The 72,089-nt window shown below is 33.6% G+C and overlaps 1 protein-coding gene across 1 annotated transcript; it reads left to right on the forward strand.

The window, feature by feature from the left end:
- The first annotated feature begins 6,933 nt into the window (after window positions 1-6,933).
- Window positions 6,934-46,969, forward strand: LOC118193422 (fatty-acid amide hydrolase 2-like). Its single transcript, XM_035364511.2, has 7 exons — window positions 6,934-7,239; window positions 19,475-19,694; window positions 24,927-25,136; window positions 26,168-26,287; window positions 35,924-36,078; window positions 42,369-42,467; window positions 46,311-46,969. Exons 1-7 carry the CDS (start codon window positions 7,021-7,023, stop codon window positions 46,908-46,910), a joined length of 1,623 nt encoding a protein of 540 aa, XP_035220402.1. The 5' UTR covers window positions 6,934-7,020; the 3' UTR covers window positions 46,911-46,969.
- Window positions 46,970-72,089: the final 25,120 nt, after the last annotated feature.

Here is a 72,089-nt window from a genome sequence, read left to right on the forward strand (position 1 = left end):
AACATCTGTCTGTCTTTTTACCAGTGATTGTTCAAAGAAAGAAAATAGCTATAACATAAATTTATAATTTAATGACAGAGACGCTTCACTCTATAGTATCTTTGGAGTTCATTTCAAGTCAAACTGTATTCTTTCACCAACAGAAAAAAAATTGTAGCATCTAGAAATGAGATCTAAACTGTAAGTAACTTAACCTAGTGGCTATAAGACATGTGGAGTGGATGTAATACCAAAAATAAACAATATTTCATTTCTAACCATTTGCATTATAACGATTATATATATAAAAAAAAACTGTAGATAGAAACGTAAGTATTTCTGCGCATCTTGTGGTCAAAGAGTAAAGAAGTTTGGAATGAGCTAATACCTTATTGAAAAATACAGAATCTTCAGTGCAATTACGCAGGTCTTTAGTGTCGTTAAACACGCGTAGCGAACAGCAATCGCATGAGTAAATATTGTTACCTAGTTAAAGATTGCCTGTAATAATTCAGGCAATTACTTTGAGTCAATTATGAATTACATAACATTTATGAGAAGCAACGTCTGGTTAATAAATTTTGTACATTGCAAGTACTTCATGAATATTAAATTAATAGGCTGTCAGCTCTTTTGAATGCATAGATGAGACATTAACACTCCAATTACATTATTAAGGACTTAATTTCACAGAAAATATCTTTAGAGTGATTGAGGCCATTTTGAAGCCTATAGGACTGTTCTTGAATGAATTGTCTAGCATTTTTTTTAAATGCGAATGCTGTAGTCATCTTATTCAAGGAGGAAGTTTCGCAACTGTTAAAACTATTTTCCACTGTTCCGTTCCGTCCTTAACTAAAAAGTGTTTCCAGAGTTCAGAAGATAAGCATAATTTTTGAAGAAATGATTTTAATTAATTGATTTTAATTGAGGAGGATACAGGTATAACATTCTTCTCTTGTGGTTATGATACTGAATAATACGCTTTTTAGAGCATTAGCTGTTACTATAATGCACAATACATACGCTTCGTAATTTTTGAAATATGATTAATACATTTTTCCGATATTTTCAGTAATTTGTATTTATTTGGAAACATTCTGCATAACATAATGACGTCTTCAGAATAAGCTCACAGAGAAATATACCCAATTAAAATAATTAGGTATTGAAAAAAGTGAATACCCAATTAAGTTAATTAGGTATTGAAAACAGTGAATACCCAATTAAGTTAAATAGGTATTGAAAACAGTGAATACTCAATTAAGTTAATTAGGTACTGAAAACAGTGAATACCTAATTAAGTTAATTAGGTTAACAGTGAAGTGGTTAGAGAATTTTATATTACCTCAACAAACATAAATATTGGTTTCCAAATTTAGTTTCCGAAAGCATTTGCACTGTTTGCATACTGATTGTTTCAGGTGTCCTTTGGTTACAAAATTTAAGAATTATCTAAAGAATTTGGGTGTCACTGTTTGTATTTGTTTTTAATAATTTATTTACTTGCGTTAAATGTAATTTGCATACTGAATTTCAAAATGCTAGGTATATTTTATCGAAAGACGTTATCAGTATTAGTTCAAGAACTTTTATGCCTAAAAAAATAAATTTTTATGATGATTCTATTCTTACGCCTTTCATGTACATATTTTTTTAAATAAATATGCAAAATGTTTTCAAAATAATAAACATTTACTAAAAATATCCGGGAAAAAATTATGCATTTCAAAAATACGATTAGATTACGAAAATTTGCAAAATATTGCTTCACAGATTTTTTTTCTGAAATTTTATGTGAGTTTATAGACTAAATTAATATCAATGACAAAGAGAATAGCACGTTTCTTAAGGTTTGCTTACTTTCGTTTTTTCAGTTTTGTTTTGTTTTGTTTTGTTTTGTTTTTGTTTTCGTTTAGACAAACAGGAATATGGCAGAACTTAATCTTATTTACTATAAACTACGCAGTTACAAGAATAAAGTTGAAAGAATAATGTGTAACTTACTTATGTACGTTAATTTCATTGATGTATTGAATGAATTAGAAAAGTTTTCTTTTGACCAGTAGAAATGGAGTAGAATGCTGTTTCATACTGAAAAAACTAGTAGAAATGGAGTGGAATCTTGTTTCATACTAAATTTGAATCGTGGGAATGCTGTTTCATACTAAAAAAACTACCGAATGCCTGAAATAGATTATTTATAGGTTATTAAACACCGACAGCATTAAATAAATTGGAAATCCGTAACTTCGCATTTACAAGAATAATGTTGAAAAAATAATATGTAACTTATTTATGTATATTATTTTTATAGATGTAATTTAATTTAGGACATGTATAATAATAATAAGGACATAATAAGAATAATAAAGACATAATCAGAACATAATAAGGATGGTTCGATTAAATCTCTCCACCATGCGTCTGACTGGGGATGTAAAGGTGTCGTTTGGGTTTTTGTTAATGCCGAGTAGCTTGCAGAGATCTTTAATTACAGCCGATGCAAAATTTCTTCCTTAATCGGAATGCAACTGAAGAGGCACTCTCCAATGCTATATCATCCCCTCTGCTACCGTGACAGCCTTTTGATCAGGAATAGGATGCGCTTCAGGCCACTTGGTGAAGTAATCAATGACATCGAGGATGCATTTGTTGCTATTAATAGTTCGTGACAGAAGTCCCAGGATGTCAAAGGCGATATGTTCAAAAGAATACGTACAAAAGGAGCTCCAACATGGTAACGTTGCATCTTGCTTCGGCTGCATTTCTTCGGTCATTTTTGACCCGCACAGGCATCACAAGATTGGCGCCAATTTTGCACGTCATCCTTTGCATTACTCCAATAGAAGCGCTCTAGAACTCTCTGCAAGGTCTTACTTATTCCGAAGTGGCCTCTTGTAGGGCTGCTATGTAGTTCTTTAAGGATATTCGGGATCTTGGAAGTATCAGCTGAAATCGGAAAGCCTTTCCATCATCCGATTCGAATTTCAGGTGCAAGACGCTGTTTCGAATATGGAGTGAGTCCCAGAGAGCCCAATATTGTTTTGTCGTAGGACTATGGATGGAAATGTCCTGCCAGGAAGTTTTCGTGTTTGAAGATTCCGTTAGGTCATTTATGGGTTTAATGTTGAAATCTTCCAGCTAGTCTTTCTTGATTTCTTTGTCACTCCATGGGTCTCGATCAGCTGATGTTGATGTTGTAATTTGTCGAGCGATCGGATTCAGGAGCTTGTGTTTCTCTTCGACTCTAGTATGATATCGGCAGCTTTCTGAGCAAGGTCTTTCAGACACGGCGTCGGCGTTTCCAGGTGAGAATCCCTTTTGATGATGGATAGTTATGTCCTCAGATGCTGAAAGCAGTTTGTTGTTTTTGAATTGCATTTCGTTAGAAAGTCCAATCCAAGTGTGCAAGGATCTGTAATATCCGCCCCATATGACATGTGATGGTAGGTGGCACTTCCATATGTGATGTTTATGCTTAACTTCTCATCAGTTGCGGTTTTATCACCAGACACAGTCTGAAGGTTGACGCAAGATGGCATCCAAATGAGTTTATCTTTAAATTGTTGAGCTAAATCTTTCCAAATGATGGTAAAATTGGTCATATTGCAAAGAACTCCATCCATATGCCAGTTGAAGAATAGTCCGTTACTTACTCAATGCAGAAATCTTCAGGGCTTTAAATTTTTTTTTTCATTATCGTTCAAACTTCGCTCCGCAAGATGGCCACTAATTTGTTTCCTGCGTCGTTGCTGGGAAATGGTTTTATTTTCCGTGCCCTGGGATGTTCTACAATCCCTCCGTATATGGCCTTCGACATCGCAGCTCTAGCACTTTAGGGTTTGTTTCTTGTCACTTCTATTCCGCCTCAAGGCACTGACTTGTCTGGTTAAACCATCTGTTTTATTTTCCGTGGCGTGGGGCATTCTGCAGTTTCGTCGTATGTGGTCTTCAGCACCACATTTCCAAAACTCTAGGGTTAGTATGTTCTCACTCCTATTTCGTATCAAAATATTGACTTATCTGGATAAATCATCTAAACGAGCCATCACTTCATTCACTGGCTCGTGGACTTAGGCAGTTCTGATTAGGTGGCGATCTCTAAAAGTTGCTTGCTGAGCCGTCTCGAACTTCATGGCGTACACCATAGCGTTTTTAACATCCTTGGCATGCCGCTACTTACAGAGCTTTCTGTATTTCATGATCCAGGATGACGTCGAAGTACTGCAAGGACAGGATTTCCCTTGTTTTTGTCGGGCATTCTGAAAAGGCGAAATGAGACAGCCTTTCAACATCCGTGACAAGTTCGTGGAGTGTTTCCGTGGGCTTTTGTAGACAGAATTTTAATTGAAGCCTGCTGTAGACTTTCAAACAATTCTTCCCAAAGCGCAGCTCCAATGCGCCGGATAGAGCTTCGAAGTCAAGTCTTTGGTTTTCTGGAAGCGTCTGCAGGATATCGAAGATAAAGCTTCGAAGTCTAGCGATCGGCTTTCTGGAAGAGTTTGAAGTATATTGCTCTCAGAGAAGCGGCAAGATGACAGGCCTTAGCTTGGGAATCCCATCCATTTACATTCGCTACTATAGAAAATTGTGTCTTATACACTTACCAGGAGTTCTTCCCATCATATGTGGATAACTTCAGAGAGGGAAGAGCAGGCTCGGGTAAAAATTTAAAACCATCAGAATTGATACCTGCCGTCGATACAAATTGCTTAAAGATATCAACTTTTTTGACGACGGCAGAAACCCTGTTAACAATTTGTTGTTGGACGGCAGAAACTCTTCCTTTGATTCATTCTTTGACAGAAGAAACTCTCTCTTCAGTGTGTCCAACTTTAATTTCAACAGCCTCAAATTTATTTTCTATTATGCAGGTAATTTCTCTTTTTATTTCTTCTTGACCTACTTCAATCTTCTCTTGAACGTCTTTCATATCCACTTTAACGGATTCTTGACCGGCTTTCATTTTTCTTGGCCCACATTCATTTCTACTTTGAACGCAACAAAGATCGACTGCTGTGTTCAAAGAACGCACTTGTTCTTCCATCGCTCTTGTCACTAGCATTCAATCTCACTCCTGACACGAAAAACTGTTGCGTGCGTACGGGTTCGTAACAAACTGAATGCCCAAGTTTGATAATAGGTTAATAAAATTTACTCTGATGAAAAGAAATATATCAGAACTCTGGAATTTTCCCTAGAGATATTCGTAGAAGTGTTCACAATATCACGCAATATAATCAGTAGTTATACTTCAAACTATTAAAAAAAATTAAATATAACGCAATATAAACTGCATCTAAAGAGAAAGCTAACAACTCTGATTCATCAATTCACGCGAAAATAACAACTCGCAATAATAGTAACTAAGCAAAATTACTAAAATTCTCTCTTACTGGCCTTTTATAGATTTCAACAGGTCGCGAGATTTTTATAGTAATTTCTGCTTCTCGAGATTTTTGGGAAGCAATAAGAGTATGTAATTTCGGTTACAGCTAACATATGGTCAATTACATTTATTCAATTTCAATACAAATTAACGAGATGCCCATTTATTTAATGTTAAATGCACGTGCTCCTGTATTTTTACTTTTTCGGCATAGCTTTCTGTTAAAATTTGCCTCGCGCTGCATTGCACGGGTAAATACAACAGTTTTAATTACAATTCTACAATATTATCTATCTAAATAAAAAATTCGTAACACTATTTAAAGAAATTAAATAATGAAGAATGTATGCATGTTTATCATATTGTGATAAAAACAACGGAACCTAGAGGCATCAAATTTTGCATAACTTAGTTCTCCACCCAAGTATTGGACACCTGGAAGCCCGAATTTTGAATTTCTTTTATCAATTTCTATTTTGTAAAACTTAAAGAATTTTTGATTAAAAAACTCAATGATTTCAAAGCGAGCAATGTAAATAAAACATTTTTATCCGTAGCACGCGAGATTGTTTATTAAAAATTCTGAAGATATGCTGTTTTTAAACATTTTTTATCCAAAAGGGGCGTTAATGTAAATGTGCGTGTAAATGGAAAAAAAAAGGCCCCTTTGAGCATAGTATAAAATCTGAAAATTTTCAGGTTTTTTTTTTTTTTCCTTTTCTTCTTTTATTTTTAATTGGAAGTCTCGCCAGAAACGTAATAAAAGAAATGTTAACTTTAGATAACTCATTAAATACATGTAAATTAGAGAAAGAAAACAACAGTTACTGCTCCAAACACTTTAGAGAGCTATATTTACAACAAAATATGATAAAAATAAGGTTTAAAAAGGAAGCTAATTAATAATGAGAAAAATATGTATTTTGTTGCAAATTTGAAGCTAAAACGGTACAAAACTACGCAATTTTTCAAAATCTCTAAAAAACGGAGTACTATTTAAAAGATTAGTGTAAAAATATAATATATGTTTTGGAATGTCATAGAATTTTGGCTACTAGTTTATTGCGTTCCTTGAGACAAAAAGGTTGAAATTCCTTGGTTTAATGTATAGAGTGACATATTATAACAGTGTTGAACATGATCCTTATTGCTGCACGACATGATCTCATTTCATACTGAAATACTTTACCCATTATATTCTGACATTCCATTCAGACAAATTGTTCTATGGGCTAACTTTCTGATCAGGGTTCTCTTGTTAAATACATTTACGCGTTTTTAAAATTTAGAACAAAATTCGTATTTTCTCCATGTTTCATCAAATTCTTCGTGCAAGTTTCCATTTACCATACATTTCCCTCCTCGCCAAACTCATGGTAATCAGAGCAAAAGCTTATGTACAAGTTTTATTTTTCATTCTCCCTCGCTTACAGCTAGAAAATCTTAAAAGTGAATACATGACAGAAATTCAATTTTAGTACGGTCCCTGTATCAGTTTTTGAACTTCACGGTCCTTAGCCCGAGATGAAGGACCGGAGGCACAACGCCACGTGATCAAAACACCTTCGAGCAGAAACAGATTAGCGGCACATTTTAGAGTATGACAGTAACTACAAACAGCTCTTGACACTCAGAATTACTATTGAGTTATGTCATTTTATTTGTCTAAGATTTTAAAAAAGCCCCCCAAAAAATGGTTAATTTCAATCATATTGTATGTTTATCGATGGTTAATAGGCTCTTTCGCGGATAAAATATTCGACTGGATAAATATATTCGGTAGAAAGTCGTCTGCTTTACCACCGGTACAAAATCCACTGCTTCTTGATTCAGCATTAGGATTAGCTGCGAAAATCAGAAAGAGACAAGTAAGTCAACAATTTTTATGTTTTAGTATAATCGAGAAATCATAAAAGTTTACACGAATCCGACTGCAAATACATGCTGTGTCGATTGATAAACATTTAGCTGTGTTCTGTCTAGATTCCTTTCTATTATTCTTTAAAATATAAAATGAAAAATATTTTTATCTTTATACGTACTTGCAGCTGCATATTATATCAGTGATGTGACTCTGAAATGTCAAGCATAGTTTGAACAAGTACCAGCTATTGATATTAATACGATGTATTGATGTGTATATTTAATATATTGTGTTGCAAATGTTATTGTGTACAGTAAAATTTTTTAAAGGAGTTTTCCCGCTTAAATTTATTCCATAAAGCCCCGAATATTTTCCTATATCGATAATGTGGAATTTTCTCACCTCGCTTAAGAAATTCGTTCAAAGTTATTCGTTTCAAAGTTTCCTTTCTTAGAAAATCAGTTCCTTTTCTTTATGTTTTTTAAAACATTCTCATGGAATGCATTTATTTTCATAGTTTGAACTAGAAACGAAATTCATAGATGTTGTTTTTAGAATAAAAGATGCCTTTTTCCTACTCATGACAACATCTCTTAAATGACAAACATGTCTGTCATCATAATGATTATAGAGATTAGCCATTTGAGATCATGAGAAGGACAAGTTCGGTCCATTTTCTTTTGCTTTTCTTATGAAAAATAATCATATGAAAAAAAATCATTTAGAATAGGAAAAAAGAAAAACTATTTGTTGAATTTTTAAAACAGTGTCATCCATTTCTGAGACATTAGATAATACTTTTATTAAATTAATTGGTAAATGTTTTTAATTACCGAACAAAAATATAATTAACGAAAGATTTAGAGAAAAACATAAGAAATCCGTGAAAAAGTCCAAGTTCTATGTTACAAATTTAAATAGAATAATCTGAGTAAATCCTAATATATTTTTTTTAAATAAAGAAAAAATAGGTTTTAAATTAGTGATTTAATATAAATTATTGAAATTCAATTTTAAAATAAAATAAATAAATTTAATTTCAAAACAATTGATAAAGTTATAAATTTATTATTTCATTCGAAAGTTCTTTGTGAATAATTGTGAAAAATGACACGCCTATTTAAGAAGTTTTTTAATTTTTTTTATTTTGATAGCTTGAAAAATTTCTTAAGCGGGTTTTGCTGTAATGAAATAATTTTTGCATTGTAAATAAATATTAAACTCAAATACAATTTCTGGTTTATTGGCAAAGTTGTCGCCATTTTATGTGTAATGAATTGCAGTGAGTATACAGTGGCTCCCAAAAGTGTTCGTACACTTGTGATTTTCATTCAAATAGGGCTCTATCCATTAATTAAAAGTAAACTTTCTGAATGAGATTTTAATAATAAGATCTATAATATATTCGTAACAAAATTACATGAAATATTTTTAAAATATAGCGAGACTTTATTTTTAAGAAACTAATAATCAAAAAATGACAAACATTTTATCTCACAAAGGTCTTCGTACATTTAAAAAAATCTTGACATATTAGTAAACATTTCCATTTTTCGTTAAAGTAATATTTAGTAGGATATCCTTTAGCATCCACAACAGCTTTCAAATGTTTAGGAATAGATTTTACTAGTTTTTTTGTAATTTCTGTATCAATGTTCATCCATTCTTCCATAATGACTGTTTTGAGTTCGCTTTTCGTTTTGATGTCGTGTTTTCGTACTCTACCCTCCAGTTCTTTCCAAATGTGTTCTATCGGGTTTAAATTTGGCGACTGAGGTGGTGTTTTCAAAAACCTGTGGACAATTACAGAGACATCATAGGCGAACGTTGAGAGTTCTATGCTTAGGATCGTTATCATGATTAAAAATAAAGTTGTTTCCAATACCCAAATTTTGGGCTGATAATTTTAAATTGTCTCTTAAAATATTTAAATAAAGAAAATGATTCATTCTGCCATCAATAAATACCAAATTACCTAGTCCTGATGCTGCCATGAACCCCCACACAAGAACACCTCCACCGTTATCTTAACTATTCCAACTAAGTTCTTAGAATGAAGTTCCTCATTTTTTCTTCTCCATGTAGTTATTCGACCATGGGAACCAAAAATGTTAAATTTGCTTTCGTAAGCAAATAGGACATTATTCCAGTACGTTTCGGGTGTATTTATCATTGATTTGGCGAATGAAAGCCTAAGCTTTCTGTTTTTCTCACTAACAAAAAAATTTTACGGGCAGAATGCCCACGTAATCCAGCTTCTCCGAGAACTCGTCGAACAGTTTCAGGTGAAATTGAAGTAAAAAACTTTGCATTAAATTCTGCAGAAACTTTTACAGCACTCAAACGTGGGGTTTTCACATATTTTCTAATAATAAATCTCTCATCACGTTTAGTTAACTTTCTCGGTCGACCTTTCGTTACCTTGTTTTCAATCCCATTTTCTTCTTTAAAGCGTTTTATCACATACTGCACTGTAGAATGGGATAAATTAACTAATTTAGCGATATTTCGAATTGATTTACCACTACTATGGCGAAAAATTATCAATTTTCGAATGCTGTTTGTAATTTATTTACGACTGCCACCTATTTTTCAATAATAAATAGAATATTATGAAGTAAACAATAAAAAATTAAAGCAAACGATTTTTTTAAATGCCACCACGATGCAAAAATTAAAAAAAGCGGCAAACAATAATTCTAATTTTGATTTTATCCAATAATATTTTAGTGTGCGAAAACTTTTTTGAGATAAAATGTTTGTAATTTTTTTGATTATTAATTTCTTAAAAATAAAGTTTCGCTATATTTTAAAAATATTTCATGTAATTTTGTTACGAATAGATTATAGATCTTATTATTAAAATCTAATTCAGAAAGTTTACTTTTAATTAATGTATAGAGCCCTATTTCAATGGAAATTATAAGTGTACGAACACTTTTGGGAGCCACTGTATAAAGTAATACGCAGAATGATGGAGAAGTAAAAGTCTGCTAAAGAAATCATATTCCTTAGCCTTGTTAATTTAAATCTGGCTGCTAAATATGCAGTTTGTGTTTATAGAGGGTATTTAAACGCTTTTAGAACGATTTTCGGGCCTCTTAATTAACATTTAAAATGCAAAGATTATTTTTTTTAAATGTTCGATCTGAACGGATCTGAAGGAACGGAAAATATGTTTTTTCTACATTACTATATATCTTCTGTAATTCTGCAGTTAAAAAAATTGCTTTTTTTAATTAAATAAGAAGATAATTAATGGAATATAATGTAATACTATGATTTGTTTCTCACATATCAGAGGGTAATCCTTTGTTTAGCAATATCAAAGGTTAATTATTTTGCTTCTTAGTGTCATAGGCTAAATCGTTTGCTTGTGGTATGTCAGAGGGTAATTCGTTTGTTCCTCGCATGTCGTATGGCAATTCTTCGTTCGTTATTTGCAAAATAGCTGTATTTGAGAATTTTTCATGACAGTTCTCTTTATGAAATTATATCAAGCATATAGTTTTTCGGCATAAGACATTTAGTTACTCCATATTTAAGCTGAATACTCAAAAGAAATATTTCGTAGCGATTAAGACCAATCTAAATTAAATTGCAAGAAAATAACGTACATTTAACTCTTTAACACTAGAAGCAAAAGGAAGGGAATTTGTTAAAAAATATTTGAACTTCTGAGTAATTCCGAGATTATGAGAACACTGTATTGCAAAAATACTATAGATTATTTATAAAGATTTAATCCTAGTTTCATATTCTAGGTGAGAGTTTCATATCATTTTCATTATTGCAGTGTAGAAATTTCTGCGCTTTAATGTCAGTATTAAAAGCGAAAGATGTCCTCATAGAAAGAAATAAGTCCAAAGTTCAGCCTTTTTTATTTCAAAGTTAATTTGTAAGGTTTTTTTTATATCAGTTTGTAGAGATATTAGGTTAATTTGTAGCAGGAGATATGAAAAAAGAAGCAATGCCCTCGCCGGAACTCGAACCACGGACCTCTGAACTACGCGTCAAATGTGCTGACCACTACATCACGAAGGCATGCTAAGAAGGCGGGAGAAATGTACACCCTTTTTAAATAATATACTCCCCCTTTTAAAGGGCGACTGGAAATTAGGGGACCCAATCGCCAAATCCTGGTGGTGGAGAACGGTCATCAACTACCTTTTTTTAGTTCGGTCGCCACAGTAGAGACATTATCTTATTTCGAAGCAGGATAGATGAAAAATGAGCTCGCCGGAACTCGAACCACGGACCTCTCGAATTCGCGCCGAGTGTGCTGACTACTACATCACGAAGGCATGCTAAGAAGGCGGGAGAAATGCCTTATAAGTTAATCCAGTTAGTGAAGTATAAATAAAACTTCGAGTTTCTCAGACAGTACTCGGCAGCACTGCTGCCCATCATTCTGTTTTAGTTACCCTGTTATTGTAACTTAATTTGATGGTTACGTTTCTGCAAACCGCGAATGTTTTGTTAGAATTTAAATAAAGGGGAAAAAAAAAAAAAGATTTGGGTTAGGAATGTTGATTTTGCACACTATAATTGATTCGAAACTGAACGCGGATTTTAGTTATCCGCAAGATAGCACAGTTTAGCTTCCCTTAAATTTTCAGTTGTTTAACTATGAGTTGATAAATAGCTTTATTTTGAATTTTTACTTTTTGATCCTTTTAGTTACAAAGCAGAAAATCTGTTAGTCTCATACGATTACTCAGATGTTAATTAACCCTTCAAAGTTAAAGCGTACTTATAGTACTTTTTAAACAATGTAATCTTAACTAGTCATTCAGTATTTAAAAGTACAAACATATTTTACAGACTCAGGTAAAAATTCCTCCATTATGGCTGTCGTAACAACAAATGAAAAATTCCTTTTCATTAAAAGTAAACATTGTTCGACAACCAATTAAACTGCTGAAAAATGATCAGGGCTTTGTTTTTTACATTTAAGTAAAATCAATTTTTCCTGTGCGAATTTTGAGACTGTATTTTTTGATGTTAGGATTCTGAGGCCTAATGAGGTTATTTTGGATATATTTATCACACAATTTGAACCAAATATCAGAAGAACCTTCTTTGTATTTCATTCGTTTGCGACAAAAATCTTATCTTCTACCTAAATTCAGATAACCTCGGTTCCTTTTCTTGTTAGATAGAAAGAAAGGAGAGGGTTTATATAAAATTCAGAAAAAAAAAGAAACTTCTATGGAAGCTTTAATACTTAATTTCTGTGGAAAACAAAGAACGATAATTGAATTCTACAATACATAGTTATGAGCAACGCCTTTGTTGGGAATTGAAACACGGACCTCTGGAATACGCGCCCAGCATGCAGACCACTACACCACGAAGGCACGCTAAGAAGGCGGGAGAAATACCTTATACCCTGTTAAAGATCCTTTGAGATCACGGATCTCGGCAGGATATGGATGAATTTAGCCCACTAAAATGCATTGTACTCGACAGTGAAGCGACTGTCAAGAATAATCCGAAAAAATCCGAAATGCTCAGAAAGACACGGACGATATTGCGTCCCATACCGTCATCAGACCATTTCCATTTTTTACTCAGAATGCAATTCAGTACGGATGATAAGCCTCTGAAGGAGTTCTCTCTATATGAACTCTTTTATAATTCAAAAATCACTGAATATAGATTTATCCCGAATAATACATATTTTGTATTATGTAGCACACAGCTTTTGCGCTTCTGACAGTAGTGAAACTAGCGTTTAGCATGTGCGCTAGTTGGTAGAGGATCTTATGCTGCTCTCCTGCCCTGCATATTGATTCTGTGAAATTTTTTATGGGTAACTTTCGTAGAAATGTTTGAATTCAGAGTAATGTTGACTTATGATTATTTTATGTTATTTTTGATACAATTATTCTAAAAATTGTAATATAATTTTCAGTTAACTTCCTCTTACCTCAGATGAAATTCTTTTTAAGTATATCATGAACCTAGATATTATGACCCTATCTATGCATACTAAATAGATGATAAGATAAGACACACTAGCCAGACAAGAGTGAAGAACTTGTTCTCTTTTGAAATTAGATATATTTCCCATCAATTCCTGCAATTCTCAATGTATGAAATCAGTATTTTTAATGCCTATAAAATTCAAACTATAAACTCAACTACTGCTGAAAAATTTGAAATCACTTAGGGCTGTGAACTTGAAGTGAGCACGCTAGTTTGAAATTTACGGTGCTATATTCTTCAGGTGATTCATATTCCCTATCTAACTGCTATACGTGCTTTGTTACTGCATTTGGAAGATTATTTGCTGCATTTTACTGCTTCCTGCACTGGATTTTTTTATTACATATTTTTTTATTGGATTGGAGCTGAAGTACTGATACTACACCGTTCGACCTGGTATGCTGTTCTATTTCCAGTGCAAATATTTCGTATATTATGGAATTTTTAATATAAAGTAAAATGCAGTTTTCTTGATATGCAATATTTTTTATGGATACTTAAATTAAGTTTTAAATTTCACAAGGTTGCTTTTGAGTTTTTATTAAAAAAAAAAAAAAAAAGAAAAATGCTCTATATTTTTTAATATTTCTAGAATTATATTACATATTATTAATTTTAATTTTATTTTGTTGAGGTGAATATTGAAAAAAAAAAAACAAAAATTAATAATATTTTATAATATTTTGCTTTTTTATGTCCTTTTTCAGTGAAATATACAACTATTATTATAGAAGTATTTAAATAAAGAGACAGTAAATATATTAATGATAAAAAATCTTTCTTTAATTGTTCAAATAATGAATACATATCGAAGAAAAAAATCATAACTAAGAAATTTACTTAAATTTATTTGGTTTTAAATTTTGCGTTATAATTTTTTTATTGTACTAAATTAAAATAGAGAGAAATTTAATGTTTGAAATTGCCCATTAATTTTGAAATAGAGTCGAAAAACGTATAATGAATCTAAAATTAAGCTGCTCGTTCGACTGCATTTTTCTTTCTTTCTTTCTTCCTTTCTGCCAATAAATTTGTTATCAAATAAAAAAAAATGTCTGCTTTTTGTTTTCATTCGAACACAACACACCATTCATCACAAAGAGGCCAATATATACTCTTTTGCAAAAAAATCGAAGCAACAAGGACTTTTGCGATCGTCACGAAATTTGGTGTGCAAAAACATCTTGATCGAACATGCGAACGATCAAAGTTTCAAGGCAAATGAACTGGAATTGCGGTTATAGCGCGCATTTCTAGTGCGCAATTCGCAAAGTATAAAACTAGTAACAGAAGCAGAAAATTTATCTTTTTTTGTTGCTGCCATTGTAATTCCGTAAAGAAGCAACTAACGATGCCATTACGACGATATCGAAGGCCTTAAAGACAACTAAACGATTTAGAACGTGGTCGCAATGTAGGGCTGCAGGAAGCTAGGTGGCCATACGGAGCAATAAGCCACCACCTTCAGCGTATAGACGCTGCTGTACAAAGATGTTGGCAGCAATGGTTGCTACAAGGAAATTGCCGACGAAATGAAGACTCTGGAAGGCCAAGGAGCACAAATGCGAGGCAAGATAGGATGATTGTTCGCCAGGCCCGAACCGCTCCAAAGGTATGATTGTCGACTATTCAACGCACTACAGCCACGTCTATACTTCCCGTGGTACCGGCCACCATCTCACGGTGTTTGTCTGATGCAAGGTTACGCTCACAGAGGCCTTTTAGACGTCTTAACCTTTGACCCCACAACATCGGTGAAGTTGTCTGGAGAGGTGTCGCAGCCAATCATCAAGGCTGCCATCAGACTGGCATCGTATAGCGTTCAGCGATGAATCCCGCTTTACTCTTGAAGCAGATGACCACCGTAATCCTTTCTGGAGAGGACAAGGCCAGTGATCCCAATCAGCCTTTGTTTTACAAAGACATACAGCCATAACCCCTGGTGTGATGGTGTGTGATATGTGATGTGGGGCGCTATTTCTTATGATAGCAGGTCATCTTTAGTCATCCTCCGTACGTACATCTTTAACAGCTCAACGATATGTTGGTACCATCCTGTGGCCGGTTGCATTACCCTTCATGCCACGTCATCCTGGGGCCATTTTCCAACAAGATAATGCCAGGCCACATACCGTTCGCATATCTGGACTCTGACATTAGGAACTTCTACCACTCGAGGAATTCAAGCATGCATTGCCGCCAGGGGTGGTTCGACCAACTACTAATTTGAACACTCAATGGATGATTGTCAGCCGTGAACAGGTGCTATGACCTTGATTTTTTAATCATTTTATTTTTTCTGTATGAGCTATATATATATATATACTCAGCTTCATCAAAAACAACCACTTCCTTCATGGTGCTTTGATTTTTTTTGCAAAAGAGTGTATTTGGAAAATATATGATGAATCTGAAAATTGAGCTGATTTTTTAATTGTGTTTTTCTTTCTCTTCTCCTCAGCCAATAAATATGCTATCAAATGCAAAATTGTCTACTTTTGGTTTTTATTAGAACACAGTAGATCATTCATTTCAAAGAGGCTATTTAATACTCTTCCTATCTTACAGATTAGCGGTAAAATCGCTGCACACTGGTAGTTCGGTCCGAGGTTCGAATCCCGCGAACGGGCTGGCTGCATAGGCATTTTCGTGGTTTTCCCCATGTGTAACGTGTATACGAGCCAGTTTTCCTTAGAAAGTCCTCCACGAAGGCATCCCTCCCCTTAGGCAGATAGCCCTAGTGTGCTTTGCCGTATTCTCAGTACACAATACAGATTAGCGGTGGGCAAGCAGATTTAATCACAAGGAAAAAAGACATCGTGCGGGTAGAGCCGTTGCAAAGTGCAATGGTGCTTTTGGCGATGCCCGTATTGTTTGCCACGAGGCAATGGGCAAAAAGCAACATCCTTTCCTGATAAACATAATAGTAAAAAAAAATGCGATTTAAAATAGCATTTCATTTTTTTTACTTTAAATAAACCCCAGATAGTAAATAAGATATTATGGTGGCACTGCATGCGGGTCAATCAATGAAATATAACATGCAATAAGTTTCGAGGACTACGAAGCAAAAAATAAAAATAATAATAAGAAGAAAGCTTTCAGATTTTATATTATTTTTAACGGGATGTTTATTTTAACGTTTTGTGTGTTACCTTTATTTATTAAATATCATGTTCTTCGCACTTAAACTATAAAGTTCAATTCAACAGCAACATCACAAAACATTTAAAAAGAGTAAATCTTTAAAATTTTCGATACACAGTCTCGTGCCCTAGAGATAATTTTTTTTTTCGTACAATGTTGCCATTGCTTCCTTTGAAAACGTTGAGTTTCTTAATCAAAAATTCCTTAAAGTTTTACAAAATATGAAACAGATAATAAAACAAATTCCAAATTCCAAATTTGGGCTTCCAGATCCCCGTATTCGGGTGGAGGATTCAAAATTTGATGGCTCTTTTTCACAATGCGAGAAACATTCAAACATTCATGCGGACTCTTCATTATTCAATTTCTTTAAATATAATGCAGGGTTTTAATATTTGGCGGCAACAATTTGAAAAATGAAACGCTGTTTTATTGTGGGCGACGCAAAATCCTGAAACGAAAAAAATAGCCCTTCTGGGCCCTTTTGGCTAAAAATGCATCGTTATAAATTTATAGCTTGACGTACATTTTTATTTTCATACATTTCGCCAAATACGTCAAAAATGGGATCTGTTCTTATTGTCATCTAACAACTGACATGTGCACTATTTCATTTTTAAATATTTAGAAATGATATGTCTTTTCCCTAAGCTCCCTTTTCTGATCAGTGTTTTTATCTCAACAATATTCATATTTCTTTACTTAATTTCTAATTTAAAGCTCCTAGAAATGATAAAACTATATTCTCAGACGGATGCACATGCTTTATAGCATAAATAATGTTCTTAGCTGAGGTTGACGTCTAGTATAGCCATGCGTATAAATGAGCATGTACTATTATTTACGTGTTCCGTCCTAAGGCTCTACACGGAAAGAAGGGATGCTTTCGTGGAGGACTTTCTAAAGGAAACAGGCTCGTATTAACACGTTACACATGAGGAAAAAAAACCACGAAAACGCCCATGCAGCCATGCAGCCAGCCCGTTCGCGGGATTCAAGCCTGGGACCGAACTACCAGCGTTCAGGGACTAAATGCGGATATGCACTGCAAAAATAGATGCGCATTCATGCTGCTGGTTTCTGTAAGTTTGCATTCAAAATCTGGTAGGAAAAAAATGAAAATATCTTTGCAGAGGACTTCATTACACCAGATTAAGCAATTAAAACAGCGGCATTCAGCTAGCAGGACGCGTTTTGCCACACCCCTGCTGTAGATTCATTTTTGAAAATAATTAAAAAATACACTTTCCTTGAACCTTGATAACCAAGTTTTGAAGCAATTTATGAAACAAAACGTTTTTCTTTTTTTTCGCTTTTGATATCAAAAAGAAATTGTTGCATTATTTAAATTAATTTTTATAATTTTTCAAATAATAATTATAGTACTTTAAGCGCGGCTAAATATCGAAGCACCTTTCCGAAATGTTCGACACTTACCTTCATAAACATTAATACCGTCAATTTCGTTATTGCAGCATTTTTTGTAAATCCTCTTTTTGCATCTTATTACTCCCATTCAGGTCAGTTACTGCCTTTAAATGATAGTTTTGTTCTGAAAAATTCATCTTTAATTGTCTTCATAATATTCCATTTTATTTTAGTCTTTCAAAATTAGGTATAACTCCTTACATTCACGTTCCTTTATATACTTTTAAACACACCATTAATATGGAGCAATGCTTAGGTATGTTTACAGTCTTACTGATTTGGTTATTATGGTAAAATACACGAGGTTATTTGCCAAAGGATGCCTTCATGTATGGACATTCGAAGGAGGAACTGGCTCATAACTACTTTACACATAGGGAAAATCACGAAGACGCCCATTCAACAAGCCCGTTCGGTGGGATTTAAACTCGTGTCTATCTACCAGTTTTAAGCTACTTTTACGCTCGGCAACTGATGAGCCCTCCAATCTTATTGTTTGTTTTGTTTTTGTGATTACGGTAGCCTCGAAGGATATCTGCCTGAGGGATGCCTTCGTGGAGGACTTTCTGAGGGAAACTAGCTCTTTTACACGTTACACATGGGAAAACTCACGAAAATGCCCATACAGCTAGCCCGTTCGCGGGGTTCTAACCTCGGACCGAATTACCAGTATTCAGCGACTTTACCTCTCGGCCTCTGTGGGCTCCAGTCTTATTGAATGGGTACGCTGCGTAATGTCCTTGAACGATGGGCAGCCCCAGCGACTGGCATGTAGCAATTTGACGAACAGCGCTGCCATATGGCAGCTGGTGTCAATCCTCTCCAAGGTGGGAGGACACAGGAGTTGAACTCCTGGTCCTGGCTCTAATGTTGGATTGGCGGCGTAGTGCCAACATCTGGTGTGGCGGAATTTTTAATCCAATTTAAAAAAACCTGTAACTGTTTCTTGTACTGCTCTTCACATATGCACATGTTTAATTTCTGCTATTTCATAATCAGATGTATAAGTACATTTCCATAATTCATTTTTAGTATCAGTTCATATTCCTTAAAATACTGAAATCTTTCTTAAATTTTACTCGAAAATTTTTCAAGCAAAGATAAACCAAAATGCTTTTTTCTAGCAGGCAATTTTGATTAATTGAATGACATATAATTTTTTTAGAGACTTTTTTGTGGAATACACAGACTTAACATTCTAAAATTATTGCTGTCTGTTGCCTTTTTGAATAATTACTTCCCTTTCCCCCTAATCGTCATCATTTCACATGCATTTACATTTCCAACTGATAAAACTTTAATGATCATCTACTTTTCCGCATTATGATTAGTGAAACTATAAGCATCTTCACACTAATTAGCAGATAATAATAAAGAGAATATATAACTCTTTGGATAGAGAAATAGCCAAAATTTCCTTATTGATATTAAGAAAATATATAAAAAGACTTTTATCATTGCATTAGCAGAAAATTTGCCAAAGGACCTCTGAAATATTTTACATCTTGCCAAGCTATCTGTCTTTGGCAAGAGATCAAACTAAATTTATCGTGACAAAGGCAAATATTTTGCAATTTTTCCTTTCCAAGAGTCCTCTTTCGAACTTGAAAATTTTACTAAAATCCGTACATTGGCGGAATAAATAATATCTGACTTTTTTCTTTAACTTATAGGTGAGTTGCCTCAGTGTAGTTCGAACTTTCATTCATCGGATTGAGGAGGTCAATCCTATCATTAATGCAGTTGTTGATGAAAGGTACGCCGAAGCCTTGGAAGATGCTGCCTTCGTGGACGTGCTGGTCAGTTCCGGCGAAAAAACGGAACAAGAACTAGAAGAAGAATTCCCACTCCTCGGAGTGCCTCTTAGTGTGAAAGAAGCTATTAGCGTAAAAGGTAAATATTCCATAAATCATTTTGCCATATCTTTGCGTATTGTTCCTATTCGATATTATGCGAGATAAAGTTATTAAAGAGCATTGTACTTTTTTTAATTTTGAAAAATTGCAAGGGTTAAGTTTTAAAACATTCGCTGGCTGTCATATGAATGTGTTAGGTCGATGTGTTGAGAAAATAAACAGGAATATATATAATTCTATAATATATATTCCTGTTTATTAATAATTCTATAATCAACTATTTCCATATATATATATATCACAGAAAATAAAACAGTATAATGTTCATTCCTAAATCAGAGCAAGTTAGTAGTTGAGCAATGAATTAGGTAAGTAATGACCAAATTTCCTCAATATGACGGCCAAATTAAGATGCGTGTTTACCATGGTTTAGTCAAATTTACGTCCTTGTATTATGAAACACGGGTTGTTTCATAGATTGATTTCAAACTATTTTTGAAAAAGGTTTTTCAGGATGAGCAATACTGAAGCTAATAAAAGTTCAAAAAGCCATTTTGAATAATTTTCTTTGAAAACCATTTATTGTCTTAAATTTTGAGGCTCGAAATGCAGTACAAGTTAGTGGAAATAATAGTACAATATGATAAATTAAAATGATGTATTACATGTATGTTATACATTGGAATGCAATAAAAATTGATGAAAATATTACATCATTTCAGTACAATGTTTGTCAAAGTTCAGTGATTATACTGATGGTTTTCATACTTATAGATAATCCTATATGCTAAGGGAAAACATTGAAAAAACGCTGAACAGAATGCTCGAGATTGTTCATAATAGCAATTATATAATAAATGTTTTTAACTTTGCCTTCGTGTTAATAATAGCAATTATGTAATAAATGTTACGAACTTTGCCTTCGTGGAGGACTTTCTAAGGAAAACTGGCTCGTATGTACCATGACCTGAAATTAGGAGAAGGAAATTTCACTCTACTGTGCAAGAAAGTTCGCTATTACTTTTATTATCAGAATCAAGCTATTCACTAATTTTATTGGACATATTACAGTTCTGTAATACAGCTTGAATTATTCGAAGATGCTATGCATATGTGTAAGTATTCGGAGTTGCTATGTTATGTATTATTTAGTTACTTTGAGTTGACCGTTTGCTATCTGGTAATCCGTGCTTCTTTGCGTCACAAAAAATTACTTTAATATTAATGTTGATGATATTGCGCGGCTTGTTGTTGATTTTTTAACTTAAAATGAAGGTCTCAAGAAATTCTGAAAACAAAAACGGATAGTCTGCTACATACAGGAGTCTTAAGTATTAATTGATCATCTGCATTTATTATAGTTACTACTACTAATAATAATAATAAGTGATATGTTCCTTTTTTCTGTTTTACCATTTAAAAGCATTCTGATAATAATACTTCCTTTATTATTAAAAATACGAAAATAAATTGATCATCACGATAACGCCATATTTCCTTTTCCCTTTAAAATGGCTTTGTTATTCAAATTTCATTACGTGACTAGAAAAGATGACTATTTTTATCTAAAATTTAATTTATATTTATAAAAGACTTATACATACAAGCTGTTTTTTAAAGAGAAATTGGTCTTTATATATAGATCTTATATATAGAAAGGTCTTATATATAGATTGATGTATGTAAAAGACTAATTCCCCTTGAAAAGTCAGCATTCATCTATGAGATCGACAGTCATTAAAATTAAATTTCTTTTTATATGTATTACTTTGAGTTTTTTAATATGAATCCCATTACAATTGAAAACTTCTACTACGTATTTTCTCCGTACATTTATCCCAGTTTTCTGAAGAATTTACCTTTAATAAGATTTATTTTACAATATTTTTATCTTTTCATTTCCTAGGGGATAATGGAAAATAAAACAAAATAATTAAATTTAAATTTATAATCTTAGCAGTGCTAGCGCTAGATTTTTACCTTATAGAGTATTCTCCAGCTTTCTTAGCATGCCTTCGTGGTGCAGTGGTCGGCACGCTCGACGCGTATTCGAGAGGTCCGTGGTGAGAGTCCGAACGAAGGTATTGCTCATTTTTCATCTCTCCTGCTTTCAAAAAATACCTAATGTCTCTGCAGTGGAGCCCGAACTAAAAAGGTGGTTACCGATGATTCTTCACCACCAGGATTTTTCGATTGGGTCCCCAAACCCCCAGTCGCCCTTTAAAGGGGGTAGCATATAAGGTATTTTTTCTGCCTTCTTAGCATGCCTTCGTGGTGTAATAGTCAGCACGCTCGACACGTATTCGAGAGCCCGTGGTTCGAGTACCAGCGAAGGCATTGCTCATTTTTCATCTCTCCTGCTTTAAAAAAATATCTAATGTCTCTAAAACCTTTAAAGTCCACTGTGTTATTTGTTTATTTGATTTATTTTTATATATACATTATATATATATATGGACTTTAAAGGTTTTAGAGACATTTTAGAGAATATTAAGTTATATATATATATATTATATATATATATTATATATATATATAACTTAACAAGTATTCTCTATTCGTATAAAGCTAATATAAATTTAAAATTTAAATAAGAAATTTTAATTGCAAAAATAAAAATAAAATTAATTATTGCTGAAAACTAATTTACGATATTATTTAAATTTTAAGAGCATACCTTATAGAGTATTCTCCAGCCTTCTTAGTAATGTAAATTGAGTGCACGTATGTAAAACCATTAAAAAATATATAATATTCCAAAAATTAATCTAAAAATTTTTTTAAGGAATTTCTAAGACCAAATTAAATTCCATAAGTGAATAATTGTTGAGCAGGCAGGAGGCATACTTATTCAAGGGGAAGTTGCCTCCAAACCTAACTCTTTAATTACTCAATTCGTATTTCGTCATCCATACAGGCAAGGGTAAAAGTAAAATTCAAAACCAAAAGTAAAAACAAATGTTAGAAATTTAAACTAGCAGAAATTTTGAGAAATTTAGCAAGTAAAATATTAATAAAGGTCAATTAAGAATAGAAAACCATTTTTTTTAGAAAAACAAACGTAATTTAGAAACTCTTGCCTATTGAAAACTTCCCCTGTACTAATTATGCATGTAAACCTAAAATAAACTATATACAATTATCAAAATATAATAATAATAATAATAAAAGCTAGTAAATAAACAAGTTTTAATTTAACTTACCCAGGACTACATATTTGATGAAATTCAAGGGACTAGACATTACAATATATTTTCCTAGGATATTTCCTAGAATATGTTTCCTATTATAACATATCCCCGTAAGCATTTGTTTATTTTTATTTGTTTATTTGTTTTTTAGGCAAGGGGAACCTACCGCTTTTTAATGAAATTTGATATATTTAGCAAATTAGGAGTGATAAAAAAATTAAAAAGTATATACCACTATTTGGCTAAAAGCAAATGCAGACGTCCCGAAAGGATTTTCTGAAAACAATAAATTGAGCTAAATGAATCTACACTCGTCACACCTGTTAATATTCTGAACTAATATATTATCGTATTTGCGCTCAGAAGGGATTTTGTAAAAAACATGTATGTTTCCTCCATCATGGAAAGGAAAAGTTTAATATGGTTACTGTTATGGTTTTATGTTAGGTAAAAAATTTGTGTAACTTTTTAGCAAAATGGAAGAATATTTAATGCAGAAATTTCAGAGCGATTTTTTTTTCTACTTTTGATTTGTAATCTTCAAACATGAGTAGGTTGGATGATTCGTTCTGAATATAATGACTCAGAAACTCTTTGCGCTTTTATTATCTTGAGAATTCTAAAAGGAACCTTGCCGACAATTTGACCTACCCAAAATATCTTCTTAAATTTTTCTTGAAAAACCAAGCACCTGTCGTATTTAATATTATAGATGAGAAAATGTCACTTGGTCCTAAACAAATCTGGACTCATTGTTATGTAAATGAAGCTTTTATTGAATTTTCTAAAAATCAAAATTCGTGTTTTATTAGAAAAATCATTCCGAAGCGCAAATGTTTCACACAACCGATTCTGGCAGGATGGATGTTCCAATATATTTCATCTCCAAAAAATGAGAAGAATGTGTAAAATGCATAACGGATGGCAGAGCACGTAAGCATGTATATATACTCATGTGCAAAATTAAGAGATTTGCCCATTATATCGATTTTTTGAAAAACTAATGGACAGATTTTAATGAAATTTGGTATGAATATGCATTTGTAACAGAGAAAGAGATGTAGACTCTGTACACAAAAAATGGGACAGTTCTATATCTCCCGTTCTACTGGGCCGATTGACGAAATTCAATTTGCGTTTTTGATGTCTCGAAAGTGTGACTTGGGATATATATTACATTTATATATAGCATTGTTCTAATATATAGGTATTCTGACACAAAATAGGATGTTTTTTGAAATGACGTATAAATCTTTCTCTATATTTCAATTCTATCACTCAGATTATGTCAAAGGACCAAGTTTTGTGAAAATCGCACGAGGAGTTTTTAAAAAACTGGCTCGCAAAGTTTTAGCTCCTCAATATTAGTTGAATTTGGGATATATTTATCAATATCTCTTTTCTTATTAAACTTACATGATTCTTTCTTTCACAATTTGAAATTTAAGTTCAATCCAAATATATTTTCTGATATTTTCTGATTTATTTTTTAAATTGTATTTTTTAGTAAATTTGATGAATTTTTCAAAAACATTTTAAAATTATAACCTATAACATTTTTACCATTACCTTAAAGTAAGATGTATTTCTAGGTATACCTGCAAAAATTAGAGTTCTTTATTTAAAATTTTCCAAGATGTAGGTGAACTTATATATTGATGGATTTTGAAATTTGGCATATTCGTTATAAGCGATAATAAAGCCAAATGTGGTTTGCGCACTTCGTTAAAATTATTTCAAAAAAAGGAAAATGCATTGTTTTTCCGCTCGTGTACAGTGAAAGAGAAAAGAATACAGGTTACCGTGAATTAAGAATTTTGCTAAGTTCTTTGCGCAAACCAAAAAAAAAAAAAAAAGAAAAGAAAAGAAAAGAAAATGTGTATCAAGATTTTTTACATACCAAATTCTTTGGTACAATCGTAGTTCTTATCCATGGATGCGGAAATCCAGATTTTACAATGTTTAACTGACTAATAAATATCTTGAAAATAACCCCTGAGCCCCAACAGGGTATGATGGCAGCTAGTTGTTGTTTTTTAGCACGCAAAACACAATGAAAATGCTGTAATGGTTTGCAGGTATGCTGTTCACATCAGGGGTTGTGAGTCGGCGAGGTACCAGAGCAAAGGAGGACGCCGACGCTATAGCTTTACTTCGTAAAGCCGGAGCAATACCTATTGCTGGGACAAATACAAGCGAGCAATGTTTCTGGATGGAAGCTTACAACAACGTCTATGGAAGGACGAATAATCCTTATAATCAAAAGCGTACACCTGGTGGTAGTAGTGGTATGAAAATTTTATCAATGTATCTTTTATTGTAATATCTTGCATATATTGTATCATCTAGTTATGAAATCAATATTTTACTTCGGTGTTCTTTTAACTTGATTAGATCATATAATAAATCCCAAGTATCTTAATTTTAAATTTGTTGTAAATTTATTTATTTCATTAAAATTTTTTTGTAATGAATATCCAAAATAATTTTAATGCCTAATTTTACCATGTACGAAACAGTATGTAAATCTACAAAAACAAATCTCTAAATTTCTCGAAATATGATAAGCGATATTGAATCTATTTTTCGCGTTTACAGCATTTGAGCATGTTTTTTTTTTTTTTTTTTTAGCTTTTAAAAGTTACCGCATATTTGCATGTTTTAAAAAGTGTTTGTAGTTTCTAAATATAATTTCTCTTAAATAAACAGAGTGAAAACGTTATTCAATTTTTAATCTACTTTAGAAAAAGTTGAAAAAGTGAAATTATAAAATAATAATGTCAATTAACGTTAGTTTTAGTTTAGCAGAAACGCTTTCGGTGACAATATACACAGGAGGATACATAATCATCAGCGCGTATAATATTAATTAATAATTAGAAGCCTATACAACATATTACCTCCTTCAGTGTCTATCTACGATTACAAATGCTAATAATTGATTTATTTTCAGAGAGTAAAGCCTAATTTAGAGTGTTAAAAGTAAATGTTCATTGTGAAATGTTCTTAAATGCAATATGAATGTTTCTCTAATAATTTACTTCTGTTTAATTTTAATGTATATTAATATTTCATTATGAAATCCCAATAATTCAACGCTATGAGGATTAAAAATATGTAAAAGCAGATGAGAGAGGATTTAATTCATTGTAACGCGAATAAAATGTTCTAAGACTTTCTCTTTTTTTTCCTTCCCTTAATTTTATCGATAAATACAGTGTCTGATGAATATTCCAAAGGTATCAGATTAAAAAATATATATATTCACTTCACTGACGCATTAATTATATTTTCTGCCAGATTGTTTTTGCATTTGTAGGAGGAGAAGGAGCTCTGCTCGCTTCTGCTGGATCTGTCGTAGGTGTTGGGAATGACATTGGCGGCAGCATCAGAATTCCATCATTTTTTAATGGAGTTTTCGGCCACAAACCTTCCAGAGGTAACAATTAATTCCTTTATTTCTTGTTATTTTTTTAGTACAATCTAATGAACTTAACAAATTAAATAAAAATATTAACTCGAAAATAAAATAAAAATATGTTAGTTTTTCATATTAACTCGAAAATAAAATAACATTTTGTATCTATTTACTGGCTATTAAAAACACAGAACTGGAAAAACATTTTTAACGGATAAAATTTTAATGATAAATTTTCTTAAAAAATTAAACGAAAACGTAAAATTTAAATCTCAGCATTTGAAACAAACTACATTATATTATTTAAGAACAAACTGCAAAATTTTGAGACTTTAAGCTGTTTTGACAATTTTTCTTTTTCCTCAGAAAGAAGCTTTGTAACCTTTTCTTCCAGAATTTGGAATTCAGTTTATAATGTCTCATAAAAATGATTGGATACTTTTGAATTTAGTAAATATTGTCAAAAATTTTAAATGAATTTTAGTAAAATCAAACGCATTTCTCCCCTCTTTGAAGTAGACATTTGTCATATCTACCAAATATATGATGAGTTATTTCTCCCGCCTTCTCAGCATGCTTCCGTGGTGTAGTGGTTAGCACACTCCGCACGTATTCGAGAGGTCAGTGGTTCGAGTCCCGACGAGGGCATTGCTCATTTTTCATCTTCCCTGCTTTCAAAAAATCCTAATGATCCTACAGTGGCCCCCGAACTAATAAAGGTGGTGGATGATGATTCTCCACCCCGAGGATTTGGCGACTGGGTCACCTAATCCCCAATCACCCTTTCAAAGGGGGGTATATAAGGCAGTTCTCCCGACTTTCTTAGCATGACTTCGTGGTGTAGTGGTCAGCATACTCGGCGCGTGTTTGGGAGGCCCATGGTTCGAGTTCCGACGAGGGCATTGCTCATTTTTCATCTCTCCTGCTTTCAAAAAATACCTAATGTCTATATAATAGTTTCTAGAGTAAAATAGAGGACTCGACAATTAATTGTTTTTCACGGAAAAATCTTGTCACAAAAATTGTCAGACGTCTAGAGTACTATGAAGTGAATTCACAAAATATACTTTTGAAAAATTTTCTAACAGTTTTTGGAATTAGAATTAGCTTTCAAAAGGTGATTAAATTTTTTGGCTTGGATTCAACTATATTGCTATACAAAAAATTTCGTATTCTTACCTTGAGCTTTAGTGGTGCTAAGTGGTAGTACGCCAAATTGAGCAATCGAAGATGTGTGTTTTGAATCCCAATGAGTGCATAGCTGATTTTTTGAAGAAGACATAAGTCTTCTTCTTTGAACACTATAGCTCTACAGCTGGACTAAAATTGCTGGATTATCTGGATCTAGCCGACTAGGTCTCGTTCTGCTTTCCACGTTACCTTTTATGAGAGGGGTTTAAGGAGTTATTCAATTGGGAGGTATAAGGAGTTACCTATGCATGCTCTTACCGCCCCTATGCATGCTCCTATGCATGCTCTATGCATACCGCCCCTATGCATGCTCTTTTGGTGTACCGATAACATATTCGGTTAGCACTAGAAGAAACTTGAAGAGAGTATACTTTATTCTTGTTTCCTGCTCCGAAAATCCTAATATCTCCAGAAACTTGCATTGCTAATTAAAATTTTTATTTTAAAGAAATACTTTATCCTGGGATGTTATATACTATTGCTTGGCTGTCGACAGGTTTAAAAGTAGGTTTTAAACCTGTCGAACTGCTTCTACCATTTCAAGGCAATTAACTAACAACCAGAATCGCACATTCATAGCAGAATATTTGCGGCCATTGTCTTGCTAGAATTTAGAATTATTTTGCAGGTTAAGATCTTGCACTAGTGCAAGATCATTTTCGAATTAGAATATCAGTGTATTTTTAATGATTAATTACATCATTAACAAACTTCAGCTTACGATTTCATTTGGGGACATGCATTCCTAATTTTTTATACTGTATTTTTCTATTAAACTATGTAAGCTTTACATGTTATCGCTATTAAACTACGTAAGTTATTCTTTAGGTCTTCTCTATCTTAAAGATTTACCATTCTAATAAAAATGTTAATTTAGCTTTCTTAATTTTCAAATATAACATTGTAGAGACTTTAGGATTTTTTAGAAGCAAGAGAGATGAAAAATTAGCAAACGCCTTCGCGGGAATCGAACCACAGACCTCTGTAATACCGGCCTAGCGTGCAGAACCACTACACCACGAAGGTACGCTAGGAAAGTGGGAGAAATATCTTATATACTCCCATTTTTAAAGGGAGACTGGAGTTTTCAGGAGACCCAGTCGCCAAATCCTGGGTGTGGAAAAACCTCATCCAACCCCCTTTTAGTTCGGGCGCCATTGTAGAGTCATTAGGTAATTTTCGGAAGCAGGAGAAATGAAAAATTAGTAAACGCCTTCGCCGGAAATCGAACCACCGACCTCTGGAATACAGGCCCAGCGTGCAGAACCACTACACCACGAAGGCATGCTAAGAAGGTGGTAGAAATACCTTATAACATTATACAAAATACATAATTTTTGATAAGTTTTGAGAAAGAGAGCTGATGTCTTCTGGTTTTTAATTGGTATTGAATATTTTTTCTTTGCAAGTTTGTAAATATGTCCATCATATCGGCTTATTATTTTAGTAATTACTAGACTAACATATGTTCCATTAGTTTCTGCTGCAAGTTTAAGGAGCACACACTTTTTAGTTACTTAAATATTTTTGATAATATTGCGTTGCATTCCACAGGTCAGTTGAACAAAGCTAACTTTGATGATCTCACAAGTTTTGCAGTTTGAATTCTCTCATACCATGAATGGCCTTTTATTATACCAAAAAGATTCAGTTGCTATAAATTAACTATTCAAGCAACATTTTAATTAAATATTTCTAATAAATGTATAACTAAATTTTAATATTTTCTAGCAGCAGATTAAAAAATAATTTACGAATTTCTAGTTATGTATGCTTCCTAGAAACAGCCATGGTAATAAGACCTTAAAGTAACACAGTTATCAGAAAACTCTTAGAATTTAAGGAATTAACTTTTTAAGATGTGAGTTGTTGTTTTGAAGCAAAATAATGCTATAAACTTATATATTTATTTCAGATGAATTTTGTTTGCAGCGTCCACTTGTAACTTACAGTCTCTTAAATGAGAATATGTTTGTGACATGATTTTCTTGCTCTAAAAGATATGATGTTAAATTTTAAGGTCAATATTCTATTTTATAAAAAAAAGATTCACAGCGAAGAGATCAAATAAATCTATCTATACTTCCAGAAAATCCATTTTTATAATTTCGTTCTGTGCATCAAAATTTCGACGTTTTTTTCGAAAAGTAAAAGTGCTTGATCATTTTTATCAAATACTATAGGCTTCTTAATAACTACTAATGTTGTTGGAATATCTTAACCTTTTGTTGCATCATGTCCGCTCTAGTAGACAAAAGTTTAAATTTGTTTATTCTTCTGTAAATGCCTTAACGGATTCCATTCCTGTGTTTATTCATTCTATATTATTAGAACTTTCAACTGTCGATCATAGATGGCTGTATAGCATCACTAAGTAAAGCATTGCTATTTGGAAAATGGCTGCTACTTCTGTTTCCAAGTTAGTATAATTTCTCATAGTAAACATTATATAATATTGCTTACATTTTCTTATACAGCCATTTTTTATTCATAATTAGTAATTTTAGACATTTTATTTTAAATGTCAGTTTGAGAAAATTGTGGAGTAGGTAGATAAAGAACTACCGAAAAGAGTGAATTGAAACCCAAATGTGCTGCTTATCAAGCCAAAACACCACTGGAAATGTTTATGTTTGGCAAGGAATTTCTAGAATATTTGAATCCAATAGGTACAAGTTACAAAATCGTAGCAAAATGAATTCAATCACAATCGACGAAATGGAGCTATTTTGGGGGATCTGTATGTACATGTCTGTAGTAGATTTACCATTTAGAAGATGGTAATGATCACTGCAAAAAAAGCAGGAAATGATTTCAAATGCAATGACCGTAAATCGTTGGGAAGAGATTTGTAATCATGTACGTATATGCATGCTGTCCACTGTAGTAAACAAACTGTAGCAATTATTTAAAACGAAATTTGAATAAAATTAATTTTTTTTTATTATTACTAAGGTTATTTTAAGTAGAAAAATACAAACATTTTCGTTTAACTTCTCTAGATTATTTATATGCAACAAAGGGTTAATCGTGCAGCGATTTTAAGTAGTTTACCTTCATTTTATTAAGTCCTACTGAATCATTTTTAATAGAACTGCATTCGATCATTAATCTTGTTGTAACCTTCATTGTTGGCTACTTTTCTATGAAATGGTAAAACAATTTTTCTTCTTCTTCTTTTTTGTTTTATTTTTTTTATTTTTTATTCTGAGAGACAAAATTAATCTTTTTCCATAAATTCTATCTCATCAAATTACGAACACTAAATTCATATAAATGTCAGTGTCTTTTTTTGTCATTAGAATTCAAAACAATTATCAAATAATCTTCATTCTCTTATGTTCTAATATATAGTCGCAGTGAGGGTAATCGTCTATAGCACTGCTACTTTAAAAATGGCATTTATCCACACTATTGCGTAGATATGTTACCGTCACGATCTAAGATTTTTAAATAAGTAAGATTTTATTTATTTAAAGTGACTAAATATTTAATAAAGTATAGAATTTTTTTCTTATTTAAGAATTTGACAGAAGGTACTATCTATAATATAAAAAGGTCTCACCAGAAAATCAAGACAAGAAGGAGTTTTTGAATGGGACGAAATTGCATATTCCCAAACCTTACAATAGACTATGCAAGTGATTAACGATTTTAGACCAACAATTGAAAAACTGGAGCTGCAGCGCATTTCAACGGGGTGTACGGATGGTGTATAAAACAGACAACATCCCAATGTTAATGTATAACTTCCATGAAAATGTGGTTCCGTCTACCCATGTGGAGTGTACCAGTGCCTCAGATGGCTTTGCGGACAGTATAAGCACCAGCTGAGAGAGGACGTGCAACTAAGTTAAAGCAAGCAGGTTGATCAAATCGTAGGACCGCTAAACATTTGGGTAGGAGCGATACTACCATTCGTCAGTGTTAGCAGGAATGGGGAACCATGGCCGTACAGACGGTTAAGAAAGTAGTGGTCGAATGAAAGTGACGACAGAACGCGAGGACAGAGTGATCGTTGCATTAGCATTCATAGCCCCTGATATGAACTTATCAACGATCCGACGTGTTATCGGGACACTAGTGACTGCAAATTCTATTGAAAGCAGACTCAGTAAACGGGGGATGAGATTAAGGAGGTTATTGCGCCGATTGCTTCTCACCCTTGCGCACCGCCAAGCACGTTTGCAGTGGTGCCGAGTGCATTCGACCTGGGATCTCATACACTAGAAAATAATTGTTGTCAACGACGAGTCCGCTTCGAACTGAGCCCCGATGGCCGGCAAAGACGTGTCTGAAGACGTCCAGAACAGCGGTGGGATACTCACTTAACTCTCGCCCATCACAGAGCCCGACAACCAGGCGTTGTGGCATGGGTGCCATTTCATTTGATGGCCAGCCTTCTTTAGTTGTCATCCCTGACACCCTACAGCATGCCAGGTACTGGTACAGGTAAAAGTATGAAGGAACAGAAGGGATATACCGTGGGTCAACTAGTAATGCCTTCCCATATTAATTAACACTAAAAAAAGTAAAGAAAACAAATTGCAAGCAAGATTTTACAAAGAAAGGTTGAGGAGATGAACATCCGATGCTTTCCAAAAGATCTAGAGTTTACCTATTGTAACATTTTGGATTCTCACCATGTTGACTAGATTTTCACCCTCCATAGTGTTGCCTTCCCTTTTATGGACCCCTAAAATTACATTTCAACAAGATAGTGCCCAACCACACGAAATGCCTTTCAACTACTTATTTTCGTTCTCTTATGTTTCCCTAGCCGGCGAGATCGCTATATCTCTCGTTGACAAAGCACGTTTGAGCTCTGATGAGCAGGCGTCTCCGACCATCCTTCAATCCAGCCATTCTAACTTGCCAGCTAGAATATGTACGGCAAGCAATCTCGAAAGAGGACATGCGACAACATCATGAATCAATGCCCAGTCGGACAACAACTTGCATGAGGGCCAACGCATTATTATTTTTTTCTCTTTTTAGCCGCATTTCTTGAATAAAACATTCAATTTCTATGATACTGTTAGCGCTTCGGTTTCGATATATGTACATCATATCTACCGATTTTCGTCCGATTCGAATATCGGTTTCTTGGTGCTTCTCTTTTTCTGTTATAAAGTGCATTTTGAGAAAATTAAGCCATGTATTAAGAACAATATCTCATATCAGTTACTGAAGAAGAAATATAAAGAAAAGATTTATTTAAGTGACATTCAAGATAATTAGCGATTATTCTTGTTAAAGAAAAGAAAGAAATTCAGCTTAAAGAAAAAGTTTAAATAAATTTTATTGTACATCGTTTGCAAAATGAGTGCAATTTAACGACGAAATTCTAGGGCGTTTCAGTTTCTCACTTTATGATGAAACACCAGTAGTAGAAATACTTACTTAGTGATCTATCTCCAGTTCATTTCCTCTTAATTAATTTGAAAACAAAACACGCCACAAAAAGATAAAACAAAGTATCTTCTATTATAAATGCTTACCCATAGTTAGCAAAACAAAGCAACATGAATCAAAAAGTTACTAAATTACTTTGAGAAGTTGCATTTCAAAATAAAATTAAGGCGTTCCTGTTTTGAAGATATCACAGCAGAACATGAATTTTTCTCTGAAATTCATGCCTATAGAAATGGCCAAGGTAAAAATTAAAATTTTGTTATTATTTATTGCGATCACAGAGCAGATGAAATATAAATATTTTTAACGTAAACAAAACATCCTAGAAATGAAGGAAAGACGATATCTGCTATCATAAACGCTTAGTTGGCAAAACAAAACAACTCAAATCGCAAAATTACTTTTAACAGTTGCAAAATAAAATTAACAAGTTCTTGATTTACACCTGATGTCGAATGAGACGCATAATGTTGAGCTGAGGTTCCAATATATATAATTCTTTCATAAATGCTTACTTCAAAATTTGATAAATAAATTCCCATTCAGATATCGTCTTGTCAGTTTTTGGCTATAACATTCTGTGGGTAGAATGTTCGAAATTGTAGTCTTGCTAGCAATCGCTTAATTCCCATCGAATCTATTATCATACCAAGTAAAACATTTATCTTTATGACAAGCCCTTTCCTCCTATTCCATTTACGATTCTTAACTTTATGGTATGCTTACTTGTGTATTTGTGTATTTTAAAATCAAAAGAAATACAATAAGAATCGAAATTCAGAAAAACACATTAATAACTTAAAATACGCACAATGAAATTTTATTTTGTGTTTAAGGAAAAGAGGGAATTATCCTTTCTTCTTTGCTAGAATTTATCTCAGTAGAACTTAGAAAATTTTTCTGAAAATCATGGTTACAGAAATAACCAAGATAAAAAAATTAGATTTTATTATTATTTATTATTTCATATAGCAGTAAATAAGGGTATTTTTAATTTTTATCTTCATTAATAATGATGAAATTTTAATTCAACACATCAAAAAAATTTTCTATAGCTGTATTACTAAGTAAAATTTAAATTGTGAATGTAAACTTAAATATGTTAGGAAAAAAATAGACTAAGCTCTAATCTACATCGTCGAATTATCAGATTGATATGATTGTCATTACTCCACAGTAAAGCATGAAAGGAATAACTATACAATCCAAGCATGTTATCGGAAATATTGGTATGTTTGAACAGTTATGTTAATTGTCTAACTACATTATTTCCTTTATTTGCCTTTCTGAATAATATAAAGCTGCGTTTTATCATAATTATATAAAAAATTATGCAAAAAGTTGCATTTTATCTTAATTATGTTTATTTTCTCCAAAAAACGTGTATTAGTACTTGTCCGTACGTGTATTAGAGCATGTTATGGACATTATTTCATTCTTAAAAATTAAATGTCTGGAAAAACAACAAATTTAATATATTTAACTTTATTTAAAAACAAATATCAAGAAAAAATACTAATAAACTTGAGTGAGCACAAATTTCCTTTTATGCCAAAATTCTTCTGCTATTATTAAGTTCCTCAAAATCTGAACTGTTCACGGTTTTTTATTTATAGTAAGACACTATGTTATTTATTATGATAAACCATTCAAGACTTGTTTGCGTTCACAGCGAGTTTTCTAAGGGAAATTACTTCGCATTCACAGTGCACATGATAAAAGCCATAAAAGACACATACTGCTAGCTTTATAGAATCAAACACTGTATTAACTATTAAGAGCCATTCACAATGGAATTTAACTGAGCTAACGGAGTCAGTTCCATGTGTCGACTAGCTTATAAGGTGTTTCTTTTGCCTTCCTAGAGTGCCTTCATGGTGTAGTGGTTCTGCACGCTGGGCTAGTATTCCAGAGGTCCGTGATTCGATTCCCGGCGAAGGCGATTGCTCCTTTTCATCTTGTCTGTTTCAAAAATACCTAATGTCTCTACAGTGGCGCCCGAACTAAAAAGGTGTTGGATGATGATTCTCCTCACCCAGGATTTTGTGATTGGGTTCTATAAACCCCAGTCGCCCTTTAAAAGCAGGAGTGTTTTGTTTTGTTTCGTTAGGGCGTAGCCCGGTCCATCTTGCAAAACAAAGTTTGCCCTATGACCATATACGGGCTACGCCAGTACAAAAATCACCACACAACTATACAAATGCACGAATCACACAATGCCAATGGCTTCTTTATTGTTGTTAATAATCTTCATAATCTTATGCGCTATCGGGAAGTGTATAAGGTATTTCTTCCGCCTTCCTAGTTTGCCTTCGTGGTTTAGTGGTTCTGCACGCCACGCTGGGCCAGTATTCCAGAGGTCTGTGGTTCGATTCCCGGCGAAGGTGATTACTCGTTTCATCTTTCCTGCTTCCAAAAATACCTAATGTCTCTACAGGGCCGTTCCCACTAGGGTTATCTGAGCTAAGGACACAGCTGACGTAGTCGACCCATCTCCAAAACCAGTTTTCTACCGTAGGCTCTAAGTTGAAAAATTTGAAGTGCAGGCATAGCGGAGATAGTCGACATATGGAACTGACTCCGTTAGCTCAGATAAACCCCAGAGTGAACAGCCCTTTAGAGTTCAGGGCTTTACAGCCTCAATTATTGGGAATTTCAAAAATGTGAAGAACGAATTTCATGAGCATTTATTTAGTGTATAAGAAAAAATATAAATAATTCACCTACATTTTTTCGTATTTAGAAAATATTTACTTTTAAAATTTTAAACATAATAAAGCATGCTCGCAACACATTTCAGAACAAAATTGTACGTTAAATAGCTTTCAAGCACACAAAATAAAAATTTCAAAGAATGATATAAATTTTAAAAAAACTCCATTAATTAGGCCATTATTTTCATTTCCTACACCCGCAAATATCTGATATTCAGTTTATATTTTAAATCCTTAAATAATGATTCAATACCCATTTACGACTACACTAACAAATATAGAAATATCGCAATAAAAATAAAAGGATATAAATGTCGAATGTGTTTTCATTTCCTAGGTATTGTACCGAATCGGGGCCATTATCCACCTACTGAACCTGTTTTACAACAATACATAGGTACTGGACCAATGTGCAGGTATGCAACTGATCTGAAAGTTATGCTCCGTATTATGGCCGGTCCCAATGCTACATTTCTGCAGCTAGAAAGAAAGGTAAATATTACTATTTTGTAATTTTGTTTGTATCTAGTTTTAGAGGTCACCATCATATTTCTTACCTTCAAATAAACATATAAAATCTTCCAGATTAATAACTTTTATCATTGTGAAAGAAAGAGAAAGCGTTGTTTGGAAAATCTTGCAGTTAATATTGCATCTGAACATTTCTTATAACTCATTTTTCTCACATTAATCAATGAAATTGTAAGGTCCCTCACTTGAAACCCTAAGTTAATGTTGGAAGTGAGGAGCCTAGGAACTGATAAGCGAATAATCGCTAGAGTTCGAAGACAGGAAACAACAAGAGAGAAGGGTAAATAACCCTTTATTGTTTCGATAAGATTTAACAAAACTCTGCCTGGGAGTGTACAAATAATGTCCGCACTTTGGACTTGAACTTAAAAGACTAAGGATTAAACTAAAACTAAGATTAACTAACTAAGTATATCCAAAGCTATCAAGGTTCAATGAGAGTTGGCCGCTTAACTTATTTTACTACGAAGCTTAGCAAGGGCCTGAGTACGGCCGAGCGTAAAACAGCTTTGAGAGAGAGAGCGGCCAAAAAGGCAGACGCGCCTAGTTCAGAAACTCTGTTTCTCTCTCTGTCTCAGTAAGTAACTTTGGTTTAAATACCGCTCCTTCTCATTAAATATTCAGCAAATTCCAAAACTACGTTCTGGCCGGAAGAGTTGAAGTTAAGAATTTGACAGGAAAGGAACTTTAACTTAAAATTTAACTGTTAATAAAATTAACATAATATTTACAAAATAAAATTAAGAATTTGAAAATAATGTCATGATTTATTATTTGCTAATTTTATACCCTCTTTGTAATAATATAATTTTTCGTTTATTATTATTTGATTCATTATAACTCGCAAGGGTCGAATTTAGTCACCACATTTTATTCTCTTCAATTACCAGCAGTCGGAATTGCCCAATGTAGTCTGGCAATGAACCATTCGTTTTGTATCTGCGCAGACACAGGATAGTGGTAGAAATAATGACGATATTTATATATTAATATACAGTTGACTAGATCGTTGATAAAACGATAGGAAAGAGAACATGCATGATTGTGATAAATAGCAAACGTTTTAAAAAAATGCATATTCCCTTTAATTTAGATTTCATAACTTTTAATACAATCACCTCTTCACCGCGTGTTCCCTTTCTGCCCATTTTGTCCAAACAAATTAATTCATGCACAATCTAGGCAACATAAAAGTGAATTTCATATTAAATTGGTGATATTAGAGATGAGGTTATAAAATCTATTAACCTACTAAATTACATTTATGCCTCATGTAATGAACCCGTGCACGAACCTAAAACTGTCTTGAATAAAGAACTTCCTACCCCCAGTGGCGGGCCCAGATCGTCTACAGACATTGGCCACAACTAATGCCAGAAGCGATGGACACTTTATTCTGGAGGCATCTACTAGGTGGGCCACTTTTGCCTCCTATGAGGGGGAGGAGAAATACAACCATGCCTTTTCCAGGATTCAAACACGGGTCCTTAGGTATCGCAGTCGGCTCCCCTAACCACTATACTGTCTAGGCGGCGTATAAACAACTAGGTTCCACATTTGGAACTGTAGGTAAATATGGCTCGATACTTCAATGCAGGAAACATAACTGTACACAAACGAAGATAATAAGCTGATGAGTTTGTTAGTAAGAATATTTTTTAATTCTATATATTAGCGGTGAAAAGTTTAAAGTTCAGAGACGTTTCTTCGGATAAGGAGAAGAAGAGTACGAAATATCCGTACCCACTGAAACTAACAAGGATCTTCTGAGGAAAGGGAACAGCTTCAGATTACAATCAAACGTGATATCCTAAACAAGCTGAAAAGATGGCGTAGATCTCTTTGGTGACAATACCATGCAGTGCTTCAGGACCATTTTAAAATAAAGGAAAAACTTAACCATTTATATAGTTTCTTAGAATCTGTACACACATAGAGGCCTTTAAGACGTTTGCCTTTGTCCCCACAACATCGGCGGAGTCGTCTGGAGAGGTGTCGCAACCGATCATCATGGCTGCCATCAGACTGGCATCGTATAATGTTCAGCGATGAATACCGCTTCACTCTTGACGCAGATGACCACCGTGTTCGTTTCTGGAGAGGACGGGGCCAGCGGTCCAATCAGCCTTTGTAAGACATACAGCCATAAACCCTGGTGTGATGGTGTGTGATATGTGATGTGGGGCGCTATTTCTTATGATAGCAGGTCATCTTTAGTCATCCTCCGTACATCTTTAACAGCCCAACGATATGTTGATACCATCCTGTGGCCGGTTGCATTACTATTTAATGCCACATCATCCTGGGGCCATTTTCCAACAAGATAATGCCAGGCCACATACCGCTCGCATATCTCTGGATTGTCTCCGTGCGGTTGATACTCTTCCTTGGCGAGCAAGGTCACCAGACCTTTCACCAATCGAGAATGCCTGGAACATAGAAGGCCGCAGATTCGGGCACCACAAAATATTGCAGATCTGGAGTGACAACTGATAAATGCCTGACAGAATGTGTCGCAGGATAACATTAGGAGCCTCTACCACTCCTTGCCTCGACGAATTCAAGCATGCATTGCCGCCAGGGGCGGTTCAACTAACTACTAATCTGAACATTCATTGGTTCATTATAAGCCGTGAACTGGTACTATGACCGTGAACAGGTACTTGACTTTTTAATCATTTTATTATCTGTATATGAGCTATACACATATTCAATTTCATCAAAAACAACCACTTCCTTCATGGTGCTTCGATTTTGTTTTCAAAAGAGTGTATATAATTTTTACCCAAATTTGAAAGATTAAAATTATTTTTAAATAATTTTGAATAACATATGAAAGAAAGGAAAATTTAACTTGATAGAGATTAAAAGTGATTGACTGAAGTTAAAAGTTAACCTTTACAGCTATTATCATTTTAAAAATTTGCAGGCGGGCGCAGGCTCACATGGGATCCTAAACACCAAATTTGTTTTAAAGAACAAGTAATAGCGATAATAATGTAGAAGGGAAATTAATAAGAGTAAATAAATATGAAAAGAAACTCACGAAGAAGAGACTTGTATACAATTTTATTTCAGATTATGCAGGGAATTGTATTGCAAACAACTATGTGAACAGAGAAGTGATACTTAATTTCAATTATTTAGCATTTTAAACCTTCTAGATTTGAATCATCTTTCGTGAGTCCTCCTCTTTACTCTTATGTTCTTTCTCATAAAGCATTTAATTTCAAAAAATAAAACATTTCCTATTTTTTATTTTTACACATTGCATTATTTATACAAGTAGATTATATTACATTACCCATATAACAAGAAAAATAGAAAAATTAAGGCAGAGAAATTAAGAATTTTTATATATATGACTTAAAATTTCTCATCTTAAGCTCATATGAATTAAAATTTCTTTAATTTACCCCAGAAAAAGAGAAATAACACGTCGAACGTAAGCAGTAATAGATAGTGATTTGAATCCCGATTTATATAAAAAACAATATATTAGGCTTTTCTGAATAGAAAACATGAAAACATTTAGTGAGCTCTGGCCAGTATTCAAACTCCAGATCTTCCTCCTTCTAGCTCGATATGCTAATTACTTACACTGCAAGATCACTCAAGGGAAAAGGAGATAATTATTTACAAAGCCTATGAAGTTAAGGTCGTAAAACGTCCTAACTTCAACTGGTTAATCCAAAACAAAGCAAAAGGAAGAGATATTGAAAAAAAAAAAAAAAAAAGACATAAGATAGTTTGCTTTAATTTAGTATTTATCTTTAATGTTTATAATTAGCATTAAAAGAAGAAAAAAGATGTTCATAAGTTTTACTTGTGTTAATGAGAATATAAAATCACAAAATACTGGCAATTATTAACCCAAATGGGCGTGAGCCCAAGAGGTCTATTGGTCTCGAAACGACTTTTTGCGTCGAATCACTTTAAACGTCAGATTCGCTTTCAAATTGTTGCCACCAAATATTATCGTCCTGTATTTTATTTAAAGAAACTATATAATGAAGAATCTACATGAATGTATGTATGTTTATCTCATTCTGAAAGAAAAAAAAAAAAACGGTACATAAATACATAAAGTCATCAAAATTTTTAGCACAATGTGGCGTTAGCCCAATGCTCTCGAAAAGTGTATGTGTGTATAAATGGAAAAAAAAAATAAAATAAAATAAAAAAAAGACGCTGGTTTGGGCATAATATAAAATCTGAAAGCTTTCATTTTCTTTTAAATATTATTTCCGTTTTAATTTTGTCAATCTATATTTAAAGGAACGAAACAAAGCATGCAGGCTCTGAAACAAAATTTTTTATTTTGCAGTAAAATAAAACATTGACAATAAACGAATAAACATTATCTTGGAAAACAGGAGTATTTTGAGTTAAAAATACAAGGTGGTGTTACAAAATGGAATAGCTTTCATTTGCTTGTAGAATAGCTATTCCATATAGTGTAAAAACCAATCGTATATGATCTGACAGAGAAAAAATTAAAATTTGCTAGTTCAATCTTTTTATAAGCCGCATCTTGTCGCTGAAACTGAAATATATTGAAACGATAACCAGTATTGCAATAACTGCTGCATTAGATATTTAGTCAATCATTTTTTTGAAATATACTACTGCAGCATATATGAAATGAATTTTTTACAACGTGGTAGTAGCAGTATTCACGTGGTTTCATTTAAAATTCCCGTTAGAAATCGATCACAAGGTTTATGTCTGTGATCGATTCGCAGAAATCTACCACACTGTCCCAAGTTAAGTTCTTATTTGCTACTTTCCACTGATGTGGAAATAAGAGTTATGGGTTTATGTTATATGCAACACGGAAACTTCTCTCGCATTTCGTCCACTAAAGCACTGGGAAATAATTATGTATATAGATAGCATGTTGAACGTAATTAAATACGGCAATATAATCTCTCTTCGTTTCGTTATTAGGCTTTTCATGATACATTTTTATAGTGTACCAAATAAGAATTTTTCAAGGACGTAAAATTTACTCTTTTTGAAGCACTCTACATAAAGGTAAGCTCTATGTGTAGAAGATAAATGGCATTAAAATTCTTGATATTACTTCTAACCAGCGAATAAAAGGACATTCATTATATAACCACAAATAAGTTTTGTGATCTTAATTATTTAGTTTCAGAATTTATTACTAATTATGACTTGGTACCGAAGGGCCCGGGCTCATGCAGGTTTACATCGGACTTCAACGCTTGCGAAAGCTGAAAGTATACTATATATATAAGCATATAGGTTAAATTCAAACAAGATGGCAAATAGCTGGGAGTACAGGAAATATATTTATGCCAATAATTATGGAAGATGCGCGCCTAAGTGGCGAACTAATAGAACATCTGTGCATGTTAATGAAGGAAAGTTAATGAAGGTTGCACACATATCAAACGATAAATTATGATACGTCCTTTACTATGCACCGTAAATGAGGCAATATGTATTACGCTATTACAATACATATTTTTTAAAATATTGAACGATGTAACGGCATTACGTATCTTACGTATCTACTAGAATGCCGGATGCTGTACTCTGCATGAGCTATAACATAAAAATGCTCAGTTAGCCGACTGTTGACAGGATCTCAAACGGCGATGCATCGTCGAACTTTGAATTGTTTGATAAGTCATGCGAATGCTACCGAAGTCTGTTTAAATTAGGCATTGAGTTCCTTTGCGTTGTTTATGGACTTCACGTAGGAAAGTAATTTCACAAGATTCCAAGAAGAAATCGATGAGTTTAAAGTTTTTCAATCTATACACAAAAGGAATATAAAAGAGACGTAAATTTTCTCCATATGCTCAGCGGTCTAACTCTATTTCACTCTGAAGTCAGCAATGAAACGAAACGATTACAACAGCATTTTCTCCTTACAGTGCCCCAAAACACCCTATAGGGTTGTCGAAAATCTTCTGGGACATCCTTTATAGATCTTATGTTAATTAAACGTTTTGTAAAGGATCAGTATTATTATATTTCATAGGTATTTCTTCTCAACAAATAAGTATATATAATTAATTAGCAGTACGGCAGAAATGTTACGAAATCATAAATCTTTCCATCTCCATTTTCTGAAAATAAATTCGCAGAAGTTCTCATTTCTATTTCTCTTTTTAAATTTATTTCCTTTTTTTAACTATCAAAAATTTGTTTGTAAAAATTTTTATTGTAAGAAGAAATACTGCATTCCTAATTTTTTTATTCTTTTTTTTTTAAAGGTTACACTGAAGGCATTAAAGGTGTTTTATATGGAAGACGACGGAGAAAGTTATATCACTTCGCCGGCTGCGGAAGGAGTGAGGAATGCGGTGAGAAAGGTAATGCTTTTCTTTTATACATTAATGGAAACAATTTTGTTTGAGATAATTAAAATTATACTTTTTCAATCACTAAGTACTGATCGTCATTACAAATTTAATTAGAAAAATACAACAGTACACAAAGGTAAAACTTTTCATGCAGGAATTTAGTGTACATGCATGCATGTTTTAGATCAGCTTTTTCAAATTCCTTTCAAGGGGGAACCACTTTTATAAATTAGAATGTTCTGAGGATCATCTTACTCGTGCGTCATATAAAGAAATTTTTTAATATATGTTAGTACGAGTATACTGACGTTCAGCTGGGATAAAGATTAGGGAAGCCGACTGCGATACCAAAGGGCCCGGGTTCGAATACAGCAGAAGGTATGGTTGTAACTGTCCATCCCCTTCATACTTATTTACTTACCACTGGCTGAGTGTCTGTATCGTCTGTTATATGACTATCAGCATTTGTACTCAATTGGTGGAGCATTCTATTGTCACTAGCCCAGCCAACAATCTCTATGGAATATTAAAATTTGTAGCGGAATTTATAAAGTTACTTCAGAAGATGGGTATTTGTGACCTGTGGTTATTAAAGAGACCCTGTCAAGACTTTGACTGTGCTGAATGACGATTTTATCAATTTTTATGCATTGTGATTCTCAGTTTACAGAGAATGTTTGTTCTCTGTAAACTCAGAATCTAAATTCCGCTACTAACTACTTGACTGTAGAAGTCAGGGGTAACTTGGATATAAGAAGTGTCGCATTTCGTTGTAGTCACTTGTGTTATTCACTTATTAATAATTTGCTTACAATTCACTTATGTATAGTCTACCTGATAGGTGACGCTGAGGAATACAAATCAGTGTATAGAATTAAAAATTTATATGCTCATTGAAACACATGTGCGGTTCATTTATATACAGAGCACCATTTTATATCTGCCTGGCATTCTGTGCCGGTTACTGGTACAGAACACTTAAGATGGGACAAAAATTCTAGACTGCTTTTAGATTTTCGCAGTTCGTTTCCAGGTAGTCTATGAGAGTTCTAAGTTTGTTTCGTAGTAGCTTACTCTTTTAGAGTTATTCCAGTGATACCTGGGCATTTCCAGCTGTATACGGCCGGAAATATAGGTCTTTTGTTATTTCGCATTCGAACATGCAGTGATCGATGGTACTCGATGACCCGCATATGCATGAATCTGTGTGGTGCAATCCAAAGCAAACAGATAGGATGCAAAAATGCCATGCACCATCAGAAAATAGCAGGCAAGGAAGGCCTCCATAACAAAGTGACCACCAGTTGTGGCCAAGCCAAAGTCGGCTGAGGGCCCGCCATCGGAAGGAAAAAGAAAACTACGAGTATACTTAATATTTTTAAGATACAATTAATTAAAATTCATACAACTTTATATATATTTTAGGCAATTAAGTTAACGGATGAAAATTTATATCTGTTTTTAATAATTCAAGGCTGTTAGAGTTGGTATGAACATTATAATAGTAATTAAAAATTAAATAAATGCTATTACTCACATTAATGAATAGATAAGCTTGCCGATTCTTTGCATAACTGTCCTGTGTTTGATGTATGCTGTTAAGAAGGACCATAGTTATGGTGCTTTAAAGCCTTCTTTTACAGATAAGAGTAAAAAGTTTGTAGATAGGGTAACCAGTAATAAATTTCATAAAATGTCTGTTTCGTATGAAAAAATAGCAGATGATTGTCATCTGTAATTCACAAACTATGAATATATTTCGATGTGGTGTGGTGAGGCATAGGTAATTTATTTGAATTTTATTTTTCGTGTTTTTTGGAAAACTAGGAGGACCACAAGCGTGGACTTCGAAGACTGCATGTAGTCTGCGGAACATAGATCGAGAAATGCTGTTTTAGATTTCTGAAAACTCTGCTTTGTTAACAGCTACGCTTAATTGTCGTTGTAATATTATACAAATTCAGGCACCTGTTGGATCTTCTCATGAAAGACATGCCAATCTGACGTGATTAGACATACTTTGTGCTATGCTTTTCCTCCTTGGATTATTATATTAATTGAAAACATTAAAAGGCTCCAAATTTTGCGGAATGAAATACTCAAAATCAACTCGAAGTTTCCTTAGTACTTACTAAATGATGTTCTCCACAGCATTTGAAAACTGACTTTAACGCGTTAAGGATAGGAATTCAAATATATGTTTATATGAAAAATGTTGATTGTTTGCACCTTCTACAGTCACTAGAAGGGTACAGAAATTTAAGCTTAATCGTAATTATACTTAAATTTTAAATTACTATTGTATTTTAATATACAATCGTAACTTTATTATTATATCTACTGACGATTTTTCAAGATAATTCACTAATCAATAATCGCTGCCTGATACTAAAAGCGATCACGTGAGTCACACTGCATCACTCTGAAATTATGCACGTTTAAGGACATCTGATGTCAAAGTTTGTTAACGCTTTACATCTATTTTTATTTTATGGTTAGAAAACATACCAAATACTCGCTCAGGATCTAGGGTTTCCCTTAGTTCACTAACCAGCTATTTTACTTTGGTATCTTTTCTGAATTCTCTATTTCTCCTTGCATTTTCTCTCAAGGATGCAAACTAAGTAGGCGAAAGAGAGTATACAAACGGGTGAAACGAGCAGGTCAAGCAGAGCGTGATTTCGCTAGTGTAGCACACGTTTGCTATTTTGTCCTCCAGCTATTAATCGTAGTAGGGGCTACGCATTCTGGCAGTTTAATTAGTCTGTCGCTGGTGTAGGCTAATGAGTCAGCCTGTTAGGGTAAATTAAATTGTGTAGTCTAGCATTAAGTCAAGCATTACGCCTTCAGAACTTATTGTTAAATTTACTTTTGAGTTTTCACCGTAAGTAGTCGGTGTTTTTTGTAAGTACGAAGTCCATGCCTTTCTGTTAAAGAGTTGTGATAAATAAAAAAGGCTCTTTACACCCTTTCCCTGTTGTGTTATTCTTCACGCCTATGAGAGAAGTGGCCAGGTTAAACTTAGAGATCTACATACTTAGCTTATACTAATACTTACATATTAGCTTAGAAAACAATATCTTACGAGGGAAAGATTAATAACTTATTTACATTTTTCATAATTTTATAACCATACAAATATGCGTCCCATAAAAAGAAACAATGGCTTTTAATGGATTAAAGGATCTTCTGTATTAGATAAACAACGTTCTGCTCTAAAATTGAGAATACTACTTCTTTTATTAATTATCCTGACACCTTTAAATAATCTTAGAAACAGATTACTCAGTTAACCTACATGCAACCCATTTCCCCACAGATACATCACAGATACATGATATTAAATTCCGTATAATTTTCTTCATATTTTCACTTGCTGCATATATCTTATATTTCTGACTACCTAAAATTTCCTGTTCTTGCGCTGTCTCTTGAGAATTAGGCTAAAATATGAGCATTCAGCATCATTACTTTCTTATGTTTGAGATAGGAAGAAAGTACCCATACTTTATGTTGCAGATGTCTAAATGAGGCGTAATTATAATCCTTTCATATTTGTATCATAACTTACCTGTATAATAAATATGACAGTTTTTGATTTTCATAAAATTGAATTTTAATGCCTAATTTTGTATTAAAGGTCAATTTTTCGTCAAATAGGTCAATGTGTAAAATATACACAATGTTTGGATAAATATATTTGAATCATCTACGTAGCTCTCTGTAATGTATTACACCGTGAATCTTTTCTTTAATTTTTAAGTTACAATTTATTACTTATTTTATTGATTATTTATTACATTTTATCCTGTGTAATTTTACTGAATATTTTTTTTCTAAATTTTGCTTCAGGTTATAACACATTTCCGGAAGATATGCGATGTGCCTCCTCAGAAGGTTCACATAAGAGGTCTGAAATACGGATTTCAAATCTGGGGCCATGCCGTATCGGCAGCAGTGGCAGATGTAGCTCGAGTAGAAGCCCGAGTTTTTGGTGAAGATAGTTCAACTTCCGTTTTCAAAGAATTCGTTTCCGGTTTGTTTGGCTGGTCAGACTATTCTCTTCCAGCAGTCACTACCGTCATGGTTGAAAAATACTTGGGTCCTAAAAGCAAAGCCGACGCAGAACCCTTTATTCGAATCCAGAAACGGTTAGAGAAAGACTTCCAGAACTTGTTGCAAGATGATTGCATTTTCGTTATGCCAACATTACCACAGTCCGCCGCTTATCATTATGCCAATACTTTGAGGCCTCAAAATTGTGGCTATGTAGCTATATTCAATATACTGGGATTGCCGGCTACTCACTGCCCAGTAGGATTGGATGAAAATGGATTGCCTATAGGTGTGCAAGTTGTTACAGGATTAAGAAATGATTACTTAAATTTAGCAGTAGCCAGAGAAATTGAGCGTGAATTTGGAGGATGGGTTTGTCCTGGCCCTATTGTGTGATGTGTGACTTTCTTATATTAAGAAATGTTATTTTTTATAAAGCGTTAAATTTACCTGTACCTAATGTTTTCTATTTATATTGCCATTAATGCAATACGTTTTATGCTATGGTATTTCAAATAAGATTTTCCAAACAGTCAGTTATTGAAAACACTTGAAGTATAAAAAAACCAATTGTTGAATGAATTATAAGGTATTATTAACTAAGGAAAATGTATAGGATAAATGAATAATACATTGACAAATTACCAGCACAGTCCTTAAATTCGAAATGCCTTACTATTTGCTAAGGGCTTGAGTAAAAGCTGTTTCCGCAGTTTTCGTTTTCATCTGTGAAAGCAACCTTACTTTCATTCACTTCTATATTTCTATCAAAAGATGAATATTTGACAATGGAATTGCTAGTTCTGAATTGCGCTGTGATGATAATATATGAGTTATTATTGACACAGGAAACATTTCTGGATAGATCACCATCAAATAGGTATCACTTTTAGTATGCTACCTTCTATTAGACTCTCTATTATATGAGTTTTTCAGTCCAAAACGAAATATATCGCTATTCAGAACATCAAAGATTATTTTTGCCACCAGATGGCATCACAGGTACACATTAAACTGACAGTAAAAAATTAATGTCTTTGTTTCATTATTGATATAAAATCACAGGAATTAATCATTTTAATGTCAGCTCTTGCAGCTTTACAGAAATCACGAGTTATTCTGCGTGACTTAACACTCACGTTTTGTGGAATTATGTATGTAACATCGTGATTTACCACTTATTTTTTGTGAAGACTGATATTGTTGTCACGATCACAGCACTTCGGTTTTTACACCATCTCTTGAGGTATCATATATGCGAGAAAGAATGAGTATTAGTTTATTATCTAGATATTTCAAAGATTATAACAAAAGCTTTGTCAAATTTTCTGATAATCTTTTTTGTGCGGAAAAGTTTAATATAGATAATAAGCAATTTCTCAGCGCTTAAGTATATTATACTTATTATATAAAAGAAGTATATTTTCAGTTTTGTATGAGTAGTTTGGAAACAGCAAGTGGTCTAATGAATGAAGAATATGTGGGATTCGAGCTATATGAAATCCGAAAAAAAATTGGAAAAAACTGCAGCGAACAACATTAATGAATAGCATCTGAAGGTAGCGAATGTAAGAAGATAAGTTTCTGAAATTTCGAATTGGCGATTTCTTTTCACAGGGAGCTTTCAGTATAGTTTCATGATTATAAAGAGTATTTTCGAACTTACCTCAACGAACTAAGCAACAGACACTGAGTTAAATCCCATATATTTAATTTTTACTAATAATAAGAAACTGTATTCATTTTCATGGAATGGGAAAAGCAAAATGTTGTAAAACGGATTTCTCATGCTTCTCTGAAGAGTCATACGTATTCCTAGCTTTTCACTCATAGCTAGATACCAAATAAATCTTTACTTGGAGGTGGTAATTACAGAAGAGTGTTAAACGAAATCCTCAATTTCAAAGGATAATTTTATTTGTTTTTAGGGACGAAAAGTTTGGATTCATTTTAATTTCCTCAAAACTTGGCGAAACTATGAACTCTGATATCTGCAGTATGTAATAGGTCGAATATTCATTTCCATATTTATTGTTTCTCGAAGAGTTTGATTAAGTAAAGGTTTTTCCTTCGTGGAACATAACGCCTTTAAAACATCTTGGTTATTTGTATAAATGCTCGCATATCGTGACTTATTACTTTCAGAAAGTCATTTAGCTGTAGAATGGCTTCTTTCAAAACTATTGCTTCGGCTTGGTAAACTGTGCTTGTATCCTTTAAAGTCCTTGTAAAGTTTTTACATATTATAACTTGCTTATCTTTGTAAGCTATAAATGCAGCTCCAGCTTTATCTTGGATAATTGATCCATCTGTAAAATTTTTTATTCCCTTTTCTTTGGGAACCTTCATATGCCATACGATTGATGTGGATTCAGGTGGATGTTTGCTCAATTTTAGGACTTCACTACAGAACTTGGTATATTTAATTCATCTACAAGTCAAACCCCTTGAAAGTGGAAGAGTCGAAATAACTTTGATTCCTGTTATGCTTTAATATCTAGTGGAAGCGCTGCAACGAGAACTTAAAAAGCAGATGTTAGTGTAGTACAAAACGCTTTAGTTATATGTATTAATACTATTCGTTGAATTTGTAGGGAGAGACACCACGAATTTCACCATAGATCGTACACGTGTAGTTGCATGGCACTAACTATAGCAGGATAAAGGGTAAGGCAGCACTTAATACATGAAATTTCAAATAGGTATTAGAACAGAAATGCTAGTGTCTTCAGCAATGAAATATAACATCGCTGTTTTCTGTGAATGAAAAGATTCTGGTAGACATCGATTAATTATTATCAGATAACGTTGCCAATATTAAGCAACGTTATCTGATAATAATTGATGTTAACCAAAATTGGTACCTTGTTTAAAAAAATATCGCCCCAAACTCTTCTTGTATCCACTGCATGATCCATAGACAGGCACACTTGCTGCAAAAAAATATCCCTCACATATTGCTTTTGATGAAGTCGTCAAAGTCATTAACTTTATAAAGTCTCTACCATTAACTAGTCTTTTATTCAAAATACTAAAAGAGGACATGGGAGGTGTACATACATCCCTTCTCTACATACTGATTTCAGGTGTTTATCTCGAGGAAAGACACTAACCCGTAATTTGAGCTAACGGAAGAGCTGCGAGACGTTTTAGAACATATTTTCGAGCTGAAAAGTCGATTATTTGATAGAAATTGGCTGCTTAAAATTTTCCATTTAAGTAATATTTTTACAATGAGCTTAATTTAATCCTTCAGGGCAAACAAATAAATTTATTTATTACTTACCAAAAAAAAATTCATACTTTCAAGAAAACGTTAGAAGTTTTACAATTTCCTACGATTCTGATTGCTTCCCGAAAAAGAAAGCTTTTCAGAAGAGGAAGGGTTTGAAACAGGTAAGACGTTTATTAAAAAAAATTATCCAAAACTTGAAAAGTTTGTGTGAAGCTTCTAATCAGTATTTTCCAAATGAGCAGAAGATTAAATGGTCTTGGTGTATTTAATTATGGCAAAGCACATTAGGGCTATCTGCCTAAGGGGAGGGATGCCTTCGTGGAGGACTTTCTAAGGGAAACTGGCTCGTATACACGTTACACATGGTGAAAACCACGAAAACGCCCATGCAGTCAGCCCGTTCGCGGGATTCGAACCTCGGACCGAACTACCAGTGTTCAGCGATTTTACCGCTCCATAGATAATATGATATCGCCGAGCGATTTTACCGCTCGGCCACTGGTGGGCTCAAAAAATTAAATACCAAAATGAATTGTGGATTGAAAACTCATTCATTATTACTTTACGGCGTTCGACCATATCAGCAGAAGAGTACAAAACTTTTATTGAAAGGACGTCTGAATCATAATGACAACAAAAATTTTAATTAATATCCTCAATGGAATCCTGATGCTGTCTAAAAGATTAATATCATCAATCGTCACAGAAGAAAGTACTGGCACTTTTTCCATTTGCAACTACATGCATGTGAGGAGCGAAGTTCTCAGCTTATATGCCGACAAAAAATAGATATTGCATCAGACTTTATGCCGAACTTCACATGAGAATTCAGCTATCAGCCATAAAGCGTAATGTTAAGTAAAACTATGATAATAAAAAGGCAGTATCATTCATCTCCTTAAAATTTAAATGTCTTACTTGAATATGTTATTTTAAGAACTTTAGGGATAATTAAGAATAATTTTTGAATTAATTAATAAAGCAAATAAGTATTTTATGAAATAATTGTCATTTTTTCCGAAAGTAATCAATTTACAGAATGTTGCATTTAAACCCTACTACTGATGCAACCCAGGGATTGCACGATAAAAGTAGATATCAAAAAGTGTTCCAGGTAAAAAATTAAGAAACGCTCATTTAAGCAATGATATTCTACATCATTCAGCCAAGACGTACACTGCGCAATAAAAAAAAGGGGGGGTAGTTCTGTATCTTTCGTTTTACTAGGCCGATTGGCGAAATTCAACTTGCGTTTTTCATGTCTCGAAAGCGCGACTAAGGATGTGTATTAGATTTATCGCTGTTCTAATATAGGTATTCTGACACAAAATCGGACTTTTTCTGAAATAACACACCAAGTTTTTTCCATATTTCTATTCTACTATTCAAATTATGCCAAACTACCAAGTTTTGTAAAAATCAGCTGTCAAAATTTTAGCTTTTCATTGTTAATTGAGTTTGGTATATATCTATTAATCTCACTTTTTTTATTAAACTTATTTGATTCTTCCTTTCACATTTCGAAATTTGGGTTCATTCTAAATAAAGTTCATCCACTTTTTATGATTTATTTTAAAAATTTTTATTTTTAAATAATTTTTATAAATTTTTCAAAATAATTTTTGAATTGTAATTTATAATTTTTTTTACCAGCATCTTAAAGTAGACGTATTTCTAAGCATATCTGCAAAAAATTACAGTTTTTTATTGAAAATTTCCGAAGATATACGTGAATTTATATACTGGTGCATTTTAAAATTTGGCATATTTGTTGAAAGCAATAAAACATCAAATGTGATTTACACACTTTGCTAAAATTATTTGAAAGTAGAAACAATGTGAATTTTTTTTTCGCTCATGCACAATGTAAAACGGTAGGAACGTGTGGCTTTTTTTCCGCTCCGGCATAGTGGAAGGGAAAGGAAAACTGGTTGCCATATATTAAGGAGTTCGCCAAGTGAAATATTCTTGGCGCAAACTGAAAAAATTGTGCCAAAATAAATGTTTCTCCGTAAATTTCGCACCAAATTTTACAAAGTTTAATATCTAGGCATAATTTTAGTCTTAGAATCGAAATATGGAAAAAAATTGGTATGTTATTTCAGAAAAAGTCCAATTTTGTGTCAAAATACTTATGTTAGAACAATGCTATTTAAAAATCTAATATATATCTTAAATCGTGCTTTCGAGACATGAATGTCAATCGGCCCAGTAGAACAAGAGGTATAGAACTGTCTTTTTTTTTTTTTTTTTTTTTTTTCGCAGTGTATATTCAAACGAATTTTGATCCATTTTTATAGTGCAAGTGATTGAGAATTGCTGCTTTGTAAAGAATGATTTATTTTTATGTGTGTGTGTGTGAAATTATTTTCTAATGATCGCGTATCCAACAGATTCCGCGGTCACATTGGCTAGAGTTGTCTTCTGTATCGATACTATAACTCTCTCAATGCGCAATCACTTTCACATATCTTTCGTTTTCTCACACTGTTGCCTTACACAAATATTTTGCAGATTGAATTCTATATATTATCATATTCTTTACTATAGCTCTAGAAAGTTTGACTAATATAGAAGCTGCAATGACAAATGTTCGAACCAAATAGGCACCAAAATTTAGCCATCTCTGAAAGTCTGTAAAATCTGACATCCTTTGACTTGAAACAGCATGACTGACTGACTGAAACAGCAGACTTAAACTAGGACTTGATCACTATCAGTCAACATAAGTAGAAAATATACACTATTTCTGAGTAAAAATATTGAATAAAGTATATTTTTTCTTTTTTATGATTAAGAAAACATTTATAAAACACACTAATAGTAACAGATATTTTGATTATTTGGGAACACCTTCACGCATTTAGTAATTAAATTCCCATATCTTTTTTATGCATTACAGCTAAAGAAATTATGTAAACAAAATCAACGAATAGAATAGAACATAACTTAAAAAGATAAAACATTGTACACATACTCGTATATTGTATCAGATGTCCTAAAATAAACTGACGGTTTTCAAAAATTTATAACTGGAAAGCGGTTAAGGTTAAAAAACCAATTCTTGCAACAAATTCATGACAGGCCATAAATGTTTCCTCCCAGAGTAACTGGTTTAGTTCACAGACGACGCTGCAAATAGTAAGCCTGTAAGTAAAAAACAAATAAATAAATAAAATAATGTAAAATCACATCACAATTTTTCGAAAATTTCAATGTGAAAATAAAATTACGTTATATTCGAAATATAACGTAATCATCAGCATCAATCACATGTCGTAATCGGAAAACGAAATTAGTAGACATTTTTAAAGTGGTCAGGGGAAAGGCTGCATATTCGTCCCTGATTATTTCTGCAAGTTTCTCAAATGTTCGGGGATTTTTTCTGGTACACTGCATCTTTTAAACGATCCCAAATGAAAAAAACATCGCCGGATTCGAGTTCGGTGAAGTCGGTAGCCGCTATATTCCCTTTCCTGTGAAGCAAAGGTAATTTAAAGCAATTACATGGTTATCAAAATATTCCTGTAAGAAACGGAAAACTGCAGTAGTCTGGTGAGGCCTGGCACCAACTTACATGAACTAGGATGTCGCCGATGATTCGTCCAAACCATTTCCCATGGCAATCGTGAAAAATTGTAACATATAATTCTGAAGTCACTGCATCACGTAGAAAACAGATTTAATTACACCTCTTCTGGAAACAGCTGCCCATACAATCACTTTTTGAGAATATAGTGATTGTGTAACACACATATGAGGGTTCTCGATTCCATAAATTAGTTAATTTTGCTTATTCACGAATCCATCGAGATGGAAATCTGCTTCATTTAAAACCTATGCAGAGTTCGCATCAATATTGCCACCATCAATCATTTCCAGCATTTCATTCGCATCCCTTTCTTTACGGATACCGTCTGAAGCGGCTGCTGTGTTTGAATTTTGTACGGGAACAAGGCCAGACACATAACGCATTACCATGAGTGCAGCCGTTTTGCATAATTGACATTTGGCTGCAGTTTTTCGGACTGTTTTTTTAGGGGAGAGTGCAATTGCTTCCTCAGTGACCTATGCATTTGCTGGTGATGGTGGTATAATGTTTGGAGGATGTTCTCGTGGGCGGCAGTGGGACCTTATTTGTGGTAGAATAGACCATGAAAGCTCCGGATTGACTGAATATAAAAGCGGATCTAAAACTAGAGTCTTCCAGCAGGACAACGCTCTATGACATAAGGCTAAAATTGTGTTGGAGTGGTTTGATAAGGATGAATTCTAATTAACATCATGGCCACCTATCTCGCCAGAGTTTAACTCGATAGAGCACATTTGGGAGGTCAACCTGTACGCCAACGATCTGTACATTTGCTGGTGGTGGTGGTATTTTGCTTTGGAGGACGTTCTAGTGCGCGATTTTGGGACCTTATCTGTGGTAGAACAGACCATGAAAGCTGGGGACTGTCTGAACATAATTACGAATTAGTTGTACCCTTACATGGCATCTGTCCCACTGGAAATGGAATCTTCCAGCAGGGCAACGCTCCATGTCACGAGGCTCAAACTGTGTTGGAGTGGTTTGAAGAGAATGAGGATGAATTCTAATTAATGTACTGCCCTCTTAACTCTCCGGATTTCAACCCGATAGATCACATTTGGAATGCCATGGAGCGGCAGCTCAGAGCTCAAACACCACCGTGTCGAAATATCTCGACTTTGCGTGACCCCTGCTTATACAATTCGGCACAACCTATCTCCAGTCATCTATCAAGAACTTGTGTCATCCATACCAAGGCGAGTTGCAACTGTTTTGCAGGTCAGAGGTCGCGCAACGTGTTATTGAGTAAGTGGTCATAATGTTTTGGATATTCAGTGTATAGGCATGGACTAGGAGAAATTGAAGACAATATTCACGGAGCAAAAGTAAACGAGCGAGGAGAGCGTAGACTACAATGTGATACTAGATTAGGAATACTTATAAGGTATTTCTCCCGCCTTCTTAGCATGCTTTCGTAGTGTAGTGGTCTGCACGCTGGGCGCGTATTCCAAAGGTCCGTGGTTCGATTTCCGGCGAAGGCGTTGCTCATTTTTCATCTCTCCTGCTTCCAAAAATACCTAATGTCTCTACATACTAAAGTCATGGTTCTGCTTTATTTCTATTAATTAATTATGGTTTTAGTACGAAAATATTAACATAATTATTGGCTAAAAGACATTTTGCATCATGTAAATATATGACCGTATAAGAATCGTATGATATCTATTAATTTTGAAATGATGCACTAGAGACTTAGTGTTACTTTAGACAGCTTAGTGTTATTTTTAAGGTAGAAAGAAAAAATAACCAAATTAAAAATGTTAATTAAAGGGGTATTGAAAATTAAAGTAAGGATTTTAACATACATGCATATAATTGATGTATATTGCTCTATATAAATTTACCCATGCATTTATTGCATGTGCATATGCTCATAGCTGTTAAATTTTGTAAAACGTAAATGCGTTCATATATAAATTTTTGTAAAATTACTTTAAAAAAAAAAAAAAAAAAGGTTTCTGGAGCTTTTCACTTGTGGTTAGGCGTTTTTAGTCTTCCTTAAAAATTATACTGAATAATTGAATGATTTTAATGAAATCCTCATGTCTAGCTTCGCATCATTCATTTATTTATTGTCCTTGTTCTCGATTTCTTTAGATTATAAAATTCTTTTGAAGGTTATGTTTTTTTTCTTTCTTAAACGCATGATTTCGAGAGTACGTTGCTTACATGCCACAATATCGTCTCAAACAACAAAACCGTGAAACCCAATATAAAGAGCAGCGTTATAGTAGAAAAGTATAGTGTTTATATTTTTCTGACTATTAATAGTTACTTTGTTTTCTTTGGGGTCATGACTGCTGTAGAAAAACCGAACTTTACACAAGCGTAGCACGCTTTCAGCCATATTGGGACAGCGTGACCGGCAGCAGAACTAGAGATGCAGAAAGAAAGTAAATCGGTTTGTCTTCAACGGTGAAGGATTCGACCGGAAAGACGGTCAAGGCTAACTTCCCCCTCCCCCCGCTCGTTTTATCACGTTCCGATTTTTCTTACTGGCAACAAAAGTGAAAAGTTGCAACTTCTTTACGGTCGAAATCATCAGTTATTAAATTCGTGTTTTATCTAAAAGCAGAGTGTCTCTGAGAGCAGTTTAGAGATTAAAAAACTTGGTGGTTCAGGTTTTGTGGCGGTTTAATGTCTTCTTTGTGTTTATCAGCGCATCATTATCATACGAAATATTATTTTGCATTTTGAATTTTTGTAATTTAATATTTTAGACTTATGAAGATGAACACTGAGTTGTAACTGGACTCCGATCTTTTCTAAATTTAAATTTCTATCCAAGTCAAAAATATTTTCATTATTCAACGTTACAGTCTTTCAGTTCTTCATTACCTTCATAAGACTTAGGAAAAACAAAACTTTTTATAAATATCTAGATGAATTCTTACCCTATAAAAACAGCTGTTCTTAAACATACATAACTACATTAATTACACAAAACGAAATCAGAAAGTGAATTCTACACAAATTCAAAACGCGTCTTCATTTTTGCTTAAACATGATAGCAGCTGGAACTTTTTTAGGTTTATTTTTTTACATGTTGTTGAGAAACAGCTTCTAAATTTCCTTTTATTTCTTTAATATATGATGAAATTGATTTTAATTTTTTGCATTAGCTTCAACGAGTTGAATGTTTCTTTTAAAATAAGGTTCAAATTCTTAATTTTTCCCCCAATGGCGGGCTCTCAGCCGACTTTGGCTTGACCACTACTAAGGACAGAAGTGGTGGTCACTTTATTATGAAGGCACCTAATTATGTGGGTCATCTTTAGTCACAACCATGCTTCTCCGGCGTTCGAACCCGAACCCTTTGGTATCACAGTCGGCTTCCCTACCATTATACCATCTGGGGGGGCATTCTTAACATTAAAATTCGCATGGTGACAACAGAAAGTTGACCAATACATCACGTAACGAAAATCATTCCGAAAAACTTCTCACATAAGAATATATGGACTCGTTTTCATTTGCTTCTGAACGATGATTTCGTAGGGAAATACGATTAAGATGCTTTTCTTCGTTCAACAGATCAAAGTATGCAAGTGATTACCTTGAGTTAACATGTGCACCTTTACATCAAAACATTGGAAGCTTGTTAATCAAAAAAGAGATTGATGCGCCGCCCAGACGATATACTTGTTAGGGCAGCTTACTGCCATACCGAAGTGCCCGGTTTTGAATTCCGGAGAAGGAATGGATGTTTGTAAATGCGTAGTATCTCTGTGGTATGAGGGTACTCTAAATATATGATGAGCCGAAAGTCCTCTTGAAAGATTGGTGGTAGGAGAAGAGGAGTGGGAAACCCTCGGATCCGTTCCTCTGGCTGCGCTCCATCAAAATCGGGGGCGGAACTGAGCAAAGTCGTACTGTTACTTTAAACATTTAAAAATTATGGTGCTCAAGGCTCTAACCAAAGACAGGCACAGACCTTACTCTTCTTGCCACGATGAATTTCGTGGGCCTTGATCTGGTATTACTGTCAGATAAGTGACATAAGTCACAACACACATACAACGTCAGAAATTTGCATTCGCCTATGCCAGCTTTAACCCTTTCCGGCAACCTTTTAAAGGCAACCTTTTTTCCGGCAACCTCGGTCGGAGTTTTGATTAAAAAAAATTTAAAAAGGTAGGCAGTCTATTTAGGCCTAGAGGAGTACACAAGTAAAATTTTGTGAAGATAGCACTTATCGTTCTAATTCTATGGGTGTGCCTAAAGTGGCACATTGATTGAATAGAGCTTCGAAAAGACTGCTGAAACGAGCATTGTTGTCAATGAACTGACCGAGGAGATGTGGAGAAACAAAGAATACAGACTCTCAGTTGTCCTAGATTATCGGTGATCCCGGTCTGGGCACACCTAGGGTTCGCCGTTTGATTTTAGGCAAGATTTCAAGGTAAAAATTTAAAACTAATATAGAATAAGGAGATTAGCATACAACCAAAAAATAACATAGAAATTTCTTTTCAAACAATTCCTTTTATACCCTAAAAAAGATCTGGAATATTTCTTTGAAAATGAGGGTTTTAAGAAACTAAACATGGCTAAAATATACGGACTGGTTTGTGTTGATCTGCCATCTACTATAAATAAAGAAGGTTCAGAGTAACCTATAAATCATCTTTCATTCAATTTTTCTGTGCGTACAGAAGAAAATTTTTAGGTGTGTCCAGACCGGACACACTGTGCCGCAAAGAGTTAAATATATTAGCTACGATATCTGTCTAAAAAACTGGTAAGTTCTTAAAATCCCGCTCGCTGATCACATTTATATTACATATTTTTAACATCAGACATATTCTTCTTCTGTGTAAAATGTGGTTAATATTTAATTAAATAATTGTTCCAACAAAATTGTTGGAAATTGTTGAATTCCAAAAAAAATTGTTGAAACCTTTAAAAATTGCGTAAATTTTGTTTAATCACTTACACTGTTACAGAGTCACTGAAGGTTAAAATATCATTAATTTTTTTTTAACATTACAACATCGCATTCCTGTATTTCTAGTAGAAATTGTAAGAAAAAAAAGTAGCGTAACTTCTTCCCGGTGTATTAAAAAACTGGTTGCATACACAGAACATCAGATAGCGATATTCAGAATCGCTTCGGGCTTCGATTCCAACATGACTTTTCAATGCCATGTACCAGCACAACGAATGAAATTTCTCAAGTTTAATAATAGTATTACATAAAACGCTCTAAAAATGTAAAAGATATATTGAATTAATTTTTAGTAAATGTTTTAATTGTTAGTGACACGAATTTTTTATTTACAGTCTGAAAGGAAATTTACTATAAATGTTTCATACTTAAAGCAATGCCCTATAATTGGTGACAGGCTTTGGTATTCATTTTCACAGGAGACAAAATATAATTTTCCTACAGCAAGAATATAGTTTCGTTCAAGCACAAGTAAAACCATTTCTAAAATAATATTAATTTAGAACTCTCAAATAGAAAACGGACTGGGAAGGAAGTTCTGAGTTCCACTACAATAAACAATGGTGCAGACTTTCGATCCAGTTACATACTATACTTTCATTTCCGCTTGCTAACATAATGCAAAATCGTAAACATTTAAAAATTGTTTCTTAACAAGAAAAAGAAAATATCATACAGGAACTTAATCCCATGGTGGAATATCACAACTGAACAATTATATTTTAAGGAGAATAAACACGTTCACACCTATGCAGCTTTTATTTACCTACATTTTAAAGCCTTTATTGAAAATTTCAATTTAACACAGAAAAGGACAAATTTTGTTAAGAAAAATTCAGGAGGAGATAATAGATGCCTACCGCAAGAGATAACACGTGAATCAAGAAAGTTCAAATAAAAAACTGACATGTAGATCAATTGCCACTCTTACATTGACATTTTTAAGTGAAGTGTAAGAACACAGCTTGCACATATTTCATCAGACATCATCAAGAAATTCAGGTTAGTGTTTTTTTAACCCAAAGGGTCGATAGCCCAAGAGGTCTATTAGTCTCGAAACGGAATTTCACATCGAATCACTATAAACGCCTGTATCATATCTATAAACGGCTGTATCATTTTTCAAATTGTTGCAGCCAAATATTATCGCCCTGCATTACATTTAAAGAAATTAAATAATGAAAAATCTGCATAAATGTATGTATGTTTCTCTCATTGTGAAAAACGGACGGGACATGGAGCCATCAAATTTTGAATAACGTAGCCCTCCTCCCTAATATGAGCACCTAGAAGCCCAAATTTGGCATTTGGAATTTCTTTTATTGTCTATTTATATTATGTAAAATTTAACGAATTTTTGATTAAGAAACCCAAGGATTTCAAAGCAAGCAGTGACAACACATTGTACGGAAGAAAATATTTTTACCTCCAACGGTCAAGACTGTGTATCGGAAGTTCTAAAGGTATTTTGTTGTCAAATATTTTTAGACCAAAGGGGTATTATCCTCAATGCTCGCGAAATGTGTATGTATGTGTAAATGAAGGGAAAAAAAAAAAAAACCGCCCCTTTGTGCGTAATATAAAATCTGAAAGTTTTCAGTTTTTTTTTGGGGGGGGGTAGAATACGGCAAAGAATTTTAGAGCTGTTTTGTGTCTTCTTGATTACCACAGTTTTGAAATATAATAAAGCGAACTTTCTCGACATAGCTAAAAGGTCTTTAAGTCTTTATAAGAACTTCCACTTTCCCTAAGACACTATGCATATAAATGACAGCATTTTTAGCTGTGGTTTTCCTCAAGACCAAATATAGACCTATAGTAAACTCCAGAAGGAGAAGAAAATATTATTTTCCATCCAAATTTCTGCCCAGTATTTGAAATCTTAATGAAAAAGACCAAATTTATTCTGTGTACGAATTGTTTGATTTACAACGCGATTTCGTCAAATATATTGGTAAAAATACTGGCGGTAAATCTATCGGTAATACTGGCGATAAAAGTACTATAGATTGATACTTTAGAAAATACATTTCGTGGCTAATTTCTACCAAACGGCTCGCCTCGCAACCATGGTAACGCCAGCTAAGGTAGCTACTCCATTCCCTCTAACTTTTCTCCTATTTCGTTTCGCTTCATGAAACACTCAATGAAGGTTGACTTAAGCTGTAAAAGATTTATTAACTTTTAGTTATTATTTTATTTTTAGATTTATTATTATTTTAGTTTTTCCCCGAAAGAAATGTCGTTTAAAAGGCCTTAAAAGTAAGCGGGAAAATACCTGGTCTAATAAATTTTGTATTTAAGTATCTGTCGAAACTTAAACATCCAGCAAATTTTTCATAGCATTACAAATGACTTTGTTCAGGAAAAATGTTCTATGAATGTAGCTAATATCACTGCACTGTTAAAAAAAATCTGTAAGCTGCTAAAAACATTTAATGCTTGCACTCCTTGAATTTCGTAGACTTGTTCTGATATTACTGTCAGAAAGTGAGATAAGTCACAACACAAAGACTTTATTTGTAACGTTGCTAAAAGCAGTTATGTGTATGCAAAATAACACAGCATAGATCTGTAACGGTTACAGGCATTTTGCTTGTAATGATACTGCAAGTATTTATATATGTGAAACATGTGTATCATATGTGAAATTCCAAAGGATAAATCTTAAAGCTGACAGACATTTTTCTCGTAATACTACTGCAAATAGTAACACTTATGTTTCTTATGGGAAATATCAAAAAAATATTTTAGAAGTCAAACAACAAAATCAAAACGTAATCCAAGAATATGTAAGGTATATTTTAATTTTATAACAGTTATTTTAATTTTGAAACCCTTTTTCTTTCATTTCTTGTTTCCACTTACAACTCCCTACCAGAATGAGTTTTCAGAATCGCGTTGAATGCAAATGAGTTAGAAGAAGTATTTAAGGAAGGTTCAGCTTACCTCGTGCTAGGAGTCCTTAGTGGCGCGTGTTTGGCTTCTGGCTAAATCACTCTTGAAGCTGTTACGTTCGGCCGTATTATACGTGCCTATTGATATTCGCCAGCTAGTTTAAGTTGAGGGTCAACTACGTTAGATAATTGTGTCTTTAAATTTGAAATTTGCGAGCTGTCTGTAGCAGAAACTATGCATCAGAATTGTATGAAAATTGGGTAATGACAGAATGAAATTATGGGAATTTTATCCAGGGGGGGGGGGGGAAATGAGTTTCAAAAACCACCATTAGATGGCGTTGTGCAATGTAAACTACTGGCATATGCAAATATCGTAACCATAGTAATCTTGTGTGCTCACAGCAACCCTATAAAGATGCGAATATGACTAAACGAGTATGACTGTATGCGAGTTACATAAACGAGTATGACAGCGGTACAACCATAGTATTTATGCAGGAGGGTGCATACACATCGCCCGTTGTGTGAAGCAAGTGCTCCGCCGCCATTTCGGTGACGACAGAATCATCAGCAGGCAATTTCCTATATCTCGCCACCTAGATCGCCCGATTGAACTCCTTGCGACTTTTGGCTGCGGGGATACCTTAAGTCCATGGACTACCGTGACCTCATCACTTCTCTGTCCGACTTTAAAGAAAGCATAGAACGCCATGTACATAACATTCCCCAGTTCATTCTGCTTTCAATAGTCGAACATGTGATTTTACACTTCCAGATTCTAGCAGACAATGGTGGACATCATAATAAGCATGTTTTGTAAACTGTTGTAGATTATTTATATGTTCTCAACAAAGCTATGATACGCCACTTTGGAGTAGTTTTTGAAACTCATTGTTTTTTCCCCCTCGATAAAATTCCCATCATTTCATTCTGCCATTACCCAATTTTCATGCAAGTCAGCTGTATAGTTTTTGCTACAGATTGCTCGCAAATTTCAAGTTTAATTATGGACATCCTGTATTTGCAAAAGTTAAAGATAATGTGCTTGAAGCGTTACTGCAAGTAGTTTTGTATAAAGAACGTATTTATCACATGTTTAAATACCGCAGAATATACTTGTAAGGATTACAGATGTTTAGCTTGTTGCAAAGAATTATGCAAATAGAACATATTTGTCTCCTGTTATGGAAGAAATGATATATCCATAAAGGTTACAGATATTTTAGGTCTCGAGGCCTTGAGGGCTATCAAAGCCTCGAGGGCTATCTGCCTAGGGGGAGGGATGCCTTCGTGGAGGACTTTCTAAGGGAAACTGGCTCGTATACACGTTACACATGGGGACAACCACGAAAACACCCATGCAGCCAGCCCGTTCGCGGGATTCAAACCTCGGAACGAACTACCAGTGTTCAGCGACTTTACCGCTCGGCCGCTGGTGGGCCTATAGATATTTTAAGGATTACGTTAATTGTATTAAAGATGCTGAATTCAATATATTTGAGAAAAGGAATGAGATATAGTGGATAGAGAAGCAAATGAGAAGTTAACTTGGGATTTTAACTAAAATGCAACTTAAGTTTGTAACTAAATATAATAAATAATAAATAAACAAATTAGGGGAAAAAGTGCTGCATATTTTTGACAGCAATATTTGTTTTTCAAAGAACAAAAAATTTTGATATTGCACAATATCTAAAATGCCCAGTTACGGAAATCCCATGACAAAAATTATTTCAGCGTTTCGAAAGTAGCCTGGAAACCAAATTCCTTACAGCCTAATTTTATAGTCAAGATGAAACTAAATAATTTTTATAGTTAAGTAGTCATTTTCATGTTTTAAATATGTATATTTGGATAGTAAAAACTGAGTTACTAATCGTAACAATCTCCATAGAAGAAAATTCTCAAGCATGTTCAGAATATACATGTGAAATTTTCGTGCGAGAATTTACATGTACGTACGTGTGAAAGCAAAATTCTTAAACTATAGCTCGAGAAATTTGCTTTCAATCTCTCTTTTACTAGAATGAGGAAATAAATGCACTGTTACTCGCATTTCCTCATTCTACTGTGTGTAACTACGAGTATAATAATCCCGAAATTACGAAACAACTTCTAATTATTATAACGTTTTACCGGTTTTGTATACACGTGTTCAAAATAAACAGGTGTTTATTCCGTGATAATTTTAAAAGATTAAGATCGCAAGCAATACAAAATCAGGTTTCTTACGAGGTTATAAGTTAACATGTATCAGCAAAGCAACAGAAGCGGCGTATTAGCTAATATAAAGGTCAAAGTTTTACTTTTTAAATATTTTTTTCCAGAATTTGCGACAGCTATCTAGAAACAAAGCGTTGGTTTAAAAAATTCAGCATGTTTTTCATCTAGAAAAATTTTTATCAAAAGGATTTTCACTTCAAAGACAAAAAACACCTGTAATGAGAGTTTAATGCACTAGATTTTAACTTTACCCAATTGTTTTGTACACACATATTGAATTTTTTAATGAATTTAATCCTAAACAATTTAATTCTATTTTTATAAAAATTATTTCGTAATTACATACTATCATTCCCCAATGAGGTCTCCTTTAAAATTATATTTTCTATAACATGTTCTTATAGATACACACTTGATTACCACTGAGATTCACCACCATAATTTATTAATACTGAGATGGGATATGTGAGTCCCCCAAAGTGGTCCAATTTAGAATTATATTTTCTAAAGCAGGTTCCTACACACTATTACGTAATTTATTACGACCCTTTTGAAATCCCGCATTGTTAGCACATGTGTAATACGTTGTTAATTGACAATTTTCTCTAGATTTCCTCTATGCTTACCCTTATTTACGCCGTTGGCAATAACCCTAAACACTCTCTTGCTCTTCAAAAGAAAGACAATTAAGCATTTAAGTAACCCAAACCAGAAGGATAATAGTTGCTACTAGACGTCTACCAACATGGAGTGCCATCAGAATAGTTGCTTTAGTAAGTTCTTATAAACTTGCTGAAGCACATTGCTTCAGCAAGTTTATAGGTGAATTATTATGAACTAATGTACGTACTTCATTGCTTCAGTTTATGAAGCTGGAGCTTATAGGCAAAAGGTTGGAATACGTGCCCAGCGTGCAGACTACTACACCACGAAGGCACGCTAAGAAAGCAGAAGAAATACCTTATAATATTATTTTGTCTGTACTTTCACTCCTACTTTTGTCGACTCCTTTTAGCACGCGAATTTAGTTCATACGTTTATGTGAAACTTTTTGAGTCGAGAAAGAAACTTTGACAACTATTGCTGACCCTCACCCTATTACTTCTCCGTGTGACAGAAATACTCAAATCCATGTCTCTAATTTTGCCCTGCTCTAAAGAATAGAATATGATAACTCGCCAAAGACATCATATGTGAAGAATTTTTTAATTACAATTGATACGGATTAGCATAATTTCATAAGATTTCGCAAGAAAGAGCAACACACACAATTTATTACAATATACACTAGTAATTTCAAACTGGCAGAACACAAGTCATTTTATTCAGCCCACGAATACAGTATATTTATATATTGGTTGTAAATATAATGCCAAAAGTGTACAAATAGTTAAACTCATTGAAATAATAACTGAAGCAGAGAACTTCGGACGAGCTCTGAATCGCCCAGTTTATTGAATCATTTGAAGGAACTGAAACTGAGGACAGAGAAATTACTCAGTGTAACAAGGTGAAGCAATTATGCCGAGGAACTATACTGAAACGGGTTTCTGCTTTAACAAATGAAATTAAAAATTTTCTTGACACAAAAAGAAATAAAACAATCGACGAGTATATAATGAATGGATCTGTTATCCAAATTTAGATATCAGATTTTCACTTACTCCCTTAAATTATTCTCAGTAAAGAGCCGCAGGGGAAGAATAAACTTATCATTGACATTCATGCTTTTATTAAACCTTTTCAAATTATATTGCAAGTGTAAGAGAACATAACCAGAATAAAAATAATTCGTACATGTCCTACATCTTAAATCCTGCCCTATTATTTCAAATGAAAAATCTAAAAATTTTGTCAGTATTTAAGACAAGAATTTGAAGGAGGGTATATTGGTTTTATTGATTTCTTTTCCAATTTTATATTATTTTTATTACCATTAAAACGAACGAACTTGAATAATGCACTAGAAAGTCTACAAATGACGGTAATTGGCTTAACGTGATACAAATTTCATTCAAGAATTTGAAGATACAGATTTTATGAAATTTTATTCGTATTTTTGAAAAGATAAATACCGTCAGATAAGAATAATCGCGTTGTTTGGGAATAAAATTTATAAATGAACAATATTTTTTCACAGTTGAAAACTAATAAGTCTGAGAACAGAATCCTATTGCCCAATGAGTATCTACGATCCATAACGGAAATTGTTTCTAGTAATTTGTCTCCCAAAGCTACAAACTTTATCAGAATCTAAATATCCTCAACCATCAAATGGAAGTAAGAAATAAAGAATTCATAATTGTTTACATGTTAAATACATTAGTGTACAAAATTTAAAAAATTGCAAATTATGTCTATTTTTATGAAAAGTATTGAAGCAAAGGTACTGCCGCCAAAGAATTATGCAAATATTCAGGGTCGAATATGTAACATACGCATATCTATCTGCGAAGGTGTGATTTTGGAGGGGATTTAAGCACCCGAGGGGTTTCGTCAATTTGTGCGCTTGTACTCTTTCACGACATTTTCCGTGTTTCTCGCAAGAGTTGAGTCAATTTTATAAATTATCAGGCATATAATGAGGAGCCAGGAACGTACAACAAGATGGAGAATTATCGGTACATAGAAGGCAGGCCAATGGCAAGCGCAGTTGGCTGTAAAGCCCAGTGTAACGCCCAGTATCGTCTGCAGTTTGTGGAAACAGTTTCAGGACACTGGATCCATAACAGGAAGACACGGACAAGGTTAACCAAGATTTACAACGGCGATTGGATATCTTATTTGGCACTTCCTGAGTGGCGACAAAGTATTGCTATAGCTTTTAGAGAGATTTAGACTGAACCTTGGATATCTGCATACTTGTGTCTGGAGAGAGCATGGAATATGATGCCATCCCTCCCTCAGCGGGAAAAAGGATCATTACGGTGGTGGTGTAATGGTTTGGGTAGGCATTGTGTTGGATGGCCACATACTTCTACTTGGGTTTGACAAAGGCTCGTTCACTATTTTGAGGTGCAGAGAGGACATCTTAGAAACCTATGTTCGACTTTTCAGGAGCACAGTTTGTGCTGGATTAATGGACGACAACGCTCGTCCATATAGTTCTCAGATGTTGATAATTACTTGAAAAGCGAGAGTATTTTAGAAAAAAGAGACTAAGAGAGCGGAGTTCTCTTTGTTTCCCAATTCCAAACATGCTGTCCACAAAACCATCTGTCCTCGATTAGCTATAATTATTTCTCCAAAACTAACAATTTTCATTCAGACTCTACTGTAGAGACTATTCGGAATTCTGGAATGGGATCTTGAAAAATCAGCTACTCTGTCTAGGAGATGCGAACTACGTGAGTTCAATACGCTGGCCATTTTTACCTCAAAAGCACACACAGGAAAATACGTTATCGTTACACACTTTATTCTAAGTAATATGCGTGCTGGATTTAAATGTAACTAGAATTTATTTCAAGCTAAGTTAAAGCTTACCTAATGTTAAAAGCTGTGGATAATGCGCCTTTACCTGCTACAGATAATTTAACTTTACCACACAACTAGTTTTAGTATTTATAACTGTTTCGAATTCAAACAAACTGGGGAGCTGAATTGGGGGGTTTTCGTAGTTTTCCCTTTGTGTAACGAGAATATGAGCCAGTTTACCTCAAAAGGTTTTCCATGATGGCCTCTCTCGTCTTAGGCACATGACCCTCATATACCTCACGATATTCCAATAACAATAAATCTAAACATCGCTTTAAATTTCATTTCATTACATAGATATTATAACAAATATGTAGAGGTTAATAAATCTATTCCGAAAATGAGTTGTAGCCAGGTATAACTAAGTAATTGAGAAATGAATTATTTGTTTAATATTTAAAAATTTATTGTCATTATTAAAGCACTTTGAAATTATTTTTGCAGACAATAAACTATTTTATCACTGGAACTCCATTCATCAAGATGAAATATACACGTTTCTTTTTTTGAGTACTAGACATATAATGATATTGATATAAATTGTTTCTTTTTGGAATAATTCTCATTTTAATATAGAGTTCTATAAGATTAATAAGTAAAAATGATAAATTAAAACCCAACATTTCAGCAAAGTTAGAAACACTTAACCGTGAACTGAAAGCATCTAATTTCATACACTTAAGTCCTTAAACTCGTCTTCTTGTCTGTTCCAATTACCTGTTACAGGTTTCGCATTAGCTAACACTGACTTGTGAGCTTTCTGAAGAGAAACATTGGCAAAGTCGATCGCGTATTAAGTAAAGAGATTGTTTACTAAACAAATTTTGATATAAAAATAGGTCGAAGGGATCGAGATCTTTGAGGGTGATACACTGTATATACAGGTATATACAATGTTATACGGTAAAATTCTTCTAAATCAGTATGCTATTTTCTCGCTAAATGATAACTCGGAATGGCCAAAATAAGCTGGTCTATTAATTTTATGGAATGTTTAATGTACCTAGAAGTGTCATTTAAATAACATTTTTATAGCAGTATACAATCTTGTAGACATTTCTGCTAAGAAAACACAGGAATGTAATGAATGTATTCTGTTAATGTGACCCTGTAAGTCTAAGAGTCATTACAGTCTAGTCCACATAGTCATTGACAAATATGAATTATCTATTTTTACAAGCATGCAGTCTATAAATACAGAATAATTAAATGTGAATGCATGTTTAAATGTAAGTAATTAAACTATATTGTGAAAAAAACGATGCTGCTAATTGTTTAAAGATCCCTTGGCTGAATCTAAGGTTAATTGGAATAAACTTTTAAATTTGTCAGGAAATTTTGTCTTAAATTACAGAAAAGTTACGCATTTAAGCATTTAACCACCTGTTGCAGCAAAATTATTTATAATAATAGTTAATAAAAACTGATTTATATCTTTGGGAAGGGATGATAATCATAATAAATAGTTATTACGAATGATTCCTCTAGAGTCCTATAATTTCGAAGTTACGGATTGCACATGTTCTTCATACCCACATAAGGAAAAAAAATTGTATTAAATTTTTTAATTCGCGTCTGCGAAATTTCTGAAATTCGTCTCGTAGCAAATATGAGTTTCATTTTTCAAAATCGCAAGTATACAGCAGAAAGCATTTTATATTTTATAATATGCAAAGTGTATATCCATAGCCAATATGCAGTATGCGCTTCAAAGGAATACAAGAACCATCAAACCACTAGAGCAGGGATGTCAAACTCATAGGTACACTTGGGCCAAACAAACAAGGTTTAACTTTAGGCGGGCTGCAAAAAAAAAAAAAATCAATATTCATAGAAACGTAGATTTATTTCCAATAATACAATAATAAACAGATATATATATATTTATATAGAAAAGAACAAGAAAAATTTAATGTTTACGTCCTGATACTTGACATCTCTTCTCTGCTATTACCTTTCCTATTTCGGGAGACATTTTGTTTGCAGTAATAACTTTCAACGCTGACCCAAGGTGAGCATCATTAATACGGTTTCTAATAGGAGATCTATTACCTTTCATGACTGAAAATAACTGCTCGCATCGATAAGTGCTACCAAACATGGAAATAATTTCATACGCGAATTTTCGAATATTTTCAAACCTGGCTGATAAATATTTGTAAAATTCAGGCACGCCCACTTCAATGAATTTTGCTTTCAAATTTGAGTTGCATTGAATCTCGATCACCTCCATTTGCATATGGCTAGGTACTGAGTCAATACTTATTGAGAAAATCGAAGAAAACAAAAACAAAACAAAAAAAAAAAAAATTGTCTTCGAGCGAACTAAAATCATTAAACCTCGTTTCAAATTCAGTTGTTAAATTTGCAATTTTTTTTGCGTATTTTTGATACGAACAACTATCATCTAAACTTGATTTGTTCATGCTGCACGTCGGGAAGTGCGTCAAATCTTCATTTTTAAGTTGTTTTCCCCAAAGAACTAGTTGACATTTGAATGCTTTAATTATGTCAAACATGTTCGCAATGATATGATCTTTTCCTTGTAACGATAAATTTAAATCGGTTGTTAAGTGTTTGGTTATATCAACCAAGAAAGATAAATCTTGTATCCATATTGGATCGTAAAACAAACTTACGTCTTGATTTTTCGTTTTTAAAAACTGACATATTTCTTCTTTCAAATCCCAGAATTGTTTGAGAATCTTGGAGCAAAATAACCAACGTACCTCGGTATAGTAGGACAAACCCGAATATTCACTATCTAACTCACTTAAGAAAGCAGTGAATTGACGCTGATTTAAATCTCGAGATCTTATAAAATTTATAACTTTTTTTATATATGACAAAACATTCTCCATATTTATTACTTTCGTGCATAGAACTTCTTGATGTATAATACAATGCATATGATGAATGTTTGAACCGTGAATTTCACTAAGTTTTTTTCCTAGTAATGCTACGAAGCCCTTGTTTTTCCCGGTCATTGATGGAGCTCCATCTGTAGCTAGAGAATTTAACTTTGCCAAAGGTAGATTGTATTTCTGCAGAAGTCCAAAAACACAAGTAAATATATCTTCTCCTGTGGTAGTACCAGGCATCGGTATTAGTTCCAGTAATTAATTCCTCAAAAATGTTAAAATTCTTGTCACAAGAACGAAGAAACACTGCTAATTGAGCTTTGCCACTAATGTCCGTGCTCTCGTCACAGGCAATGGAGAAACTTTCGAAACTAGATGATTTTGCTTTGATCTGATCAATTAAATTCGCGGCTAAATCAGTAACTCTTTCCGCAACTGTATTTCGAGACAATGAAATTGATTGAAAAGCCTTCACATTTCCAGGACAAACAATTTCTCCAGCTTTCATTAGGCATTCCTTGATGAAATCACCGTCAGTAAAAGGCTTCGAATGTTTAGCTATCAACTAGGACAAGACGTAGCTTGCATGTGCCGCCGCTTCACTTTCTCGCAATACTTTACTAAACGTGGACTGTTGCTTTTTCACTCCTAACTTGAGCTCTTTCAACTTTTCTTCTCTCATTAATCCTTCGTAATTGTTATATTTCGATTTGTGTTGTTCGTAATGACGCTTAATATTATATAACTTTGGTACATTAATAGTATTATTACATATCAAGCAGATTATTTTATCTTTTATTTTACAGCAAAAATATTCTAATTCCCATTTTACTTGGAATATTCTATGTTCGTCAACGATTTTTCGTTTAATTTTACTACCACTTGGTTTTGATATAGACATACTGAATACAAAGGGCTGGAATTTATTCTTTCCACAAGAGATAAATCAAAATGCTGAAATATTTCTTCAAAAATATTCTAACAATATCACAAAATGTCAAACGTTTAGCAAAAATCAATTCAAAACAGGGAAACTAATTCTATCTCACAGCGAAATCGCTACAAATCAATCACAGCATTAAGTAAACAAACAGTTCGCTAGAACTACAGCTACTACTAAGATGAGTTGTTTGTTCTCGGCTTTTATAAGCTTTATAATTAATTTCTCGAATATACTGGAAACATCTATAAATATCTGGATTTTTGTGGATGGCAACAGCAATTACGAGATATTTATTTATTAGGTATTAAATGCACGCGCTGTTCTATTTTTAACCTTCCAACGCAGCTGTCTTTTCAAAAATCGTCTGCGTTGCTAAGACAACATGAAGCAAATCTAATTACAATTCTAAATAAAAAAAATCTAAATAAATAAATAACTATGAAATCCGTAACAATATGAATTAAGTAATAATTAATAATAAAGCAAAGTGCATGCACATGCATGCACCAATATATCGTACAAAACTATGATTGGAAAACTGAGACCATGAGTTCGGCCACATTCGGCTATCGGGAGATGCGTACAAGTTCTGAGTGCACGTGTCCCCCAAAAGCCGAAGGTAGCTGAACGCAAGCTACTCACACGCATTTGTAATTTAAGTAGTGTGCGTGTCAGCTCGCTGTGAGTAATCTAACAACACTGAATAAATTATCGTTAGTTACTTAGCAGTAAAATTTCATTTTTTTCTTCGTCGATATGTTACTTTATTGTTATATTTTATTATTTGCCGATATAATTGCCGGGCTGCAAAAATATTTGTTGTGGGCCGCGTGCGGCCCGCGGGCCGCGAGTTTGACATCCTTGCACTAGAGTATCCTGCAGTAATAACAGCAGTTCAAAATAACGGAATTTTCTTTCCTGTGCAGAGGCCAAGTATTTCTAACGAAACAGTAGAGAAAGAGTTTCTTGCCTAGCTCCCCAAAATCAACAAACCGCACTAGATGCAAGCTTTGTATTCCCAGCCAAGTATTTCGAAGTTTTGCGATGACAGTTTCTAATGAAATCCGACTGCTTGCAGAAGTTTATCATGAAGAACCAGATAATTATACCAAACGATGAGAATTTTTAAATTGCATGTTGAGAAGCATTGTAGCTAATTATATAATAAGTGAACTAAAGAAGCAATATTTAATTTCTGTGGTATGGTAAACCATCACAGTGTTTAGGTATAGAGCATGGAAAATTGTTTTGACCTCATTGAACTGAAGATTAATTCACCAAAACTAAAGTCTTCTCCTCCATTTCATAGCCAACGAGGTCTGAAAATATTTTATTATTCGAGAAGACTATGATGGGTATGTCGTATCTTTATATACTGCAGCTGATATTATTCCTT

The sequence above is a fragment of the Stegodyphus dumicola genome, chromosome 9 (genome assembly GCF_044657685.1).
Source record: "Stegodyphus dumicola isolate Sdum_Otavi_A_Nest chromosome 9, ASM4465768v1".
Classification (NCBI taxonomy): Eukaryota; Metazoa; Arthropoda; class Arachnida; order Araneae; family Eresidae; genus Stegodyphus; species Stegodyphus dumicola.

What these genes read in the sequence shown, in the direction of transcription:
- LOC118193422 (XM_035364511.2), top strand. Translation starts at nt 7,021, where the DNA reads ATGTCATTTTATTTGTCTAAGATTTTAAAAAAGCCCCCCAAAAAATGG. An exon ending in CGAAAATCAGAAAGAGACAA is followed by an intron (nt 7,240 to 19,474) that starts GTAAGTCAACAA and finishes TTTAACTTATAG; the next exon opens with GTGAGTTGCCTCAGTGTAGT. An exon ending in TACACCTGGTGGTAGTAGTG is followed by an intron (nt 25,137 to 26,167) that starts GTATGAAAATTT and finishes TTGCATTTGTAG; the next exon opens with GAGGAGAAGGAGCTCTGCTC.